The sequence below is a fragment of the Carya illinoinensis genome, chromosome 2 (assembly GCF_018687715.1).
Source record: "Carya illinoinensis cultivar Pawnee chromosome 2, C.illinoinensisPawnee_v1, whole genome shotgun sequence".
Classification (NCBI taxonomy): domain Eukaryota; kingdom Viridiplantae; phylum Streptophyta; class Magnoliopsida; order Fagales; family Juglandaceae; genus Carya; species Carya illinoinensis.
The window spans coordinates 36,153,959-36,226,047 of record NC_056753.1 but is presented as its reverse complement, the minus strand read 5'-3'; the positions used below and the strand labels follow the sequence as shown (position 1 = coordinate 36,226,047).

General features: G+C 34.6%; 3 protein-coding genes and 1 pseudogene across 6 annotated transcripts; 3 read left to right on the top strand and 1 right to left on the bottom strand.

Moving 5' to 3' along the window:
- The first annotated feature begins 43,014 nt into the window (after positions 1–43,014).
- LOC122301446 (ras-related protein Rab2BV-like) lies at positions 43,015–45,376 on the top strand. Of its 3 annotated transcripts, none has more exons than XM_043112813.1 (3): positions 43,015–43,195; positions 43,447–43,640; positions 44,692–45,376. In XM_043112813.1, exons 2-3 carry the CDS (start codon positions 43,476–43,478, stop codon positions 45,181–45,183), a joined length of 657 nt encoding a protein of 218 aa, XP_042968747.1. In that variant the 5' UTR covers positions 43,015–43,195; positions 43,447–43,475; the 3' UTR covers positions 45,184–45,376. The 3 variants fall into 3 exon arrangements, with proteins under 3 accessions (XP_042968747.1, XP_042968749.1, XP_042968748.1); XM_043112815.1 differs by having other exon boundaries at positions 43,019–43,195; positions 44,695–45,376; XM_043112814.1 differs by lacking the exon at positions 43,015–43,195 and having other exon boundaries at positions 43,213–43,640.
- Positions 45,377–45,606: 230 nt separating this feature from the next.
- LOC122301444 (protein DA1-related 2-like) lies at positions 45,607–51,028 on the bottom strand. 2 transcript variants are annotated; one of them, XM_043112811.1, is made up of 12 exons: positions 50,454–51,028; positions 50,139–50,302; positions 49,320–49,407; positions 49,106–49,220; positions 48,177–48,297; positions 47,920–48,003; positions 47,502–47,621; positions 47,200–47,412; positions 47,063–47,125; positions 46,826–46,941; positions 46,183–46,241; positions 45,607–46,104 (listed from the first exon to the last, which is right to left on the bottom strand). In XM_043112811.1, exons 1-12 carry the CDS (start codon positions 50,461–50,463, stop codon positions 45,788–45,790), a joined length of 1,470 nt encoding a protein of 489 aa, XP_042968745.1. In that variant the 5' UTR covers positions 50,464–51,028; the 3' UTR covers positions 45,607–45,787. The 2 variants fall into 2 exon arrangements, with proteins under 2 accessions (XP_042968745.1, XP_042968746.1); XM_043112812.1 differs by having other exon boundaries at positions 50,139–50,280.
- A 9,434-nt stretch (positions 51,029–60,462) lies between these two features.
- On the top strand, positions 60,463–64,283 carry LOC122301442 (serine/threonine-protein phosphatase PP1 isozyme 4). Its single transcript, XM_043112810.1, has 4 exons — positions 60,463–60,923; positions 61,844–62,403; positions 62,502–62,726; positions 63,923–64,283. Exons 1-3 carry the CDS (start codon positions 60,722–60,724, stop codon positions 62,688–62,690), a joined length of 951 nt encoding a protein of 316 aa, XP_042968744.1. The 5' UTR covers positions 60,463–60,721; the 3' UTR covers positions 62,691–62,726; positions 63,923–64,283.
- Positions 64,284–66,135: 1,852 nt separating this feature from the next.
- On the top strand, positions 66,136–71,123 carry LOC122301443 (annotated as a pseudogene).
- Positions 71,124–72,089: the final 966 nt, after the last annotated feature.

Genomic DNA, 72,089 nt, shown 5'->3' with positions numbered 1-72,089 from the left:
CCTGTGCTTCTTCTATTCCAATATACATTGCAGAAGCTTCCCCTTGGTTTGGATTTTGACTTTCAATGCGCTTCGTAATTACAAACACTGGAGAACCATCTTCTAACTTGTATATCACAGCTGTTGTATTACCTGTTTTCCTGGAAGCTATATCAAATAATAGAGTGTATTAATGACTTGTAGGTACTGACTGTCATTTATGAGTTTCATTAACTTGCTTATTGGCCCAACGCATCACCTTCCCCTTTTTAATCATTTATTTTTGTGTTTCATGGAAAGAAATGCATTTTTCGAAAAATTGTTTTACTTATTAATATATTGCCGATTACAAGAGAGTGGGTACTGTACGAGGAGAGGAATCGTCTTTTTTTTTTTTTTTTTTAAACATCTTAAAGTGAAGGTGATGGGATAGGAATAGGAGGAATGATCCTACCAGGAATGATCCAACTGAAATATCAAAGGAGAAAAAAGGTGCAAATTGTTTACTGGTATTGTCCTAAGCATGACTGGCTAAAGCTCAATATGGATGGAAGTAGTAGAGGCAATCTGGGACAAGCAGGTGCAAGAGGAATCTTAAGGGATACAGTAGGTAATATGATTTTTACTTTTGCCTCCCCACTGATTCACGGTATAAACAACTTTGCTGAATTTATGGCACTCCTCCTAGGAGTGAGGGAAATCTGTCAAAGAGGATTGGATAGGATAGAAATAGAGATGAACTCCTTAATTGTGGTAAATTGGGTTAGAAAGAAAAAATGCCCAAGTACCTAGTAGACTTCTGGGAGGAATTGATGGCAGCACTAAGAGGCAAAACATTTTCAATCCAACATGTATTCAAACAAGCCAATGCACCAGCTGATTTCTTGGCCCAGAAAGCTTCGAAAAATAGTGTAGGTTTTTTGACAAAGTTGTCATCCATCCCTGCCTCTTGAAGGGGTTGTCTAGGACAGATAAACTTGGTCTTCCATATATTAGAAATGTTCTGTAAAGAGTCATCCCTATGCTCTAATAGAATGGTTTAGCTGGAGGTCTTTTTCTCCTTTTTATGTTGTAATGTCACTAATCATATGGTTTCTCAGCCAAAAATGAGATTATTTAAAAATAAATAAATAAATAAAATCTAAAATAGGGGGAATGATCAACAAGAGAGTAGCGGGTGTGCGAGGACACGAATCTTTTCTTGAAAGAGTTTTATATTCATAATCTCTACATATTACATGTTATTTTTTTTTAAATCTTTCTTATTAAACATGTGGTATATGGATAATGGGTAGAAAAATTAAATTAATTTAAAAAAAATATATGATATATAATGTATAAAAATAATAAATAAAATTTTTCTTTCAAAATGATGATTAGAATTTTTTTCATTCGTGTTTGAAAGCGAAGGTAGTGGGACAGGAGCCTAGGAGGAATGATCGACCAGACAGTGGGCATGTGAGGAGAGGAATCATTATCTGTCTTGAAGTGAAGGTGGTGGGATAGGAGGAATCATTACTTGTACGACCCGCTTATTTATGCTCCTCTCATTATTTTAATTTATTGTTAAAACAATGCAACGTGTGTGGTTAATTATGAACTAAGGAGTGATCTCTATTTTTCTACTGACGAAGGATTAATGTTGTCCTTAAAATTTAAGATAAAAATGTACGTAGTATTTCTCCAATTGTTGAAATATGAGAAAACATTGAAAGAAAAAACAATTAGCATTCCCTACCTTCCAACAATTAGATCTAATTTAAGAATTCATAGATTTGGTAGATTCTTTTATATATATATATATATATATATATATATATACTAGTAGAGGAGCAACGTGCAATGCACGTTTGTTTAGTTGGATTAATTGGTTATTTTAGAGAAAAAAAATATTTTTCATAAAAAATCAATCCTAATAAAAATTTTAACATATAGGAAATAAAATCTTAATTCTACCATTTTTTTTTATAACAATAGTTAAGTAGAGTATAGTAATTACATGTTTGCACATATCAAAATATAAAAACATTAGTTAATTCAACATAAAGTTTAGGACAAACTTAATTCAAGTTTAATAAAAATATCAGTTCAAAATGTGTATTTTTTTATCATCATTATAGCTCTGGGCCATGTTATAGGGGAACAATCGAGACTACGTTGAAGTTTTTGTATTGTTGGTTGAACTTGTCTAGGTTTGCAGCAAGTTAAATTATCTAATATTTTTGTGAATCTTATGCTGCAATATTCTTAATATATGGTAAATGCTCCTGCATAATAAATATTTAATAAGATCACGTGATTAATAAAGATGTAAAAAATTAATATGCAAAAAATTAAAATACTATTAATCAATATTAGTTTTATTATGCAACGCAATTAGTTTATTGAGATTTTTACTTTTGAGAATAAGAGTTATTTTCTATGTCGAGTATCTTTTATGTATGTTGTAGATAAAAATAACATTTCTTATTGAAAAAGTGATAACAAAGTGGTGATGAAATAGACTTTATTTTTTTTTATTATATACTCAAACAAAATATGACATTATATGTAAATTTAAAACATGGGCAGCTTAAAATAAATTAAAAGGAAAACCAAAATAAATAAAAATGACAATCATAAACATTTAAAAATAAAAAAGAATTAAAACTATCTATTTTTTAAAAAAATCTGAAAGGAAAACCCAACAATATACAAACTCAACTAAATATATTAAAAATATATATATACAAATCCAAAAAACAGAATCAATAAAAAAAATATACAAATCCAAATAAAAAAAAAATATGAAAGATATACAAATTTAAAGCACCATCAACTCCAAATCAAAAAGTGCATATTCCATACTAAAAAGTGCAGATTTCCTGCAAAAAAAAAAAACTAAAAAATCAGATTCCAGTTATAGGTTATACATGATCATAACATGATATATATATATATATATATTTATATATATATATATAATTTCCTCTTTCAGTTTTTTCTTTTATTTGAAAACTTCCACCGCGAGAAGAATATTAGATGATTTAACTTTAATATATTGAGAATAGCAGTTAGAATTTGAACTTAAATTCCAAGCAATCCGACCAATCAAAGCTCATACATAAATTATGTAGAATTATTTCTACGTCCTCTTTTTAATTAATTTGCGTAAAGTTACTATGTAAGTATATATGTTAATTTTTCACGTACGTTATCATCATCTCTCACTTGCAACGGCCACTGGTATATTAAAAATATACTTTTAAGGACACTCAAGCAAATAGATGTTAACCCGTTCGGCCTATTCCGATTTGTCTTTATCTTTTCATGGGAACTGAGTTTTGCTTTCTCATCGTCGTGTCACTAAGCAAATAGCTAACAAGTAATTAGTCCTATAGCCCAATAGATCAAAAGTTTGAGGGAGTACTTGAAAGGCAATCTCCTCCGATTCCTCAGTCAAAGCCTTCGAATCCGAGGCTCCCTCGCCTACTGCACGTGAATTCCTTCAAGCCGAGCAATGCCACTCCAAGCCACATCACCTTCTTAGCTTGGGTTCACTACACAATAACCTCAGTGGAGGAGAACAAAATTCAAGAACCACCCAAAGTGGTCGGAAGTCCTAGTTGCTGTGAAGCCAACCTCCACACCGTGAGTCCTCCTTCCACTTAAAACCGACGCCACAACTCGGCCACAGTCCAACCCTCTATCGTCTCGTAGCGTCACTACACCAGTGCACCACCGTAACACCCCTCTACTCAGCCATCGTGTGATAGCCACTGTCCAGCTCCACGCAAGGCAACCATTTGCACGTAGAAACAAATGTCCTCTGTTTTTGCTGCTCAAAACAGAGCATGGTCAAAGGAAGCAAGACCCCACGTACCTCCATCGTCAGCTAGTTTTTCTCTGGAAATGTCCACACAACACACCCACAGATTGGTCATGCTATTCACGGGATGAGGAAGTTTTGGTTTTTGTAATTGGAGATGGAGATCGACAATTTCATTAATAAACGGATGTACATAATTAATGGATAACTTTTTCTTTCACTGAATACGGACCGACGTTCATAATTAAATTTAACTGCGTTAACCATTTCTGTTAAAAATACAAACTTCCGTTTATAACTTCTGTTAAAACAACAATTTCCGTTTCATAGCCTCTTTATATATATAAAGATATATATTCTGTTATAATAAATTGGTATCAAGTTGCTACAATAATGAACAGTAACAACTAGTGTATATATATATATATATATATTGTTGATGCAATTTTCCAATGGAAGTGGAAGCCAACGTACAGCATGGTCGAATGCCCTTCCTAATGACTTTGAAGCTGGTATGGTGCTGATCAGATTGTACTCAGTAAATTACAAGTGAATCCCCTGCAATAACAAGTTGTTTGACTTGATTTTCCTGTGCTTCTTCTATTCCAATATAATTGGAGTAGCTTCCCCTTGGCTTGGATTTTGACTTTCAATGCGCTTCATAATTACAAACATTGGAGAATCATCTTCTGACTTGTATATGGCAGCTGCTGTATTACGTATTTCCTAACAGCTATATCAAAAAATAGAGTGTAATGCACTGTTTTAAATACAGTACCGGCCGATATGGCTAGTATATACCATACTAGCCACTGGTCCGATATAGGTATTATACATATTTCGTACCTACCATATTTTAAAAAAAAATAAAAAATTATCTCTTATCAAACATGTGATATATAAATGATGAATAGAAAAATTATTTTAATTTAAAAAAAATAAAATAAAAAAATAATTTTTAAAAAAAATATGATACATAATGTGTAAGAATGATAAATAGAATTTTTCTTTCTTTAAAACGTGTTTGAAAGCGAAGGTGGTAAGATAGGAGGAATCATTATCTTTTTCTTAAAGTGAAGGTGGTGGGATTGGAGGAATGATAGACAAGAGAGTAGTGGGTGTGCGAGGATAGGAATCTTTTCTTGAAAGAGTTTTATATTCGTAATCTCTATATATTATACATCATATTTAAAAAAAAAAAAAAAAAAAAAAAAATCTCTCTTAACATATGAATGATGAATAAAATAATTAATTTAGTTTAAAAAGAATAAAATAAAATAAAATAATTTTTAAAAAATATGATATATGATGCGTAAAAATGACTGAATAGAATTTTTTTTTTTTTTTTAAAACGTGTTTGAAAGCGAAGGTAGTGGTGTAGGAGGAATAATCGACCATAAAGTGGGCGTACGAGGAGAGGAATCATTAACTTTTTCTTGAAGTGAAGGTGGTGGGATAGGAGGAATAATATTTCTCATACAAACCAAGTAACTACTGGCTAGGTGATAAGGCCAAGTTCTTCATTAATTGTACGACCCGCTTTCTTATGTTCCTCTCATTATTTTAATTAATTGTTAAAACAATGCAACGTGTGTGGTTATGAACTAAGGAGTGATGTCTATTTATCTACTGACGAAGGGTTAATGTTGTCCTTAAAATTTAAGATAAAAAAAGTAGCATTTCTCTAGCTAGTTTTGAAATATGAGAAAGCATTGAAAGGTTCCATTATACAAAGCATCTAATTAAATGAACAGAATTAAGATTGAAATATTAGACATTATACAAAGCATATTTAAATCCGTGCTCAGGCTAAAATTGAAAAACTATTTATACATGGCCATCTTGTAAACCGTACTGAGCAACATTATTAGGTGTTGAGATAGGAATGGGCCCGCATATAACCACCGTCGTGACAAACATCTTAGCGGTCAACACCCGTTCCATACAAGACAATAATCGGGGGACCGACTGAATAGCCTGAAAGCCATCATCACCACCAACAACTAAAAGTTGAAGCTTTCAATAGAGACAGACATTATCGAGGCTTGTGGCGAACAGCTATTGGCACGAAAATGTTACTTAAAAGAACTCATAAATGAGGAAAATGACGTATGCATAACGGAAGCGTCCATGCCTGCTGAAGGATCCAAGCTTCAGCGAGCCATTATAGTAATACTGTTGTAAACTGACGAAAAGAGATAGAAGGAAATGCAAAGAGAGAGAATTAGAGAGAGGCTTCGTATTTTTATTACGATAAATTTAGAAATATATCCATATATATAAAACTATAAAGGTCTTAATTAATAGTTAAGATCTGATTAATTATGAGTATTAAATATAGTCATATAATATAAATTAGTTTATAACACTTATTTTTTTGAATGACTATATTTAAAGAATATGTCTCGTTAAAACCTTGTCAAGAAAAAATTCTATAAAAAAAACTAATAGCGAAGGAAAAAAAGTACAGTATTCATATATACCGCCAAGCACTTTAGGATTGTCTCGTTAAAACCTTGTAAAGAAAAACTCATGGAAAAAAAATATTAGCAAAGAAAAAAGTGTACAATCAGCACAAGTTTTCAAGACATTACTCTCATTGAAAAGTGCATGATAATAAGTTTTCAAATCTCCGCATTTCAATATTCTGCATAATCTTCTTAAATATTGCAGTTGGTAATGCTTTAGCGAATAAATTTTACAAATAATTACTTGACTGTATCTACTTGACATCAATTTCACATTTCTCCTCATGAATTGCAATGATCTTCTTATGTCGATTTGAAAGATAACTTATATCCATATATCCAACTAATTGTGAACTTGATCCACGTTGATAAAATAATCACATATTCAGGACTCCAATTGTACTGAGATAAGGTACTTCAGGATCAAAAATTTTTTCATCGTCTTCACAAGGACGAAATTGATTTTTCTGCTCATCAAATGATCGAGCAACCATTAGAGTAATCAGGGGATAAGCTTTGTACCAACTCTTTAAATGATGCAGCTGATAATGTTTTGGTAAAAAAATTCACTATATTGACTCAAGATCATTTTAACATTAAATTCACTACTTTTCTGGAGTTGTGCTCTTCTGAAATTCTTATAAATAACATAATTAGTAGAGAAGTCATCAAAATTAAGCCGCTAACTTCCTCTTTCAACAAAAATGGTGATCATCTTTTTAGACTAGACAAGCACTACAGGATTTTACAGCTCTTCTATAACTATCAGCCGCCACAGAACTATGATGCTACATCTCTTGTCTCTTGTAAAGAGATGCTTCACGAGAGATGTTGTGAATCAATAGAGATGATTTGTCATAATTTTCTCTATAAAAGAGATATTTAACTTATCTTCATTCACATCTCATCTTTCTCACTTTTCTGTAATTAGTCTGCATTCTTACTCTGCAATCACTTTCTGCATTCTCACTCTGCAATGGCTCAACAATCTCCTCATGACCAATATATGAGGTATTCTGTGATGACCCGCTTTCGCGTGTATTTTCGCTGAAGGGTTGTTTTTATTTTAATTAATATATTAGTTTATTTATTTTAATTTGTTGCGTTTTAAAAAATGGTTTTTAAATTATTTGATGATGTGTTTTATTTCTTTTAGTCTTTTTACTGTTTTTAATCTCGTTTCGGCGGGTTTATTTTATTTTCCCGGAATGAGGATTATACCTCATCTTTTTCTACATCTCTTTTCCCTTTTTTCCTTTTTTTCTTTTTTCTTTTTTTCTTTTTCTTCTTTCTTTTTCTTTCTTTTTCTCTTTTTTCTTTCTTTTCTTTTTCTTCCTCCTTCTCCTCCTGCGTCAGCCCCGTCTCTCTCTCTCTCCTCTCCCACGCCGTTGCAGCTCAAACCCCTGACCCACCGCCGTGCGGCACACCACCCATACCGTTCGACTCCCCTCCCTCCGGCGCAACCCCCCACCAAATCTCAGCCCATCCGGCCAGCCGTTTGGCCGGAAAATCCCCTTAAAGCCTCCACGGTTTTTGCCTCGATCCGCCGCCGTCGCTCCACCTCCGGCCACCATTTCTTCACCACTTCATCACCGGTCCCTTGCCGTCCTAACCCACCCATTTTCGGCCTCCAATAGTCACCGGAACAGCTCCCACGAGCTAGCTTTCCTTTTTGGAAAATCCGGCCTCTCTCCGCCATTTCTGCAGCCACCCACGGCCAACCATCACTTCCAATAGCTTCATAATAATCCTTAGGCCATTCCCTATCAATCTCAAGCCCTGGTTTATCCCCGTTCAAAAGTGGGTATTTTACAACCCACGGCCACAGTGAATTTTCACTGTTACGTTGCTTTTCCTCCGCCGTTTGCAACACCGAGTGTTTTCTAAAAATACCATATAGCGCTGTAAGTATTTTCCAAACCCTATTTTCAGATTTAAATATATATTGCTCTTTCAATTATTTTATCTGCTGATTGGTTGATTCCAGACTGAGTCCGAGGAGTTCGGGGGTCGGATGGATGGAGGACGGAGTTGCTTGTTTATTGAATTATGTTGGTTGATTATTTTTGTGCATTGATATAGAATTTACATGGTACATGCATGTGTGTTTTTGTTTAATTGAGAAAAGCCTGTTTATTGACGTAAGTGGACTTACGGGTGCGTGTGTATCACGAACCCAAGCCGGGATGGGGTATTATCCCGGTGGAGCTCCTCTGGTCACTCGGGAGCGGAATAAACTGAGTGATGTCCCCTGGGTTGTCGCTAGGCGACGACGGGAGCGGGGGCTAGGGGTTGCTTGGCTACGAACGCGCCGGGCGCGGAACAGGGCATCGCCCTACGCACCGACTCCGTGGCCCTTCGCTGGTGAGGGCTAGAGGATGCTTGGCTACGAACACGCGATGTGTGGAACTGGGCATCGTTCGTTAGGTGTCACATGTGTAACAGCCCGCTAGAAATTCAATTAAGGAATTGCTATTAACTTTAGGAATCTCGTGAAAACTCTGTAAGTTTACACGAATCGACTAATCGCATAAATTTTAGCCTGTCAACATAGTTAGTGTTATCACTCACTATGGTGCCAGAAATGCGATTTTAATTATTTGAGATAGTTAAAAGTGTCAGAATACATTATAGTCTACACCACTAGGCTTAATTGAATATTTAGGATTTTTCAGTACTAAGTTTATTACGTTTATTTTTGGAGTGAATAGTAATCTCGGTAAACGTACTAAACGCTGTGTTTTCAAAATCACAGTGTGAAATGTCCAAATTAGGTTAGCGAAATTTTATTTGGATACTTGGCAAGATCTTAACCACACATAATAAATAGTATTAGATACTTAGCACAAAGAGAAACCATTATATGGAATTGTGAAGGAAATCAAGGTGTGAGATCATGACACCTAAGCAAAATACACATTTGGAAAATATCTTAAGAACATAGATTTAAAATACACATGGAAAGATTTTAACCACCTTACTCTTCCAAGTCTACTCCACATTTAGAAAATATTTTAAGCTAATTTCGTGGATATTATTGGGTAAAAATATCTTGAGTTGATTTTTGTAGATATTATTAGGTAAGAGAGTCCTACACTCCACTCTCACTCCGGTAAGAGAGTCCTACACTTAACTCTCACTTCGGGTAAGAGAGTCCTACACTTAACTCTCACTCCAGCCTCATCTCTTCCATATCTTATCCACAAGTATCTCCAGCCACCCCTCCCCACGAAATTATCTTCATTTATGCTTTCCATTGAAAGAATACCAAACACTCTCTCTCGGACAGCTTTTAGGAGTTCTTTTGCACACCCATTTAGAAGCTTTTGTAAGTGTTTTGTCATAAAGTCTCCTTCATATAAGTTGTTCCTCTTTGAGTCTAGTTTCCGTAGATGTATTTTTCGTATCATTCTATGATCATTTGGTCAGTCAAAAGTATTTTTAACCATGGAAAGGTCATTCTGGGCGTGAATCTGGAGAGTATGTTATAGTTTGGAGTTTTTGACCAAGCTAATGGATAGATATTGGTCCGAAATTTTTATGAAGTATTGTTAACATGTATATGTGACTATTGGTTGAGGATTTTTGCATGATTAAAGGTTTTGATGAAAGATGTTCTTAGATTTAGAAACTTAGAAACTGGAAGAGGAAAAACAGTTTCTGTTTTGAGAAAGTTTAAGTCTTTGGTGGTCTAAACCTATTCTAATGACTTTGATAATTTTATTGGAGGATCCTAAATATCTTATATACATGTTATATTATTATTTTGAAGATATTTGATGTTAGTTTCAAAGATATGAAATTTTATGCAAAGAGATATTCAAATAAGTCAAAGTGTGGATATTCTTGGCTAAATTTATGTTTTGGTTAATTTCTAACCATATGATCTTGAATTAGAAGCTTATATATGTTTTAGGACATCTTTTTAAACCATGTGATGGTTTGGTTTGAAGATCATATATTTATAAGTCATAGATCAAGAGATTTATCAAAACTAGTTGAGGGAAAAGTTTATGTTTTTGGACTAAGTGTAAAACCAAAAACTCCAAATATTATTTTGTGATTTTGATGACTTTAGTTTGATGATTTAAAGCATGGTTGATGTTAGGATGATATTATGAATATGTTAGAAGTAAGATTTGATTTTTGAAATTCTTGGAGATGTTTTGATTTAAGGTCAAAACTTGTGATTCAAGTGCTTGGATCTTTTTACAAAAAAGTTTGGTGTTGATTATTAGCTTTTTCTAAATGGATGTTTTAAGTATGATTTTGAACTTAGGATTGGAAGATGTTTGTTGCAAAATTTTGGTTTAAGCATGAGTTTTGAAGTTGGAAGGAATTGCAACAAAAATAAAGGGAAATGGCCTATGGATGTTTCGACCATAGTGTGTTCTTCATAGTTGTGTTTTGTTTTAAATTTTTCTGAGTTGATATTTAAGTTTAGGACAAGATTTACATGAGGAATGTAAATTTTGGAAACTTTTGGAGTTAGTATGCAAAATCCTTAAGTTATGGGTAAAACGGTCATTTTCCCACATGTAGAGAGTAAAATGAAAATTTTACTCTCTAAGTTAGTATTTTCCATATTTCAAATTATTAGTGATTTAGTTCTAACTTTTAGAATCACTAATTTCAGTTCCTCGTGATCGCACTTGAAGTTTTATAAGAAACGCGGAGATCGAGGTAAGTTAGCTTTTAACTTACTAGCAGTCTATTGTGTATTTGTACTAAGTAAAGGAACTACAGTGTATGTATGTGTGTTATCATATATGTCATGCCATGCCAAGTTATCACTTAATTGTCTATTATACAGAATTTATTATGTCATCAATTTTTATCTGTTACATAATATATTCTGTTATGTATTACTGTACATGATAAGTACGTCATGCTAAGTATGTCATCTATTACATGTAAGTCAAGTCATGTAATATTCACTGTTGCAAGTATGTCATGTTAAATATGTTGTCTATTATATGTTATGCCATGTTACGAAATGTTTCTATCTCAAGTTGGTCATGTATTCTAAGTTATGTTCAAGTCACGTTATGTTATGTCAGGACTTCAGTCCTTTCGTATTCCAGTCACATTTCATCTTGAGTACATTATGATATGTAGAATACATGGGGCCACAACAACTGTGGAGTATGTATTTAACTACAATTGTGATGCGTAAAATACATGGGGCCACAACAACTGTGGAGTATGTATTTTTTTATGTTAAGTCAAGTTTGTGTAGAATACATGGGGCCACAACAACTGTGGAGTATGTATTTTTAATGTTAAGTCAAGTTTGTGTAGAATACATGGGGCCACAACAACTGTGGAGTATGTATTTAACTACAATTGTGATGCGTAAAATACATGGGGCCACAACAACTGTGGAGTATGTATTTTTCATGTTAAGTCAAGTTTGTATAGAATACATGGGGCCACAACAACTGTGGAGTATGTATTTTTAATGTTAAGTCAAGTTTGTGTAGAATACATGGGGCCACAACAACTGTGGAGTATGTATTTACACGTAGAATACATGGGGCCACAACAACTGTGGAGTATGTATTTTTTATGTTAATTCAAGTTTCAGAGCAAGTTCATGCTAAAGTCAAGTTCAGTTTATGATTCAATTTAAGCTATGTCAATTATGCTATGTTGTACGCTAAGTTATGCTTTAATTACTTATGAATTTGATTATGCATTTATGCTTTTACTGTCATACATGCATCATTAGTCTGTATGGAAGTTTTTTGTTAACTTGCTGAGATTTGTAATCAAATCTCACTGTGGTAGTCCCAACTACCATTCCCCCCGAATGGTAGATCTTGTTACAGGACCTGAAGGAAGATTAGGAGCTGACCAACTAGACACAGTCGACTAAACGACGGTGCGTCGTTAATGTTAATATAGTAGTTAAATTACTACTTGTACGATGGAGTTGCATCTCCAGTACTTTTGGATCATAACTATTTTGGAATAGTGCTATGATCTTAGTTATTCAATGTATCTTTTTTTATGAAGTATGTTTTAAGTATTGGGATATTTTCAGTTTGGTGCATAGTATTGCTAAAGAAAAAAATTATCCGCTGCGAATATTGCATAATGTTAGATGCATGTTAGGATTATTGCATCTTATATGTCATGAACGGGGGCAGGTAACCTTGTGTTGCATGTCTCGACGCTTCAAATGTCCGTCCGATCCCAAACGGAATTTGGGGGCGTGACAACATGCGTGGTGGTACTCTGCGGTGTGGCACTGGAGCCAGGGTGTGCGGATGACCCCTAGGGGAGGTCATAGCGCATACGAATAAAATGGTTTTTGGTTTGAGATGTGTTTTTGGGCCAAATGGGATTTTTGGCGTGTGTGGAAAATTATGTTTTATGGGTTTTGCGCATTGGCATCACTTCATGCATGTTGTTTGAGTTCTATGTATTTTTATCTGGTGGTGTTTGGGTTTTACTTACCTGCGGTACCATTTTTGGTTCCGTAGCTTTTGGTGCAGGTTTTGAGGATGAGGAGGAGGAGGCTGAGCCCGAGGATGCGGCTCCGCCGGATTGCTGATGTTATGCTTTATAAATTAGTTTTAAACTATATTTGCGTTTCTGTAATATTTTATTTATGTATGTTTTAAACAGCTTGTATTACGTTAAGAAAAATTTCTGGTACTTAATTATATGACTTTCGTTATCTGCTGTGTGTTTCTTCGTGCACATATATTGCCTTTGCACACACTTGGCACCCGTCGTTAGGGTGGTGACCTGGGTTGTCACCATCCGGACGTCTTGATTTCCCCGTATCCGTGCATGGGGATTTAATGGCGTCACATATTTTGCACCTCGTTTACCAGTTGTTTCTGTTTCTACCATAGGTAGTATAATGCAATACAATAATGATCTGACTAATAAATCAGATAATGAAGTTATCTACAAGCTTGTGAGTCTCAGTACCCAATACTCATCAACCATTATCTCATTTTCTCAGCACTTACAATCCAAAACTCGTGGGGTTGACAAACTCAACGAGAACATTTCTATCCTTCAGTGATTTCTTCTGGAGTCCAACTTGAAGATAGGAGCAATAAAGTAAGAGAATAGGAATTTAAAATCATTGCTTAAATCTTTTTTTCGATTGCTTACTCCTTTAGATAGGAATGTCATACTGATTTTTGAAAAACAAGAGCATTTAAAGAATGAGGCGAAGAGCCTCAAATTTCTGTAATTTTGTTTCAAAATAATAAAATAATATTTCACAAATATTTATATTTGTGTTTCTATCTTCTGGTAGATATTCTATATTCTCCATTTTATTTCTCCTCTAATAATGCACACTTTTTACAAAACCGTAATATAAATCTGAAATACTAATTGTATTTAAGATATGGTATTTCATAACTAATAATTTCATTCATCTCCCCATTAAAGTCGAAAGGGTTTCAAATTTATATTTCAAATATGTGTAGTTTTCATGAGCTCTTCTGAAACCTCAATGATATTTAAATCATCTATATAAACTGCAATAAAAATTAATATAGATACTGAAAATATATAGAAAATAGCTTGTTCTACTTGCGTTTGGATTGTTTTAGATCATATAAGGATTTTTAAAACTTAATAGAATACATATTTCTGGATGTATTCAAATTAGAAATTTCAGACATTTTATATCTTTCAGAAATTTTCATATATTTGTCATGATCCATATAAATATGCAGTTAATAATGCATATCCAAACTCTCGATAACTTTTAAACTAATAAAAACCTCAATATAATTTCAACTATTTTAAAAGTATATCAATATTGTTACAGCGAGAAACCGACTCGTGATTTATATATCATATTTTTATTTCTTTTATACAAATACCTACTGATATTTAACAAGTATCACCTCTTTACGTGTTTGGATTACGAGTTCATATGCATCACATTTTACTAGTGATATCAATTCTGCAGGAATTGTTTCTTTCAAATTTGGTCAATATTTTTACATCAGTATTTTTCGACGGTTCTTGATTTACTTTTTTCATTATTTCTGGTAATGTCAATTGTCATCTTATATGAAAATACATTATCGACAACGGTTTTATTTCTATCTAGAATTTCTCTAATATTCATGAAATGTATCGAGATCTCGTTAGTTTTAGGTACCTATCCATCTTCAAAGGAAGACATTTCATGAAAAGTCTCTTCAGGAGGCACTATTTAGGAGGATTACTCTTCAGGAGTTTTATGGAAGAATTTTTTACATAAAGTTTGGATAGATCTTATTGCTTGTTTTGTGGGTACGGCCTTTTCAGGAACACCAATTTCTTTTCTTTGTACTTTTCTCTTTCGGGATGCTTTATCATTTGTATCAATAGGTCTCACATGCTTTTAGACATGTCATATGTTCATTAGACTGCTAAATTTCTTAATTATCCTACAGGGACTTCAATCCTTGCTGGGATTTTAGCAACTAGAATATGAGACATTTTTATCTTATTGTATCCATAAATTAATTATCATTTAAACTTTCAGTTACTTATGATAATCAAAATAACATCAAATTATTTCATTTTATTTGCTTATAGCAAATTTTTCTTTCCACTTATGGTGGGAAGACTTTATAGTAAAAGAATTTTCTGATACTTTTATGGACGTCCATATGAAAATTTATTCGACTTATCGTATTTGATTTCGGATGATCAAGATGATCATGAAAAATATATAAATATTTTGAATTATATCACTTTTGATGCATCATAATATTTGATTCAATAGTTGTATAATATCATCTTAAAAAAAAATTATAATTTTTTCAATACGAGTTTCTGGCCCGATATCATAAAAGTATTATAAAGATATTCATTACTACATCCAATCTCTTAGTTTCTTTAAATAAAATACATCATTCTCTTCTAAGCATGATATAAATCTAATATTATTCACTTCAAAGAATGATGTGGAACTAATAAGACGTGACTAATGATTTCTTAACAAAAACTTATTATTTTGCTTAGCAACTAGAACACCAGATATAAATTTAGAATATATTGTGAACTTTTACACTCGATATTGTTATTTCAGGAGTACATTCAATATTGCTACTTCAGGAGCACATTTGAGACATTCATTTTAAACATATATTCTTTAGTAGCTTTTCTCTACACAATTTCAATTATGCAACTTCAGGTGCATTAATCCTAATGAGTTTTTGGTACACGTATCACTCATTTAAATTATCTTACATGCAGAACCAATAGATCTTTTATTATGATATACTCAATAAAATTATTGATTTAGAGCAGTTCTTCAGGGATACTCAATTTCTATTCCAAAATGAAACTTAACATGAGATATCCAATAAAATTATTGGTTTAGGACGATCCTTCAGAGATATTTCATTTTTATTCCAAGATGAATTTTATTATCAATAATTCATAACAAGTATAAAAAAACTTGCATATAAACTATGTGAATAAATATAAAATTTTATCAAATAATAATAATGAATATAATTTTTAATTCTCATTTTAGAAATTACAAATAATATATTAAAAAATTTACTTAAAATAGATACTTAGAAAAGAAAAGGACCCATCAGAGACTGCCAATTGCGACCGCCAACTTGCATGTGTGGGCCAATAAAATAGGTTGCAAAACAGCTGTCTCAGCCTGTGTTACCTGCCCCTTTTTCAAACTTCCCAAGAGACGCTTCTCTCTTTTCTCTCTTTTCTATGCGTTCTTGTTCGCTGTATCCAAGTAAGATCCAGTTTTTTTTTTAATCTGGGATATTCACTTTTTTTTTCTTGTTCTTTAGTGATAACGAATACACCCATTAAAGCGTGTAAGCTTAAAAAACAGGTAGCCTTTTGAGACCCTGAAGCCGTAATAGGCGGCTTCTTTAGCAAAATAGGTGGCGATCTGGCCGATCTTGGACCGCTCCTCCACGTCCTCCTTCATGCACTGCTTCACCTTCTGGGTTGGGGGGGGGCGTCGATCCTTATGGCATTCTCGATCTTGTTAACGGCAGCCAAGCCGATACCATAAGAACTCGAGCACCAGCCCTTAACATTCATCAGATCGGGAGCATTCCTTTTAAGAAAATCATTTGTTGCGTAAATGTAATCCCACATACCCATCTCTCTCTCTCTCTATCTCTTTCTCTCGCTCACTCTCTGAAGGAAGATTTGGATGGTAGAAGCCAGAAACCAATGAAAAGAACCTTGACAATGAAACCAGGAAGATCTGTAAACGCAGTTTTTGGCCTCCTTCCTGACAACATCGAGGACGGAGTCGATGAGCTCAGCGCCCTCGGTGTAGTGGCCCTTGGCTCAGTTGTTGCCGGCTCCAGACTGCCCAAATACCAAATTATCGGGCCTAAAGATCTGGCCGAACATACCAGATCGGATAGAATCCATGGTCCCCGGTTCCAGATCCATGAGCACAGCACGCGGGACGTAGCATCCATCGCTTGCCTCATTGTAATAGACGTTGATGCGCTCGAGCTGGAGCTCCGAGTTGCTGCTATACTTGCTAGTGTGGTCGATGCCGTGCTCATCACAGATAACCTCCCAGAACTTGGCCCCAATCTGGTTGCCACGCTGACCACCCTGGATGTGCAGGATTTCTCTCATTGTGGTCGATTTTCTTTCTGCTTTTTCTAGGGAAAGTTTGGGAGCGATCTGCGAGATGGATTTGGGAATTGTATGGAGCTGGAAATGGACAAGGGTGATGTTTCAATTGCCATGTTTGACTCCATGGGTCTACTAGACCAACTGTGGGATGGAGATCGGAGGATCTCGAGGGAGAAAGAGAGAGAAAATTGAGAACCACGCGGCAGAAGGAAGATTTTTCTTGCATCGTACAGATAACGTGTTGTAAACTGATGAAAAGAGAGAGAAACAAATGTAAAGAGAGAGAGAGAATTAGAGAGAGGCTTCGTATTTTCATTACGATGAATCTATAAATATATCCGTATATATATAGAGTACAAAGGTCTTAATTGATAGTTAAGACATAGTCAATTATAACGATTAAATGTGATTATACAATATAAATTAGTTTATAACAAATAATGATATTTTAAATTATTTAAATACTAATAACATATTCTCACTTCCAAATTATAATTAAGTAAAGTATTTAATCCTTATACAAATCCATTAAAACAAGTCGTGAAATCTCAAATCATAAAATGACTAAATTTTCTTATGAATAATATTTACAAGAAATCTAATAAATAATAATGTCATTTAATTATGCTGAACATACTTCTTTATTTCTAGTTATAACTATAACAAGTTAATTTTATCGAAGCTGACAAAATAGCAACGAAAAATCTTTTTGATAATTGACTTAATCATATTTAAAATTCAAATCCTGGAAAAACTATTAACATAATCTAATGATAATTTAAGACTAATATCATATTACAATTTAGTAGGAAATTATATCTTATTTAAATCTATTAAATAATACTGGAAATTATTTTCATAAAATATATCTAACCAGACTTAATGTGCTAAAAAAATTAGACTCTTGTTATTTACTAGTAATTTTTGTTGTAAAATTAATATTTAATAACATAATTAAAATCTGTAAATATTTTCTGTAAAATAAAGTTTATGGACTAATAAATTTTAAATAAAACAAAGCCCATGTGAAGTTAAATAAGCCTAACTAAAACAACTAAAGCAAGAGATGCAAGCTGGTTTAATAAGCCCAATTAAAAACATGGCTAAACTTATAATTCAAGCCCATTAACACTCGAGTTGAAATTAGGTCAATACATTAAAAGCTGGTTTAACACTCGGTTCTACACAGCATTTTTGTACAAGATAAGTACAGGGCAGACGGTTTATACTTTTCTTTCTTTTCAATGGCAATCTTTGTAGTTGTGCAACGGTGTAGATTAGAGTTGCCTATGGCTGGGATTCTCTATTTGTTTGTTGTGAGGAACATAGGGTGCTCTGTTGGCCGTGCATGGAGGATCTGATTTGATATGAGGCTTCCTATGGAGGTGCTACAGAAGTGCGCGCAGCAGGATGGAGGGTGTTGGTTCTTGGATGGGTGTGGACGATCTGGGTATTGTTTTTGGTGGAGGTTGGTGAGGTTTCGAATCTTTCTTTGTCTGTGTTCCATTTGCCCTCTCCCTCCTCCTCTTCTCTATCTCTTTCTGCACTTTCTTATTTCTACATACAAAATGATGGTGTGATGGTAGTGAGAAGGTTTTTCAACTTCAGAAAATCAAGCGGTGAAAGAAGGCTACACGAGGGACAAAACCAAGTGAGAAATACAGAAAGTAGTGAACGAAAATGGAATTTGTTAAGAAAAGAAGAGTTAAAATCGTCAGAAAAAATCAGACGAAAAAACGCTTGCATTACGGCTTTTAATTTTTACTAGTAAAATTAAAACGTCCAAGTAAAAATAAAATTTTTACTAGAGACGTTTGCCTAGTGGAGGCAAAATATAAATATAAATTTTTTTTATAAAAGTAAATAATAATATAAAAAAATATATAATAATTGTATTAAAACAACTGTATTTCTAAATAATTGGAATATAACAGGTTATCTTTTACAACAATAATAAATTGTGGCATCCAAAAACATGGACCATGATCGAAAGCCTGATGTACAACCTTCACTACTAAATCAACACAAAATGATAAATATATATATATATATATATTCATTACAGTACAACATAAAGGTTTTAGTATTAAAGTTGTAATAACTTAAAAGCATAGGAAATTCTTTTATTTTAAGCAAATTTCCTTGCATACTATGCAAACAGTTATCAATTTATATTCAATTATATTTTTACTTATTACTTTTTACAACATTTTTAATTTAATCTTTAATATTTTAAATTGTTAATAGAACTATATGTAAAATTTAAATATTAAGTGAAAAAATTTAGGTGAACTATGTCCTAATAGATAAATGAACAAACATATAACAATGTATTTGTTTTATTTATTAAAAAAAGAAAAAAAAAAAACCCAATTGATCTAAGCCCGAAATTAATCATTTTCCAATAACCCAACGATCACAATGACAACGTTTTAAACAGGTGCCACTTCCCACAACGAAAATGCCGCTATTTTAAACCCCTTGAACCCACCCATCCCTAATCAAAACGGCGCCGTTTTGACACCACCAAAATCCTAACTATAAAAGCACCGTAAACAACCCCCCTCCTTCCGGATTTTTCTTCCCCACCCCCATTCTCTGTCTCTCTCGCTCTCTCTCCTCTGTCCCCCCTGCCCTTCTTCGAGATTCTTCTTCCCCACTCCCCTTCCGTTCTTTCTCTCTTTGTTTCTTCTTCCTCCCCCCCCCCTTCTTCTCCTCCTCTCACATTTTTTTATGTTTGTTTGCTTCTTTTTTTTCCTTTGCGTTCAGATCTGTATTCGATTTCTTCTCGATTTTTTTGTTTTTTTTTTCTTGTTATTTTCCGCCTGCACTGTGTCTCCTTTGATGTTGTTCTTCTCGCATCTTCTGTTTTTTTTTGTCCTCGCACAATTTTTTTTTCCAAATCTTGCGTTTGTTCTTACAGACATGCAAAATTTTATTTTTCCTTACGTTTCATATGTAGATTTTTTTTTTCTTGCGCTTGAGTTTATCTACTTTTCAGATCTATATCAGCTTTGTATTTTTCAGATCTGTAAAATAAAAGTTTTTTTTTGGAGATCTGTGTTTCTAGGGTTTATTCATTTCCGATCGAGGTTTTTTTTTTCCCTTGCGTTAGATTTCTTCCACTTTTTTTCCTAGCGTTTCATTTCTGCTATTTTTTGTTCATTGTTGTTCTGCATTTGATGTATACTATGTTTCATTTCTTCTATTTTTGTCCTTGTCTTTGATGTATGCTACGTTTGTTGTCCTTGTGTTTAATTTCTTCTATTTTTTTTCTTGTTATTCGGCATTTGATGTATATTAGCTTCGCATTTTTTTTTCTTCCGTTGAATTTCTTGTACATTTTTTTTCTTTGTTCTTCGACTCCTTATGAAGTGAATAAAGATGGGCTGAAATTGCCTTGGGTATGTTCTGATTCTTTTTTATTTTTTATTTTTCCTCTGTTTAGATTAGGGTTGTGGGGACCAGAGGTTTGTGATCTGTTTAGATTATCCGAGCTCAATTTGCTTATAGCGCTTAATATCTTTGTAGTGGATGGATCCATTTTGGTCGACTCATGGTTGACTTAAAATTTACACAACCGGTCATGGAGGGGTTTGTTTTGGGGATATATCATATATACTTCTAGGACTCCTAGTTTTTAAATGATAATTGTTGATGGGCTTGTTTAACTATTTTGTAATCTTTATGGGGGTGTTCTAATTTCATATATTTTTTATGTTTCCCCTGTTTGATCTTATTTCAGTTGCAAAACCTTTGGTTGTGGATTGAAGTGCCAAGTCACATGAACTTTTTCTTGCTTATGATCAGTTCTCCCTTGCAGAACTTGAACCTCCCAAGTTTTTTTTTTTTTTTTGCTATCTGTGTTCATATGCTTTTTTTTTCCTTTTCGATTCAAGTTTATTTATTTTTTCTTTGGTTTTATTTTTTCTACTTTTTTGTTTCTTGTTCTTCAATTTTTGATTTATATTACTTTTGTATTTTTCATTTTCACATTAGGATAGATATTTTCTGCTTTTATGTATAGGGTTTCTCTTAATCATAAATAGGAAAATTATAATAGTCATTCATATTTGATAATTTAAACTTCCTTATTTATACCTATAAAAAAAAATGTAAACTTCCTTATTTATAATAAGAGTATAAGAGTAATGAGAAATACAGTTTATATATAGTATTCTCACCTTAGGATGTACTTTTAATTCTCTTTTTGCTCCTAGCCTTAGATATATCACTATTATTTTTTATTTTTTATTTTTTATTTTTTGTAGTGTTTTACTTATGTGAGCATGTGGGAAAGAATTAGGGTCTGTTTTGGTTTTTTTTTTTTAAATGTGGGGTTTTATTTATTTATTTGGGTCTGTTATATGATGTTATTTTCCTAAAAAAAACCAATCCTAAAGATAAGATACCCACATTAAAAATATACTGATTTTGGGAGGGTTTCGACAGGGTGTTAGGAGGGTTTGGTTGGTTGGTTATTTTTGTTTGCATCTTTGGGGATTTCTTTGTAGGTTTTTCCGATTGTTTTGTTTCGGTGGGGATGTTGTTGTGGGTTGAAAATGGGTTTATTTTCTAGATCTGCTCTAATCAGAGATAGCATTGCTTCGCCTGATTTGTTGGTTGTGTATAGTATATTGTTTGTTTCTATATGCATATAAAGATTGTTGCGTTGAGTGATATTTTCTTGAATTTTTTTCTGTGGCTCCGTTATATGTGTGACGATATAAACATCAATTCTACATGTATCGTCAAAAATGCTATTTCCTTGGATTTGTTTTGATTTTTTAAACAACTTATGTCTGGGTTTAAAGATCAGCAATGGATCTTTTTACCTCTTAGTTTGTGTATATGTGTTTTTCTTATTTTTTTTCCTACTTTTGAATGCTGGAGATTGATAAAAGTTATCAAAGTAATTTAATGGATTCATTGAAGTGAGGATGAGAAGATATTAATTAATTTGTATTGTTATCATCCTTTCTTTGTATGTATATATTAATTTTCTAAATGTTTGTGTAAGATCATATCTATTAGTCCAAATTTTTTATGTCAATTAATTAAGTGGTTTGTTGTTTTTTTATGAGGGTTCTGCAGATGCAAATGTGTAAAAGTAGATGTTTTTGTTAGATTATTTACTTGTAAATTGTCAATTGAAGAGGCTATTTGAAATTCAAAGGAACTATGTGGGGTTTGGATCTGAAAGTTGCTCTTGCATCCATAAAAAATTTTTCACGGATTTTTATTCCTTTTGTTGCAGTTCTTGTAAAATGAATTCCTTTCTTATTGTTTAGAGGTTGGTTGTATTTAAGTTTTTTTTTTTAATAAGTAATAAGAGATTTTATTCTCAAGAATAAAAATTTACAGAATAATCTAATATCAGTTGGTTTAATAATTTTGTTTTGGTATTTTCCTAATTTCAAGTGCTAATTTGGTGCATATATGGATAGAAATTTACAGAGTAACTTGTTGATAATAAAAAATTGTATCTACATTTGTCTTAAGAATATCTTATTCCTGACTTAAGTTTGGAATCTGTCAATTAATTTCATATCTATTTTTCACTTGTAGGTTCATGCATTCTCTGTTTGTGACGACCCTGATTACTTTTACGACTTTGTTCAAATCCTACTTGATGGACTTGATGCATATGTTGAAATATGTGCTATATAACAGATCTGGGTAAGGCCTACTTATGTTCAATGCATATGTTAAACAGATTTAGGTAAGTTTTTTTTTTTTTTTCCCTATAATCTATGTACTCATCTATTATGTTAATTTGTTGGTATATAACTCATCTACATTGTATTACCCTTAATATTTCTTGTATCTCATATGTATTGGTTTGTTGGTTTTTTGTTTGAAATATGTGGCATTCAATATCGAGAACAGTTTTTTCTGATTTGCATGTCATTGTTTAAAGAAAAAAAAAAACAAATAGAACAGAACATATAAGTAGAAATAAGAACAAATACAACCTTTTAGTTTGCTTAGATTTTGTCATCTTCTTAGAATATAAGAACATAACCAAGCACAACATTGAACATAACCAAGGAACCAAATCAAAAAATAGCACAAATCTGAACTACAGCAAATGAAAGATAACAAAGTAAACCATGCTATATACTTACAAAAATAAAAACCAGAAATGTGTGGAACCCTGAAAGTCTTGAATACAGCCTACGTTTTGACACACAAACTTTAAGAATACACAGGAAAGTATAAAAGTTTTTCTTAGGCTGATTATGTGTAGGCAGATTTTCCTTACCATGAAGAAAGAAATAAAACTAAGGAAATATGTATCTTTTGAAACAAAAACCGAATCAGCTATACGAGACCAAGTTAGAAGTGAACACAAATGAGCCATAAAGACCCTTTTAAGGTGCCTGTTGTCCTCAGTCATCCAGACGTCTTATCACCCTGCAAAACTACTGCTGCAATCAAATGTCTCTGCGGATTCATGATGACTTATAATCTATTACTGTATACATTTAGTCATATTTGTATGATGTCTGCCCAATTACTTGACATCATTGCTTTCATTATAGAAGATAAAATTTAGTAGAAGATGGCAATACACATGCAGTGCTTTTATTATTAATATTATTATAATTAATTGAGATAAAGAAGTTTTATATAAAGCCTCTTTATTTAAATCATGACATAAATTTAATTTTACTTGTACAGGTAAGTATTGAAAAGAATGTCATGAGTCATGACTATTATGAAAGTAGCCTTTTATTTCTTTTTCATCTTTTAATTTTTCTTCAATAATGAGTACAGTTATCAGAATGTAAAAGGGGTCTATGTATTTACTGTACATAGATTGTATTTTATGAATTTTCTAATTATTAAGGATAAATTTTTAATGTATTTTATAGATTGTATTTACTGTACATGTAGATTGTATTTTATGATTTTTTAGTGGGTTACCGTATGCATGTCTATGACACCAACTTTATATGACACCAGCTTGAGAATATAAATTTTTCTAATTTGTAAAATTTAAAATTTAAAATTTATCTTCTAAATTGAATTATGATATATGAGGATTCAATTACATATATAAATAGAATTTGTCATTTTGTATAGTGGATACGATTTTCAATTTAATTGATGTTTCTTATAAAAAAGTGAGTATTTTTAAAAAGGAAATAAGGTATCTAAGATAACTACCCACGATTCGAAATGAGATGATTGAAAAACAATCTATTGAACTCAAAAAAAAAAATTAAAAAAAAAAAAAAGAAGAAGAAGAAGAAGAAGAAGAAGATGATGATGAATGATCGCTATGCACTAATCCCAAACAAACACGCACCGTAAGATTAGGATTTTTGTGATATCTATGCCTCTAAATTGAAGGGCAAGTTAAATCATTTGGTTGAACAAATCCCAATATAACAAAGTATATCACTATATATAGATTGTTCTGAGACAGGACAGCTGCGAACGTGTGGCCCCTACCAATATCACAAATATTTATGTTCTGTCTAAATTAGCCTTCACACTTGAGTTGAGGTGGACACCATTCTCATCTCCTAAGTGCATTGCGCTGGTGGCAACTATTTTATTAAACTTTATTTTTAAATAACTTAATCTACAGTTCCATTTAAAAAAAAATTTAAATCTTGAGACTTTCCCTCGAGTTCAGTTTTACACATTTCATACACTCTACTTTCATTTTATATATAGTTTTAAAATAGATTATAAAACAATTATATATATATATATATATTTGAATTACTAAATTGTGAGTTTTCTTACCCTCAGGCAGCTCTGTTGGGCTGCGGCATCGTTGTTACTTCGACAAGTTGCCTACGCGGTATTGGTTCTTTGGGAAGAAGAGATTAGCATCACTACATTAATTAATTAATAATAATAATACAGAATAATGTCATGTACAAGTTTGAAATAGATAAATTTTTTGTAAAAAAATGAGTCGATAATAAAAAATAAATTTTTTTACATTTTTTTTAAATGAGATTTAATTTTTTACAAAAATTTATACATATTTGTTTGTTTAGATACCGTAGAAATTCAAAATTGGTGTGGTCAAACCGTCAATTTGAGGTTTGTTTTGCGGTGGCTGCGAATGCATAACCTGGTAAAATATTTTAAGCTTAAAATTTACATACAAATGTTTAGTTTATATAGGAATTTAATAAAATTAAATTTATAAATTCACATAAATTAAAATTGGATGAGTAGCTTTTGTTCCCCTGTTAAATTCGACCAAGTTCTTTTGTTTGAGTAACGAGAAAATGAAAGAAAGAACATATTAAAAATAGTAATTAGATTAATATTTCTTCAAAAAAAAGTTTAATAACTATTAAACTTAATAAGTCAGTAAAATAATGAATATATGAGATACTTAATAAGTTTTTTTTTTTTTTAATTAGGTTTTCATTTCTTTATTTCTATTTTATTGCCGTCGGATATGCGTAATGCATACACGTTAGCAGTTTCTATTTCTCTACCACGGGAAAATGTCAATAATTAAACGGTTAAAAGGGGGGAAAAAGGACGAAAAACAATTAAAACCCCGATTCGGGACTCGGGAGTGCCAAACAAATTCATTCTTCAGTTAGAAAAATAAAAAAATGAAGGGTGGTTGCCATGGTAGAAAGAGAAATAGGATTTATACAAACCCCATCTGATCGTTTGTTTTCTTCGACGCATTCACAGAAAACCTTAGAGACTCACACGAGAGACATCATTCATTGCAATTTTTTTTTTTTTGGGTGTAAAATATTGAGGGGCTTTATGTGAATGACCAGAAAGATCGATAATTGAAGCCTTTGAATTTGAAGCGCATACGGAACTCGCTTTTTGGGTGGTGGGTTTTTTCTCAAGTTTTCCAACTACCCTTCTTTCTTTCTCTGGAAACTTTCGGTGTGTCACGGTTCTCTGTACACGTGGTTCGAAGGTACCCCATTTGGCCTTTCACCCGGAGATGATCTGATTTCGACGTAATTCGATTGGTTTTGCGGGTAAAACACTTAATTATGATCAGAATCTTGCATATCCCTGTTTCAAATTATTGTTCTTTCAGTGGCAGTACCATCCATTTCAATACCAATTTCTCTCCAAAAATGGCTCGCGAGGAACCAATCCCAATCCCAACATTTTACATATATATATCAATCCAGAGTTCATTCAAGCCCAGACAGCATAGATAGGATCATGTTGGGGTATTTCAAAAACTGGAATCTAATCTTAATTGGTTAACGTGTCTCAAATATAACAAGTTGTACTTTGTTTTTTTTTTTTCACTTAGTCTGGGAAGTGATTTTTTGCTTTTGAAAATGCTGCAGCCTGACCTCCTTTCATTCAAAATATAAAAGACGAAAAAGATGAAAGACTTCGTGAATTCATTTAATAAATGACAGATCATTTCAATTAGGATTGTCCACTTGGGATACCCATATCCTGTTGCTTAATTGATATGGATTTGACACGAAATATTTAAATAATTAATAAATCCAAGATTAGATTTAATTAAACAAGTTTTTGGTTAATAAAATATAACTCAGAGTATAGGGTTTGGACTCTGTGTTTGGGGTTCGAATAATTGAGTGGACCCTACTCGATTAGGAAACGTGCTGGGAGATTGAAATAATTCAATAATTGCCCCCATTACTCATTTTTTTTATTTTCCATTCTTTAACCTGTCCCAAACGGCACAAATAAATAATCTTAAAATATCTTCACTAATGTACGACAAATTCACAGCAACAGTAACCTTATTCTGCCTAGAAAACAAAGTGCAACATTATCCTTTGATGTTTTTTTCGCGTTCAAATGCAGGGATTACATTCACATATTTAAAACCAAATGAAATCATTAGCATATTAACTATTTTAAGGCACGTGATGGACACTTTGTATTAAAAATTCACAGGTGAGGAGAGAGAAATCTAATGCTCCGATGAAGACCTTGTACAAAGATCTTTGTTTGGAACTTTTGAAACATAGAATATGATTTAGTGAGAAAATGTTGTAGTGAGAGTAGGGCCCAGTGGGGTGGGTGGGTGAGTTAATATAAAAAGATATATATTAAGAAGATGATTTATTAATTTGTATGTTGTGCGGACTTTTCTGATGATACTGGTCTTTAATTTCAATGTTAGTAGTTGGGATGGGATGAGGGGTTTTTTTATAATGATGTTACATCAAATTTCATAATGGCAATATATATATATATATATATATATATTGGCTTGATATCTTATAGGTTAGAAATATATTCCTGTTAATGCCACATGCATTCGATCCACAGTAGTCGTCTTTGCTTTCCCATCTAAAATAATAATTTCAGTACTAAATAATATTCTTGTCTCACTCTTGTCCGTATCTCGACATTCCTTTATTATCTTTCTTTCTAATTACCTTTATCTTACCATTGCAATAATGGTACGGTAGACATCTATACATGCCATTATTTATAAAAATATCAATCATTTTCAACGACTTAATTAAATACCACTTGATCTCATAGTTCCTAGCTAGCTAGCTTCTCATCTTACATTTATTATAAGAAAATTATTTATTTACGATCAATTATGCTAACAAAATTATTATTTTTAGTTAAAATAAGTATGTTTTCGTTGCAAATAATCATTCTCATTTAAAAAAAATTAGTTATAAATACTTATTTTATATATATACATATATATGAGATTTATTATGATCAGCCACTATTCACTTTCACACCAACCACTTATAGTGTTTTTATAAGATGTAGGGATACTTTTCATAGGATGTATAAGTACTTTTTATAGAATGTATGGTGTGGAGTGGTAAATAGTAACTGATGAGAAAACATTTTCTATATATATATTAGGCATTCTTACTAGTGTTTATTATACTGGAGTGGCTCGGGGAAAAATAATTTATAATTTTTTTTTTTAAAGTAAATAAAGAATTCACGTAACTGAAATATATGTACTTATATATAGTTCCACATTTAATCGAAATATTTACTCTAATTTAGTTATTATTAATAATTTATAAACAAAACGATATTGGCTTTTATATATATACATATATATATATATATATATATATATATATATAAATTAAAGAGAAAAAATGATATTTAAAATCATATAAGTGCCCTACGCTCTTTTTAAAAAAATTAAATAAATATATAATCTACATTTAAAATTAATATCTTAATAATAAATTTAACTATTTTTTAAAAAGAATACACTACACTTACATAACCTATCATGAGCTTAATTGGCATGAATTTGACACGAAATATTTGAATAATTAATAAATTCAAGATTACATTTAATTAAACACGTTTCCGGTCAATAAAATATATGTGACGCTCCCAAATTCCGTTTGGGATCGGACGGACATTTGAAGCGTCGAGACATGCAACACAAGGTTACCTGCTCCCGTTCATGACATATAAGATGCAATATTCCTAACATGCATCTAACATTATGCAATATTCGCAACGGATAATTTTTTTTTTTTGCAATACTATGCACCAAATTGAAAATATTCTAAATACTTAAAACATACTTCATATATAAAGATCCATTGAATAACTAAGATCACAACACTAGTCCAAAATAGTTATGATCCAAAAGTACTGGAGATGCAACTCCATCGTACAAGTAGTAATTTAACTACTATATTAACATTAACGACACACCGTCGTTCAATCGACTGTATCTAGTTGGTCAGCTCATTATCCTCTTTTAGGTCCTGTAACAAGATCTACCATTTGGGGGGAATGGTAGTTGGGACTACCACAGTGAGATTTGATTACAAATCTCAGCAAGTTAACAAAAAACTTCCACACAGGCTAATGATACATGGATGACAGTAAAAGTATAAATGCATAATCAAATTCATATGTAATTAAAGCATAACTTAGCGTACAACATAACATAATTGACATAACTTAAATTGAAACATGAACTGAACTTGACTTGACATAAACTTGATCTGAAAATTGACTTAGCATGAACTTGCTCTGAAACTTGAATTAACATGAAAAATACATACTCCACAGTTGTTGTGGCCCCATGTATTCTACGTATAAATACATACTCCACAGTTGTTGTGGCCCCATGTATTCTACGCAAACTTGACTTAACATGAAAAATACATACTCCACAGTTGTTGTGGCCCCATGTATTCTACACATCACAATGCAGTTAAATACATACTCCACAGTTGTTGTGGCCCCATGTATTCTACACAAACTGAATGTACTCAAGATGAAACGTGACTGGAATACGAAATGACTGAAGCCCTGACGTAACATAACGTGATTTGAACATAACTTGAAATACATGACCAACTTGAGATAGAAACATTTCGTAACATGGCATAACATATAATAGACAACATATTTAACATGACATACTTGTAATGTACAGTAATACATGCAGAATATATTATGTAACAGATAAAAATTGATGACAGAATAAATTTTGTATAATAGACAATTACGTGATAACTTGGCATGACATGACATATATGATAACATACATACATACACTGTAGTTCCTTTACTTAGCACACATACACAGTAGACTGCTAGTAAGTTAAAAGCTAACTTACCTCGATCTCCGCGTTTCTTATAAAACCTTAAGCGCGATCACGAGGAACTGTAATTAGTGATTCTAAAAGTTAGCATTAAATCACTAATAAATTAAAATATGAAAAATACTAACTTAAAGAGTAAAATTTCCATTTTACTCTCTGCATGTAGGAAAATGATCGTTTTACCCATAACTTAAGGATTTTGCATACTAACTCCAGATGTCACCAAAATTTACATACCTCATGTAAATTTTATACTTAATTCAAATATCAATTTAGAAAAATTTAAAACTAATCACAACTATTAAAACTCCATAGGGCCAAAATTCTCATATGCTATTTCCATTGATTTTTGTTTTCTAACTTGTTTTGATCAACTTTTTGATCTATGACTTATAAATATGTGATCTTCAAACCAAACCATCACATGGTTTAAAAAGATGTCCTAAAACATATATAAGCTTCCAATTCAAGATCACATGGTTAGAAATTAACCAAAACATAAATTTAGCCAAGAACATCCACACTTTGGCTTATCTGAATATCTCTTTGCATAAAATTTCATATATTTGAAACTAACATCAAATATCCTCAAAATAATAATATAACATGTATATAAGATGCTTAGGATCTTCCAATAAAATTATCAAAGTTATTAGAATAGGTTTAGACCACCAAAGAGTTAAACTTTCTCACAATAGAAACTGTTTTTCTTCTTCCAGTTTCTAAGTTTCTAAATCTAAGAAAATATTTCATCAAAACCTTTAATCATGCAAAAATCCTCAACCAATAGTCATATATACATGTTAACAATACTCCATAAAAATTTCGGACCAATATCTATCCATTAGCTTGGTCAAAAACTCCAAACTATAACATATTCTCTAGTTTATCTCCCAGAATGACCTTTCTATAGTTTATATAATATTTGACTGACCAAATGATCTTCAAATGAGACAAATAAGATATCCATGTAAACTAGACTCAAAAAGGAATAACTTATATGAATGATACTTTATGATAAAATATTTACAAAAATTTCGAAATGGGTGTACAAAAGAACTCATAAAAGCTGTCCGAGAGAAAGTATTTGATATTCTTTTAAAGGAACGTGTAAATGAAGTAAAGTTCGTGGGTGATGGCTGGAGATACTTATGGACGAGATAAAGAAGATGATAAGGCTGGAGTTGAGAGTTGAGTGTAGTTTTCTCCTACCTAAAATATCTATAAAAGATTATTTCATAATATTCTATCCAATAATATCTACAAAATCAGCTTAAGATATTTTCTAAATGTGGAATAGACTTGGAAGAATAAGGTGGCTAAAATCTTTCCATGTGTCCAAATAAAACTGTCTAACTATCTCCAATAATCAAAAACACACTCCTGATACCACAGTGAGTAATAACATTAACTATACGATTAATAGATTCATAAAAACTTATAGGGTCTTCACGAGATTCTTAAAGTCAATAGAAATTTCACTGTTAAATTTCTATCGGGCTGTTATAATATAACTCAAAGTATAGGGTTTGGACTTTGTGTTTGGAGTTCGAATAATTGAATGGACCCCACTCGATTAGGAAACGTGCTGGTTGGAGATTGAAATAAACTGATCATGATCAACTCAATTCATTATTAATTATTATTCATGTTATGCAAGAAAAATATATACTTTTATATTAATTAGCTCTAAAAATCATTAATATTTTTATATATAAAATCGTATTCAATCTTTTCTATTTTTATACATAGATTGAGCAAAAAGCTGTATCAGAAAAGATTGAACATGATTTTATATATAAAAATATTAATAATTTTTAGAGCTAATTAATATAAAAGTATATATTTTTCTTGCATAACATGAATAATAATTAATAATGAATTGAGTTGATCATGATCAGTTTATTTTAATCTCCAACCAGCACGTTTCCTAATCGAGTGGGGTCCACTCAATTATTCGAACCCCAAACACAAAGTCCAAACCCTATACTCTGAATTATATTTTATTGACTGGAAATGTGTTTAATTAAATATAATCTTGAATTTATTAATTATTCAAATATTCCGTGTCAAATCTATACCAATTAAGCTCATGATAGGTTATGTAAGTGTAGTGTATTCTTTTTAAAAAATAGTTAAATTTATTATTAAGATATTAATTTTAAATGTAGATTATATATTTATTTAAATTTTTAAAAAAGAACGTAGGGCACTTATATGATTTTAAATATCATTTTTTCTCTTCATCTTATTCCGCTGTTCTTGGTATCAGAGCCATCTTTTCGGCTCCTGGTAATTGATAGTTCGTAATTACTTCTTACCATTTCACCTATTTTGTTGTTCTACAAACCAAAGACCGAGCTCCTACTCTATCTAGTTATTTCCAGACCTGTCAAGAGACCTACTGTCCTGTAAGACCCGTTGCTAGGTGAGCGTAGGGCATCTGGATGCCAGGGTGAGATTAGTTTTGAGAGTACCTGAGACTTCTGAGGTGTGAGGCACTGTTTTGTTTAAGAACAAAATAAGTAAAATGCATAGATCTAATTCAACTATTAGTTCCAGTTCCAGGATTGAACCTCCTGATATCATGAATGAGGAAGATTTCTCAGTTGAAGAAACTGATTCTTCTGTTAACTGGAATCAATGGACGATTCCACGTATTCAACCCAGTTCTATTTACCAAACAAGTTGGTTTAAGTCTAATCTTAGTTTTAATTCAGAATTCAAAGTTAAAACTGTTGAACAAACTTGTGAAGTCTCCAATGTTCAAGAAAAATATCATCTTTTCACTAAGAAATCCATACAGGAATTCTTGTCAAAAGGTTATAAGTTTCTTCATATTGGATCTGTCCAGATCGCTGTTAAACCTTTAACAAGATTAGGAATTAATGTTTCTATTCTTTTATGCTTAAGAGATGCTAGACATAATCAGTTTGAAACTAGCATTCTTGGTATGATTCAATCTTCTTTGTTCAATGGTCCTGTTTACTTTGATTGCTTTCCTGACTTACCACTTGCTTTGAATGATCTAAATATTCTAAAAGCTTTAACTTTAAACATTGCTACCTCTGGTTATGATATGGTCAAAGGAAGCAAACCCCTTGCTGTTATTTACCGAATTTATTACAGGGTTTTAAAATCAACTTTAAATCCCAAAACTGTTCTAAAATCTACAGGAGGAAAAACTTTGTTAATCCAAAGTTCTACCCCTGATGCTAACGTAAAGGTTCCAACAATGATTCATTGGAAAGATATTTCTCTTCCTAATGAATGGATCCTAAACCAAGAAGTTCCACCTGCTCCCATCTTAACTGCCAAACCTGATATTGATTATATTCAACAATATTTAGATGGTACTGTCAAAATTAGCTTTGAACATACTCCGGCGACAAGTTTCAGAAGAAACTCTTTTGCTGGATCTAGATCTTCTTTTAATCCTGCAGCAGAAGACTGTGAAAGAAGAGATCAAAATCTCAATATCTTTCTTACGGATTCTGCAAAAGCTGCTCAACCTGTTTTAAATAATTCTGATTTAAAAATGAAAGGGCTCTCTACGTCCTCTCAAATTACCTCTGCCTTTTATTCAGCCAAAGATGTTGAAACATCTAAAGGCAAGTCCATAAAGGAAGAAGCTAATAAGGATGATGAAGATGCTTCAACATTGTCTCCTACAGCTTCAGATATGGCTGCTTCCATTGCTCCTTTACCTAGTCAGCTTAATGTCATTAACAGAAATTATTTTGAAATAGATCTAATTTCTTTGTTCAAAGATTACAATTCAAAAGAAAACCGTGATAAGAGAAAAACTTATCATGCGACTTTTTCTGATCTTGAAAAATCACGTGTTAAACGCAAATGGAAAGAAGAGATGAATACCAAACAAAAACATATTCTCTTCTTTGATTTCCTTGAAAATTACTATGTTTCTAAAAATAGTTTGAATGTTTTACAAACTGATTTCGTCAAGGAAGAAGGAAGGACTACTGTTAAGTCCAGTCACCCTCCTTCAGAGGCAATTATTATTTCCCATTTAGGTGTTGATTTAACTGCTTCACCTTTTAAAGCACCTAATGCTGAGTCCAATGATCGTGAAACTAACACAGTTTTGTCTGAAACTAAGAAAATTATCCAACAGAATAATTTTTCTAATACTTATCTCCAAACCATAGGACAACAACTGGATAGAATCGAAGAAAAGATAGAAAATCCAATTTCTATCCAATCTTCAAAACCTGTTTCTCAGTCTATTGAAAATTCTTTACTTATTTTACCAGAAAAAAGGCCAATTTTTGATCCCAAAACCAAACAAGCCCGAACCCTTGATCAAATTAATCAAATGCTTCAAAAAATTAAGACTGAAAAATCCTCCTCTAGTAAACCAGAAAAATCCTCAAATGCTTTGACCAACAAAGAGGAAGAAGATGGTTTTATTCAAACTACAGATGAAGCCTCATCCGAAAGTAATTCTTCAACTGTACGAAACATTGATTTACTCGAAAAGAATTTCCAACTTGCTGGTCTTGAATCTAAACCCAATCCAATGAGCTTTACAAGAAATTGGTATTCAAAACCTACCCCCCCTGATTTACAATTCGAAGAAAAGATCTTCCAATCCCAATCCTCTTATTCAGCTAATAAAACTTACGAATGGAATATTGATGGAATGTCTGAACAGGAAATACTAAATACCATGAGTAAAATGTCTTTAGTTGCAAATGCTTACATTAATAATAATATTAGAGAACCTGATATTGTTGTTATCTTAACCACTGGTTTTACTGGAATGATCCGTAACTGGTGGGATAAACACCTTTTTCCGGAGACCAGAGAAGCAATCCAACATGCCGTCAAAAAAGATGACAATGGACTTCCTGTTTTTGATCCTGCTATTAACTCTACTCCTTTTGATGGTGTTAATACTTTAATCTATACTATTATTAAGCATTTTATTGGTACTCCTTCGAATATTACAAATCGTGTTTCTGATTATTTAAATAATCTGCGATGCCGTCAGATGTCTGACTACAGATGGTATCAAGATGTTTTTACTTCCAGAGTAATGCTTCGAAACGACAGTCAGAAGCCTTACTGGAAGGAAAAATTCATCGATGGTTTACCCCATCTTTTTGCTCTCAAAGTCAAGGATGAACTTACTGATATTTCAGGATTTCTTAATTACGATAATCTCACTTATGGTGATATTTTTAGTGTAATTAAGAAACTTGGTATTAGTATGTGTAATGGTCAACGTATGCTTCGTCAACAATTGAAAAATAGTAAGAAAGCCAAATACGAAATGGGAACATTTTGTGAACAATATGGCCTTCCTCCTATTGCTCCTTCTAGACGAAAGCCCAAACAGTTTAAACAGTTTTCCAAACCTCGTGGTGGTTACAAGAGAAAACCCCGTGATGATTTTTACAAAAAATCTCCTAACAAGAAATCCTTTCCTAAAAAGAAGAATTTCCAAAATGCTTCAAAAGGAAAATGTTTTAATTGTGGGAAGAAGGGACATTTTGCTGATAAATGTACCCAGAAACCTAACAAGTTCAAAAATAAGCTTAATGCGTTGAATATTAGTGTCATTGATCAAGAAGAGTTATTCCAACTCATGGAAATGAAAGCTTCTTCCTCTGACATGAGTGAATTCAGTTCTAGTGATTCAGAATATCACTCAGAAACTGGATCTTCTGATTCTCCCATTATCAAGCTTGGTTGTAACTGCACTGACTCTTGTTGCAAACCTACAGGAAAAACAATTAATGTTTTATCCAAAGGTGAAGAACAAGAAAATCTTTTATTAACTATGATTTCACAAATTCAGGATCCAGAGCTTAAACAAGAATACCTTCTTAAGCTCAAAAAGACACTGACTCATCCTGAGTCAGAGCCTCCTAAACAAAGGATCAATTTTCAAGAAACTTTAGAAAGGTTTCAAAAGAAAAAACCTAAAGAAGTTTCCACCCAAGATTTACAAAATGAAGTAAATCTAGTCAAAAAAGAGATTATTGAACTCAAGACTGAGGTCAATAAACTCAAAGATTCAAACTCTGCTTTACAGCAAGAGCTTTTATGTATTCAAATTGATAAACAGTTTGATCATAACATCCCTTCTGACGATGAGCAACCTTCTAGTTCTGAGAAAAATGAAGAGAAATCTTCAGAAAATCAGATTGCTTTAATTCGCCATTCCATTCCACCTAAATGGTTTTCACGAGTTAACATTGTCATTGCTCATGATTTCAAATTCTCTGTTATTGCTATGATTGATTCCGGATCGGATATGAATTGTATCCAAGAAGGATTAGTTCCCAGTAGATATTATGAAAAATCTACTGAAAAGCTATCAGCGGCAAATGGCTCTAGAATGAAGATCAATTATGAGCTAAGCAATGCTCATGTTTGCCAAGATAATGTTTGCTTTAAAATCCCTTCTGTTCTTGTCCGAAATATGTCTGATAAAGTCATATTAGGAATTCCTTTTATCTCTATTTTATATCCTTTTATTTCTGACAAAGATGGAATCACTACTGATCCTTTTGGATAGAAAGTGAAATTTACCTTTACTTCAAAAGTCGAAATCGACACTGATAAGAGCTTAAAATCCTTGCTTTTAGCAAAAAACCAACATTTGAATTTCCTTCAACAGGAAATCAAATATAAAAAGATCTCTGAACATTTGTCTAATCCTCTGCTTCAATCAAAAATTGCTGATTTTAATCAGAGATTAATCTCTGATGTTTTTTCTAATCTTCCCAATGCTTTTTGGCATAGGAAAAAACATGTTGTTTCCCTTCCTTATGTTAAGGATTTCTCTAAGAAAAACATTCTCACTAAAGTTCGCCCTATTCAGATGAATAGTGAAACTTTAGAATTCTGTAAACAAGAAATCAAAGATTTGCTTGCTAAAAACATTATTAGACCTAGTAAATCTCCTTGGTCATGTGCTGCTTTCTATGTCCAGAAAAATGCAGAAATAGAGAGAGGTACTCCTCGTTTGGTCATTAATTACAAGCCTCTGAACAAAGTCTTAGAGTGGATCAGGTATCCCATCCCCAATAAAAATGACTTAATTCAGAGATTGAGTGATGCAGTAGTTTTCTCCAAATTTGACCTTAAGTCAGGATTTTGGCAAATTCAGATCTGTGAGTCAGATAGATACAAAACCGCCTTCACTACTCCCCTTGGTCACTACGAGTGGAACGTGATGCCCTTTGGTCTAAAAAATGCCCCTAGTGAATTCCAAAATATCATGAATGACATTTTCAATGCCTTCACCCATTTTACCATTATTTACATTGATGATGTTCTCATATTCTCCAAATCCATTGATGAACACTGGAAACATTTGCAATCGTTTCCTGATATCATCAGATTAAATGGTCTTGTTGTTTCTGCAAAGAAAATTAATTTGTTTCAAACCAAGATTCGTTTCCTTGGTTATGATATTTCAGAAAGCAAAATTAGACCCATCAATCGGCCTATAGAATTTGCTGACAAATTTCCTGATATCATCATTGATAAAAATCAGTTACAAAGATTCCTTGGTTCTCTCAATTATGTCGCTGAATTCTATCAAAACATGAGAAAACAATGTAAACCATTGTTTGATCGTTTGCATACTAATCCTCCTGTTTGGACAGATGTTCATACCAATCTCATTAAACAAATCAAGGCATATGTCAAGACTCTTCCATGCCTTGGTATTCCTACTCCTGATTCATTCAAAATAGTAGAAACAGATGCCTCAGACATTGGTTATGGTGGCATTCTGAAACAAAAAGTTTCACCAGATTCTTCTGAACAGATTGTTCGTTTTCATTCTGGAGTCTGGAACCCTGCACAGCATAATTATAGCACTATTAAAAAAGAAATACTTACTATAGTATTATGCATATCAAAATTTCAAAGTGATTTATTAAACAAAAAATTTCTGCTACGCATTGACTGCATGAGTGCTAAATATGTATTAGAACAGGATGTTCAAAACATTGCATCTAAACATATTTTCGCCAGATGGCAAGCTATTTTAAGTGTTTTTGACTTTGATATTGAGTATATTAAAGGTTCTGATAATTCTATTCCTGATTTCCTTACTACCTTGGGTAGTATATATCAACCTGCTTCTTTTGCTTCAACTGTTTCAACTCCATATGATCCATATGCCAAACCTATTGCTTCAGCAACAGCAAGGCCTACTCAATTATTTCTCCCTGCTTCAAAAACCCAATACATCAAAAAAATGTATTCTTGGAACCTATTCTACATTGAATCCAATCGATCCATAGACACAGATCCCTATAAGATAGCTACCCGCTATTTTCCCCCCAATTTCCATTGGATCCCGGAGAATCCAGCCAAAAATCTCCAGTTTTATTCCAGTATTCTGATCCACACTGATTCCTTAACCATTAAACCCATTTATGATAAAACAAATGATTCCAAACTGATTTATCATAGTGCTTACATTCTCAGATTCATTACTGAAGAAGATTGGGGTACACACCCCTCTACTTCCAAGAAACTCCGTGATTTAGAAATTACTTACAATTATTATGACTACATTGATGCCTGGTTCAGGTTCATGCTTTTCCAGACACCAGATATGTCACATTCGTGGTTTTTCAACTTTGATAAGAATTTCAGAGGAAAAATTCCACTGTGGTTCAATAAATGGTGGCACCAATTTGGACTCATTCCCGACATTTTCCCAGAGGAACTCCAACGGGCCTACAAATCCTTTATTCAAGCAATCTCTTCAAAGTTGGATGCATATGAGTCTAAATTTCCATACTGCATTCATTTCAGTAAAAGATTCAAACCTCCATGGATCCTAAAATGGTCCTACGAGAAAAATGGTGATATTCTACACAGGTTTGCCTTTGTTAAATGGTGGGACAGATTTCCTCACATGGCAAACATGATCAATACTATTTCTAAAGAGTTTGGTCAGACCACCCTTAATCTGAAAAACTCTGAAGATTTTCCTGCTATTGACCGATCAGCGCCTGAATATCCATTAATCCAGGCACCTACCAGTTCGACCACTTCAAAGAAGAAAGCAACTATTTCCTCTTCTCAGAAGTCTGTTCAATCCTCCAAGTCCAAGAAAAAGAATATTTCTACAGGACTAACAAAGAAGGATTTAATTCACCTACTCCAACAATCGCTGAAGGAAGACAGCTCTGACCCAGAATCAGAAGCCTCCTCTGAAGCCTCCTACAGTAACACATTTGGACATGATTCAGAAGACACTCCAAGACTATCTGATGACTGATCCATTATTATCCAGCTGACAGCCAGCTACCTTGATTCACGGGATTGAATACACTGTTCAATCACAGGCGACATATTTACTGTACCTCTACTCATGATTGTGTACAGTACCATTTACTATTCTACTTTCACTGTATCTCTACTTTAATGATTGTATACAGTGCTTCCTTGCTCTATAAAAGGAATGCCTGGCTTCAGCATTAGGCACAACTTCTTTTAGAGCTTCTCCCTCGACTCTAGGTACTACGCCCAGAGCCTCTCCTCTCCCTCACCTTCCTTCTCTTCTTCTTCATCCCTAACCTCTCCAGATATTCTTCTGTAATCTTGTTTAAACTTGTTTATTTTAATAAACTTGTTTATATTCAGTACTTGCTTATATTTTCATTATTTATTTTCTGCAATCATATTTATATATATATGTATATATATAAAAGCAATATCGTTTTGTTTATAAATTATTAATAATAACTAAATTAGAGTAAATATTTCGATGAAATGTGGGACTATATATAAGTACATATATTTCATTTACGTGAATTATTTATTTACTTTTTTTTTTAAAAAATAAATTATAAATTATTTTTTCCCAAGCCACTCCAGTATAATAAACACTGGTAAGAATGCCTAATATATATATAGAAAATGTTTTCTCATCAGTTACTATTCACCACTCCATACCATACATCTTATAAAAAGTATTTATATATCCTATAAAAAGTATCCCTACATCTTATAAAAATACTATAAGTGGTTGGTGTGAAAGTGAATAGTGGCTGATCATAATAAATCTCATATATATGTATATATATACAAGAAAAATAAGTATTTATAAATATTTTTTTTTTAAATGAGAATGATTATTTGCAACGAAAACATACTTATTTTAACTAAAAATAATAATTTTTTTAGCATAATTGATCATAAATAAATAGTTTTCTTATAATAAATGTAAGATGAGAAGCTAGCTAGCTAGGAACTATGAGATCAAGTGGTATTTAATTAAGTCGTTGAAAATGATTGACGCTTTTATAAATAATGGCATATATTGTTGTCTACTGTACCATTATTGCAATGGTGAGATAAAGGTAATTAGAAATAAAGATATTAAAGGAACGTCGAGATAAGGACAATAGTGAGACAAGAATATTATTTAGTATTGAAATTATTATTTAAAATGGGAAAGCAAAGACGACTACTGTGGATCGAATGCATGTGGCATTAACAGGAATATATCTCTAACCTATAAGATATCAAGCCAATATATATATATATATATATACACTGCCATTATGAAATTTGATGTAACATCATTATAAAAAAACCCTTCGTCTCATCCCAACTACTAACATTGAAATTAAAGACCAGTATCCTCAGAAAAGTCTGCACAACATACAAATTAATAAATCATCTTCTTAATATATATCTTTTTATATTAACCCACCCACCCACCCACTAACTCACCCACGCCACTGGGCCCTACTCTCATTACAACATTTTTTTCACTAAATTATCTTCTATGTTTCAAAAGTTCCAAACAAAGATCTTTGTACAAGGTCTTCATCGGAGCATTAAATTTCTCTCTCCTCGCCTATGAATTTTTAATACAAATTAATAAAATCGAAAACTTGAGTGAATCCTATTGTGATTAAATTTTTAGAAAACAAAATAATAATTAAGTCGGAAGCAAAATAATAATTAAGTTGTAATTAGTCTTTAATTAAGAGAATACTCGCTTTGCCAAGCTATGGCTATTGGTAGCTTGACCGCGATGAGCTCTGACGTGAACGTAAGGAAGCTTCTCAGCTTCTCGAGAGATTTCCATCTTGATCTTCTTCGTACACTGTTTGCCCTGAATTTTTCCCCCAAAAACTTAAAGTTGGTCCAAGTTCAGATACGGAAGTGATGGAAATTACCGAAAACGAATTCCCAAAAAAAAAAAAGACAAAAACATAACCTTGGATTTTACCTTCTTCTCCCGCTCCTTCCTCTTCTTCGACATCTGGTTCTTGATATCCACCGTCGGATCAGAAACCAAGAGATGGGATGGGGTTCGAGTCGTGCTGGCTCGCTCTTCACCTTCTCCAAGTTCGTGCCTGAATTCGACGGCACTGAGACGATATGAGGTTGTATCAAACAATTAGAGGCCTCAAATGAATTAGCAAATAAAAATAAGGATAAAAATCTATAGAAAATTTTGTTTCCCCAGAAAAAATTAAATAAAAAACCTCTTCTTTCTTCTCTTCAGACTTGGAGTCTCTTTCTCCTGAAGCTTCTTCTCTTCCTCAGCCTTTGGTTTGGGGATTGGAGAGATAAGATTGACCTGCTTATGGCTTTTCCTCTTAAATCTCTCCAAAAGCCTATTTCTATCCCTCCCATTAGTAGCCGACCAAGCAAATCTCAAAAATTCTAAAATTCGAGTCGTGCTGGCTCGCTCTTCACCTTCTCCAAGTTCGTGCTTGAATCTAATGGCACTGAGCTCGTCTCCAGAGAGTGCTCACCGGAGGCAAAGCCCGAAACCCAAGTTTCTGCTCCTAAAAATCAAACTCGCCCATCGTATCAAAATTACACAATCTTTATCATTCTTCAAGTAAGAAAAAACACAAAAATGAAAGAAAATAGAAGAAGACTAAGAAGAAAGCGGCCGTGGAGGAGGTAAAAGTTGATGGAGATTCTGTGAAGAGGAATAAATGAAGAGAGAGAGAGAGAGAGAGAGAGAGAGAGAGAGAGAGAGAGAGAGTGGTTCAGCAAGATGGGGAGTGGAGACAAAGAGATAAGAGAGAAGAGAGAGATGAAGAGAAAAAGAATCGAGAAAAGTAGAAAAGTAAAAAGATAAAGAAAAGGACAAAAAAGGATAAAAAAGACTAAACACACGGAAAGAGTGAAGACATGAAATATACAGAAACGGAATGAGAATTTACTGCTCATTCCTGTAGCAGCAGGATAGACACTTATTATTATAGAGAGAAAAGCCAAACCGGTTGGGGGCCAGTGTGGGAACCACATGTCTGGATATTTCACATTGTAAAATTACAAAACCATTAAAAAAATCGAAACTTTCAATTGATGATAATTTAAAGTGATTAAAAAATGGAGAGAGATTATAATTGATCCGTTAGACATGTCGAGTCTGTCAATGTCCAAATCAGGAGGCATTATGTTTAGGAAAAATATAGTTGCAAGCACAATTGTGTACTAATCTGTACATTAATGTGATGTGATTGGTTAAAAAGTAAATTTGATTGAAAACAGTATTAATTTAAATTTTAAGTATGAATAAATCAGTATTGGTACACAGATTAGTGTGCAACTGTGCTTGTATGTAGCAAAACTCTTATGTTTAACCGTTTTAGATCGAAGGGGCTGATAAACAATGCCCAGTCCAACAAGCCAACTTAATGGGCCTCCCAGCCCAATAAACCGAAGCAATGGGCCAGATTTCGATTGAACGATTCTATACAAGACTCGAATTTATAACTGGGCTCCTGCATTTTTTAATTATTTTTTTTTTTTTGAAAAAAAGAGCCGTATCTATTAAGTTTACCAAGAGAATTATAAAGAGAAAATTTAAATAAATATATTAAAAGCTTCAAACAACTAAAATAAAGATTAAATGCATCTTTTTATAGTCAAAACTTCAAAACAACATCATCTTTCTAATCTTGATTATTGAGATGGAGAAAAAATGAAGGATATAACACAACCTTGATTATCATATCTTAATAAAATTAATTTTAGACAATATTCCCATGGCTTCAAGGACAATATTAAAAAAAATTAAAAAATTAAAAAAAAAAAGGGGGGGGGGGGCCTCCCCTGCCTCTATCCATCCTAGGCTTTCTTGCATAACCTTTGATCAATCTGGAATCTAATCCGATGCGGGTGTAAATTAAATTAATCAAATGAAATAGGGAAGGAAAAAACCAAAACAGAGCCAAATTTGTCAACAACCAAACAGATGACAAGTAGTTTTTATGCTATTAGTTCATTACCAAACAATAACACTATCACGAGTTTCAGTTTCAATCATTTTCAAAATTATAATTTCATTTATATTCTATTGTGAAAAAGAAATATTACAGCCTACAGTTGATGGGCCTTGTTTTATAGACAGACATTACGATTAATAAAAAAATATAAAACAAAAAATAATTCAAAGTGAGATGCCTCACAATTGAAAACAAAATTACATTTACAACCTTTTTTCTTTTAATTTATTTATATTTAAACTTTGGTTGAAATAAGAAGAATATGTAATTTTAAAGTTTTTCCATCTTCTTTTATTTGGTAAATAACTTACCAATTTTCGCTCGTTCTTTCCCACGTGAAAGGCCGGTTTAGGCGCCTTTGCTTCCGTTATTCTGTTTCTTATCATTTGGCTTTGGAAAATTCTTACCTTCCGACTCCCTCCTTTTCCTTCTCCCTTAACTTTTCCAAAGCAAAATCATTGTGATAACAAAGCAGTAGTTCACCATCTTAATTTTTTTGGGGTTAGTTGTTTACTCTCATTTGTATTTTCTTAGAACACGTTTGCTTCTCGAGTAAAACACTAAGAAAAGAGAAAAAGAAAATGCAGGCTGAAAAGAAGCCAGCCACATTTGCAATTTTCATTTCCATAATTCCAGCAATTTCGTTTAGAGACACAACCGGATCGATCTTGATTATCGATTTTGGCATTTGATGTTAATGCATGCGTGGTTTTGGAACTAATCGTGTTATAATCTGTCTGTCTGGTTGGCAGGTTTTGGGTAGCTGTACGGAGTATAACAAATGGCGTACAAGGTGGACCATGAATATGATTATCTCTTCAAGATCGTACTGATCGGGGACTCGGGCGTTGGGAAATCGAACATTCTATCCAGGTTTACGCGGAACGAGTTCTGCCTTGAGTCCAAGTCCACCATTGGTGTTGAATTTGCGACCAGGACATTACAGGTCGCTTTTAATTATTTCATACCTTCAAAAGATGTAATCTTTAATTTATTGGCTTATTATTTACCATTCCTTGGGGTGGGCTTTGATCATGCTACGTATATTACTGTTTTTTTTGTTGATTTGATCATTTCCTCCTGTTGAGCATTCAGAAAATTTTACCTTTATTTGGGGATGGATTAATATTATAATATTAATATATTGTTTGAATATTATATATTTTGATTCATAAAACTAAAAAAGTATTACGAATATTTCAAGATATAAAAACATTCTCAAATTTGGGGATATATGACGCACGTATATGGTAATGGAAGATCACAGATTACAGATGACTGAGTGTGGAGGTAGAGAAAGGAGAAAAGAAAATGAAATTAAGGAAAAATATTGAAGGAAACTCAAGGATAAAAGCCACTTTTAGGAAACACAAAGTAAAAGAGAATTCAAAGATAAGAGAGTTTAAAGGGGATTGAAGTGAGAATGTAGAAACTGATATAATTTGTGAATTTTGTTTGGAAGAAAATAATATTTTTGGCTTCTATAAAACTTGTAGGGTCAAAATTTTATGTTTTTAATAAGAATTTAATTATTTTAGAAGATCTGAGGCTACAAAATGAATTTGAACAGAAATCTAATATACAGATTTAAAAAATATAGTTAATAGTTGTTTTAAGAGAGGTAAAGGGGTCATTTAGATTTTGGGGTGACTATTTATAATTTCTGGTGCCCAAGCAAGTGCAATCAGAAACTGAAATTAATAGGTGATTTTTCATGTTTACAAATACGTAAATTCTTATCAGTGAACTATGCGTAGCTGCATCCTTCTCCCTTTACAGGAGTCCCATGGAGTAATGGAGGTTAGACTACAAGAAAATAGAGTAATCTGCTTTGTAGTATTTGAAGTTTTCAATCCATCTTTTTGCTGCAAATAATGCTACATACAAGTCCTGTGCGTGCAAGCCCGGAGCTTATACAATTCATTATACTTTGATGCATATATGTATGTGTCATGCATTAGCAGCACTTCCAATTGATAATAATGATCATGTTGTAGCAGGTAGAGGGGAAAACAGTCAAGGCACAAATATGGGACACGGCCGGTCAAGAGAGGTACCGAGCCATCACCAGTGCTTACTACAGAGGTGCTGTAGGCGCGCTTTTGGTCTACGACATTACCAAGAGACAAACCTTCGACAATGTCCATCGGTGGCTTCGTGAGCTCAGGGACCATGCTGACTCCAACATTGTCATCATGATGACTGGGAATAAGGCTGATCTCAATCATCTCAGAGCTGTCTCAGCAGAAGATGCTCAGATCTTGGCTGAGAAGGAATGCCTCTCTTTCCTTGAGACTTCAGCTTTGGAGGCCTTCAATGTCGAGAAGGCATTCCAGACCATTTTGTTGGATATTTACCATATAATAAGCAAGAAAGCTCTGGCAGCGCAGGAGGCAGCTTCCTCCTCTGGAATTCCTCATGGCACTATCATTAATGTCTCGAATCCATCGGGTAATAGAATCAAAGGAGTTTGTTGCACTAGTAATTAACTTGGTATTTCTCCATAGATAGGGGAAAAATGAGAAGCAGGTATGCATGCATTAATTGACAATTTTGTTCTTTCTTTCGTGACTGACATGGGGGATACTTAATTTCTACCTTCTGTCGTGTATATTTTCTCTAATAGGTCATTTGAAAACCAGGTTTATCGTTTATAAGAACCATGGACGTTGAAATTGAAAATGATTCTCACCATTTTTGTTATTTGATTTGACACTTATTTGTACGGATACCCAAAAATTTGGCGTCATTTACTGGGAAATGGAAGGTATAAGAACTATAATTACTTGGTGGGAATTACCCTGCTAGCCATATCCCAGTAAATATTCCAGAAAGTTTCTAGAGCAATGTAGCTCAACTTCGAAGGCATGAATGATGCAGATGGTAGCAAAGCAATAAAACACTGACCGATGTAAAAAGTTTTGCACCTCTAGTAAAAAGTTTATATTATTAGACTGTAAGAGGCATTTTTGACATACGTCCCCCCTATGAAAATTGAAGGGGCATGTCGTCCGAGCTTCTGTTAGGGGCTGAACTCTTTCAAGGAGCATATTGGTATCTTTAAGATAAAGCCACTGAAAACATCTCTTCCGATTAAAATGGGAAGTTCCCAGTATAATGAATGTGGTCCAGGGTGGAGCGTAAACCATACTTTTTGACAGCTGCATTGGCAGCCCTAAATCCTCCTCCATATGCTGGGGAAGCGTCATTTGCGATTTGGTGCATGAAAAACTCACCCAGTTTATTTTCGACATCAGACTTTACACCTTTTTTTGACGATGATGATGAGGACGAAGCTGCTGATGTAGATGGCATGCTTCCGAATCTTGTCGTCACTTCTGACTCGAGCCACATGTATGAAAGCACCTGACAGATACCTTCCTCTACCTCTGGGTTAAGATTCCGGAAGCCTGCATAATTCAAAGCTAATGAAGATGACATGATGTGTATCCAGAAAATGATCCAAAGAGATTCAGAAGGGCATCTACCTCTAAGGCGTAACCAGCCATGCATCAACTCATGGGCAAGAATAGCACCTGTGAGTAATCTGTATCCGGCAAAGATATCACACATTAAGATATGAACATTATCTTATATTCCAGAAGTGGATCTAGTTATTGTTAACATTTAACTTGATATACATAAATTGTCCAATTTCTCACAGTTCTAGCATAGATGGTTCCTAACATATCAGAGTTGTCCGAGGCCCCTGTGTTGTGCAATCGAACAGTTGTGGTTGTTTCGATACTGTTTAGACCCTTTACATGTGAAAGGGATTATTGGTGTTTAGTCTATTTGGACAGTCATTAATTAAAAAGATACATGTCCATATCAACAAAGAAAAGATTCTAATTACACTCCGGTGCCTGCACTACGAGAATAGCAATACAATGAATGGCCAGAATAGGGAGAGAGTATCACTAAAAGCAACCTGTATGGAAGGGGGTGAAGTGTGACCTACGAAATCTCTAAACAGGGCAACTAAAAGGAACTTCATTGTTTTCTTATTTTTCTAACAAATATTCATCATTCTATGGATACTGAAAGAAAATTAAAAGGACACTGTACGGAGTGTTTGGAAAATTCACAAACCCATTTCCCAAAAAATGGGGAAATGGTTTTGACTCTCACCTTGGAAGACCATAGAGGACAAGAATCGCCGTAACTTCACATTTTCGAGTCAGCTTTTGGGGTTGGGTTCTCATTCCTACCAGTCGATAGCCACCAAGTCTCGGCCTTCTATGTATCTGAGTAACATTAATAAAAATCACATGGAAAACACCCAAGAGGCGATAAATATCATTAATCGTTAAATTCTTTCCAAATCAAAAAAGCAAAACCAAATTCTACTAATTTCTGATTACATACACTGGTGACTGTCTGCTCTTCAGAAAGACATAAACCCCTTGTCTCTGGCATGTGATGAACGCCCTGGATGGAACCACTTCAGAATCAGAAAAATTCTACGAAATGGTAAATAAAATGCAAAAGGCAACATTTATTACATTCTTCTCCCCCACAATGGCTTCATTAAGTGCTTGTCTTTCAACCAGAAGCATTGGGATTTGCTGATCGAGTTTCATGTTTATTCCTTCATAATAATCTCGTATGGCGTGGTAAAGGGGTTGACAATCACCGGTATCCATGACAGCAGATTCCATGCACTCTAAGCATAAACGCCTACCATCTCCTAGAGAATAGTATCTCGCGTTCCAAGACTTCGTGACGGAGGAAAAGAGAGCGTAAAAAGATAAGCAGATCAATTTGAATTGATAGAAGGAAATATATTCACTGCCTGAATGATTACCTCTAAACGTTCACAACTACAGCAACGAGCTGTGTTATCGTACTCATGTGATGGACAATATTTTTGAGACCAAAATGGATGGCACCTATACTCGATCAAACCGGCAGCATTTGTTGGGATCTGGATTTTTTTTGTATATTAAAAGTAAGAATGTAGATAACACTCATGATGGCAATCAAAGATTCAATGTAAATCATCTCAGCTATAAAAGAGATTAACTAGCACTCTTGATCCTTTAAGATTATAAAAACTTTTTGTGTGGTAACCCAGGCTTGGAGGATAGGCCTGAAAATGTACTTTAATTGAATAGACATTCTAGTTAGTAGGACACATTTTTTATTAATTGAAAACCAGCAGTATGGCCTCGGAAAAATCAAGAAGCAGTATAGATCAAATGAGGCATAGTAACTTCTCTTACAAATTGGTGGCAAACTTCACATTTCGGATGCTTCAGCTCTTTATAACAAGATTTGTGATAAGGGTTCCTCCCTGACAAAGAAAACTTGGATAGACAGAAAAATCGTAAGAGCAGGTGAAGGAGAAGTTTCATCATCATTACTTGAATGGTTATTCCACCTGTTACTTCGAAAAATCTCAGAAATGGACTCGTAGAGTGGGGAGCAAATTATAGGAAAAAGGGCATTGTAATACCCTGACAAGCCAAGCACTGATTACCTCATGCTCAGTAATTGGGTAACCACAGGCATGACAGCAGAAGCACTCCGGATGGAAAAATGTTCCCATGCAACCCAAATAAATGCCATAGCCTATGTTACGTTTGCATCCTCCGCATATTCTGCAAGTTATCCATAAAAAGGAATCTGATCTATCAAATTCAAGATTGAAAAGGTCATGACTCTCAGACAAGCTATCAACTTTTTTTTTTAATCATTATTAAAGTGGTTATGCTGATCTTTGACAGCCCTGTAGAAACTAAAGTCTAAAAAAATAAATACGAATTTGAGCACAATCCGTATGCCTAGAAAATCCTCAATTAGAAAAAATAAAAAAGAACAAAGAAAGAAAAGACAAAGCAAAACTTTTGGCAAACTGTAATGACTTCATCACCCAAGCAACAAAAGTAAGTTATCTTCTAGGAGAATCAGTTGAAAACAACAAAAAGAACAACCCAATGACATTCATATTTGTGCCAGAATGTGTGTCAAACTGCAAGCAGTGTGGTTTTGCCGTACAGATTATGTTTATGTGTGCTAATTCTCATTACTTATTTTCGTGCAAAGAAAGAATTTATTCAATTCCAAACTGAAGTATATGTTTATCATATTTCACTCTTTTGAAGCTAACGTTACCATGTAAATGAAAAGGTCTTTATCAGGATCAATTGGTTGGGCACTGCCAAGTTATTAGAGACTCGGACCGACCAACCAGTTACGTTTTATTTTTTTATAGACTGGGAAGAACCAGAGGACTTTTCCTGCGAGAAGACCGTTGATTTCTAAAATCAGGTGGTATAAAAAGTGTCTCATCTTTCATCTTTGGAAACAGCCACCGGTTACCAACTTGATCTTACCAGAAAAACCTGGCATTTGACATGCTGATAAGTGATGGCGCAAATAATTACAACTATGACTAAGAAATCGTACCTAACTTCCCTCGCATAATATGGGACAGGAGGATGAGCAGGATATGGAGGTGAATGCAAGCCATCCTGAAGTGCCCTTGCAAGCTGTTCGTCATTGTCTGCCGGTCGTCTATATCCTGGGGATAAAAGAAAAAAAAATGTACAAGTTAGATCGTGACCTTTTTTGAGTATACGAGTGGGTGTAGCTCTGAAACATTGTTAACCAGAGAACCTACCATAGGGTCTCCTAAATTCTTCAGCCAGGGAAAGTTCAATTGCACGGTCTAGTTCTTCTTTTTCCTTCTGTGCCCTATAGCGATCATCCTGAGTATACTACTAAATTAGTAAAGTCTTTATTATATTAACCAAGCAGTTCACATGTAAACATTTCAACACTATCATGTAATGTGAATGAAATCGAGTTCCTGTTATAGGTTGATTGAGTATCAAGCACAATTTCTATAATTCAAATTATATTGGTCATCATGCATAATTTCTCGTGTGGACTAGAAATCTAGAATCCCAAAAACGAAAGTTCTGCGCGTTGAGCTAGATAATGCTATTATGCTGCAAACGTTTAATCCACCGACCATAAGCGTATTTTCAAAATCTACACCGGAACATCAACAAAGACTCAACTACGAGACCTCGATTCTGTAAACCAATTACGGGCATTTCGAAGGGGAAAAGAAGGAAAATTGCATCAGTACAGGCAATACTTATTATAGAAGAATGGAGAAATTTGTGTAAAGCTTTTTCAGCAATTGGGTAAAGCGTGTTAAAAATATAATATAAATAATTAAATTTATTTTTTTTATCAGATTAAACTGTTAGAATAATTGGTGATTTATACAGGATAAGATCCTTGATTTATATCTTATCCAATTATGTATTAGATCTACTATATTGAGGGAAGTCTACCTACACCCAAGGGGTGTATTAAGAAGATATACAAATAATGCAATTGTAACTAATAACAATTAAGAAGTAACTTCACAAAATTTTGCTGCAATCGGAACTAAAAACCATTATCGGCGTGGTAGAGAAGTGTTTACCCATGATGTAGCGGGTGCAGGCCAAATCATGTTTTCCTCACCAAGGAGCTGGGGATGATGGGCACTACCTCCAACCTCTCCCCGGCTGGACCCACTCTTGAAAAGCTTACTCAGCCAATTCATAAAGCGAGACTTTCTCTCCCTGTTCGAAGAAGCAAACTCCCCTGTTTACCACAAATTATTTCAAACCATCCCCCCACATCCAACTAAAAGCAAATGTCCAGTAATATAAAGAACCAAAAAGCCAGTTACTGCCTACGAAAAAAAAATAATGGAAGTGATTATAATCCAATTAAGGAATTCAACGAGACATACGAGCAGACATATATACATATAATCGAACGCGTTCGTTCGAAATGATCCGTTGGCGGTTTTGTAGCAACTAGCAAGTGCGAGAAGCTATATATATAATTGGGTAGTGGCAAGTGCTGTAACTACAAGGCTGAGATAGTTGGTTGACAGTAGAGGGAGCCATGAGGATCGAGAGCAATGTATAGATTTCGCCGGAAGATGGACGGGGCCAAAAGGAACCGTAAAAATAAATATATGAAAAGGACAAATAGAAAAAGAGACGGTTGGGGGGAGGAAGTGACGGCTTGGAGAGGAAGGAGGGAGGGACAAGGCAATAGACATTGTCCGTTAATAATGGGTGGCCAGTTGAAAAGGAGAGAGGAGTGGAAGCTTAGAGAATCTCTGAGAGGGAAAGATGCCTCGCTTGGGAAAAAATGAAGGAGAAAGTCGAGAGAGATCGCTGAAAGTTGAATTCGGTAAGGAATCTGCTGAGGCGGAGAATAAAAAAGTAACGGTGGAGGGCTCGTGAGAATCCAGCTTACAGGGCTTTCACTTTCAGAGACAGACCGGCAATAAAGTGGGATCGATGCGGTATGGAATAGAACAGTGCACGCATTAGAATCTGGAATTTCCTGTCTCTGCGATTTGAATTTTGGAGGAATGTTGCCGGGAATAAAAAGAGTTTCAAATAAGTGCCCTAGATGTTAAGCTCTAATTACACATTTACCACCGGCTTTCAATTTATTTAGGAAAAAAATTGATACGATTAAAATTATTTCTCGAACTCTTTTTATAATTTTAATTTAAATATAATGTAATTATATAAAATTTGGAAGTAAATAAAAATTCTGAGGATTTTAATGAAATAATACTATCATATTAATTTAAGAGAAAATGAATAATTAGTTTGATATTCTCACAAGTTCAAATTATTTATTATAGTTTAGGATAAAAAAGTTCTGGATGAGACGCGGAATGTCTAATAGAGAAAAGAGGAATAGACTAAAAGGAAAATGTTAATATGTTCTATGAGTTTGTCTCTTTGTTTTGATTACGCATATATTTATTTATTTTTTTAAATTTTTTTTAATAATTAAGAAAGTGACTTATAATGTATTGATATATTTTTTTTATTTTAAAAAAATATAAATAAAATAAAATGAGCGGTGCTACTCTACCGCCCAGAGTGCCCCGCTCATTTTGACCGCACGGTTACTTATTTTTTTCTTTTTAGATTTTTTTAATATATTTAAATATTTTTAAAAAATATAAAAAAAATATCAATATATTTAAAATCACTTTCTTAATTATTAAATAAAAAAAATTATAACCAGCAATCACTTTAAGGGAACATGGGAAGAGGGCACAGGCATTTTTCAAATAAAATATAAAATTTGTATTTATGACAGTTAAAACTGTGCCACACGCTAACATTACTATAGACCAAAAATGTAGACAGACTATAAATTGCGATTAGTTGTGGTCCATAACTATAAGGCATAAAGCATTCCACCTGGTCCCCCTGTTTCAAATAATGCCTTTTGTTTTCTTTTATTTTGTTTTCTATGATTCCTTTTCCCCTTAAGGACGATAAAATAATTCTTCTTTTCATCCTCTTCGCTGGCAGTTGCTGATTGAAATAAAATAACATACTGTCGATATCTTCTTTTCTAGATTTCCACTTCCCAATGACATTCTTTGGTAAAAAAAAATACCCATCTTCATGCACAGTTCACAGACAGGAATCCACTTTTAGGACTCCATCAAATGTACTTTGAAGAAATTTTCCATCTGCCCACCACCCACCAAATGCCATGTTTTTTTTATCATCAAACAACAAAGAAAACAGAAAACTCCTAAAATTGCAAAAACAAATGAGGGGGGAAAATAACGTTGTCTACTTTTTTGAGGTTTACTGGAAGTCCACCTCTGTTTCAATTTGTTCTCTCTAATAATGTTTCAATTTTGGTTTTCAAGAACTGCGAAGTAAGGATTTTTAACACCCCCTTCCAGAAAAATATATATCTATGTAGATACATGTAAAGGGGGGAAGTTTTCAAATAGCACAATCGAAAACAGATAAATCTTGGTGCCAAACGATGCAAAGCATGTGATTTTGGTATCAATTTACAAGCCTACATGGTGTATAGCCATAGGTTGTTTCGTAACATTGTTCAGCTAGCATATTTGTTCAAACTTTTAGTACTTTCAAAGTTTCTAACTTAGATTCTTCCTCGCGTATGTCTGAAACTCCAACTCCACCTTGCAACATTGTCATGCCACTGTTGTGCTTGCCTGCTCAACTTTATACAAAATATGATTGACCCAAGTGAGTTTTCCCCCATGAAAACTTGCAGTTTTGAGGTGGATTCTAGAAATTGATAGAACTACTACTGCACCAAAACAAAAACAGAGATGCTGATTATTATCATGTAATAATCAAGAAAATAAAAAACAATAAAGGGCTTTGCAACAATGTAATAATCACGTAAACCTGCCTCTGCCTTTTTGATTGTCATGTTTTTTGACAATATTCATTTGCAAAAGTATGTAAATTATACCATTTTTTCTTGGCTTATGATACTCAAAAAGGATCTTACATATTAAATTCGTCTGCAAAAGAACGCAATAGGCAACTCTGAAATGTGAAAAATTACGCCCAACTGATCTGGTACAATATTACAGCTTTACTGCAGCCTTAATATTTTAATGCATCAGCCTTGGTTTTGAAAGTGCCTCACCAGTCACCACAAGGTTAAGATATCGAAGTACAGCCAAGCGTTTGAATTGTGATTTAAATACGATGGAATACTGGTATGAATGCTGAAAGGAAAGTGACTGTTTGGATTTTTTGGTAAAAGCTTGATATTCTTTTCAGTGACTGCATAAAACAAGGAAAAGAAACTCTAGGGCACTCAGCCAGATGGTGATCAGACCATCCTCGAGAAAACCCATACGATGTGGGCGCGCACCCTTTTATGACTATATCTACCATTTAAGTTGTCATTTGGATAATCATGCCCCAAAGGAAAAAAGAAAAAATTAAATGAGAATCTTTCTTACATATGTATGGAGAAAGATATCGATGTTTTGGTTTCCATCATAAGATGATTTGAGGTTTGTTTGAAGTTGGACTAAAGGATTCCTAAAACTCATACCGCACTTGATTAGGCACAAAGAACCACACTTGAGCAGATATGGTAGGCAGTACGCGGGGTTGCTTTTCAATTATGCAAATGCAGTGTGTCGTCCCTTCACTATTTCATAAAGTGGGCCTCTATGATCTTTGTATCCAGGTTTACAATGGCCAATATTTCTTCGTTACTTTTGTGTACTTCTTTTGACTCTTTTCACCTTTAGAGGTGAGGATTTTCAAATATCCCACGCACTTCGTTACCTATGGAACACGTTTTTTCTACTGTCAATCACATAGATTTAAGATGGTCAGCATCAATGCTAAAAATCCTCACGTTAAATTCCCATAATGATTTATAGCAAATGCAATGACCACTGAATGGCATGAAATAAAGTGAAGCACCGATAGGAAACTCTGCATTTAGGCATATACACATTATACAGACGATGCAGGGGCAAGGGCAGGGGCTCTTGTAAACCATACCTATTGACACCTACCGACCTTGTGACTCTCTGCTGGCAAAGAAAGTGTCAGTGACAACTCGATTTATTCTCGGCTTTAGGTTTCCAATTCGTTTTTTGTTGTTACCTTTTACGAGTGGTAGACAGGGATGAAGTGGTTGGGCTTGATGCAATACCTCCGACTCGAGCCACTTGCAATAGACTAGCAAATTTGCAATGCGCCTCTTTCTATTTGTGCTATTCATACCGTGGTGGAGCTTCTTTTTTTTTTCTTTTTCATAAAGCAGAAGCAAATTACAGCATCAAGCGAAGTAGCTAAATTATTACAGGATCCATCACCTCTCTCTCTCTCCAACTACTAAAAATCTAAGATCCTATTTTCTCCACCCAGAGGGGGTGGAGCTTTGGCTCATCCCTCCCTGTTGTGCCTCCGGCCTATTTAAAAAAATACACAAGACGATAGAGAGACAATATTTAAGTGGTTCGGCAACTTGCCTACGTCCACTGAAGCAGAAAATCAATATTTTTAATATGTTTGTACAATTTTACAAACACTCATGAACAACTCTCTATCTCTCTCAAACGACCTCTGTTTTGGGTTTCTCCAGAACTCAAATTTCACCTAGCCCTCTGCCTTGATCTCTCACCGCAATGAGGATGACTTTAACCTTCAACAAATGACCTCCTTTTATAGGAGAAGTCATGGGGGACAAAATAGCCACACTTCTTGATCAAGTGAGCCTCTAATGGCGAGTGGGTAGGTGAGTGGTTGGTGGATAGGGTGGGTGGCTGTAAATCCACAACCAATTCACACTTGGGCAATTCACACTTGGGGGGTTTTCCAACAATCACCCCCTCCACCCAAGTGTGCCATACTCGAATGCTACAAACGGTTGCATCCTTCAAATGATTGCACTCCTTCATTGGAATGCTTGTCAGCCATGAGAGATCCGCTATCAAATGCATCTGCTGGTACGTCTTCAAATAGATGTCCTGATGCCTCTCCAAATACATTTTCAAATGCATTAGCATCGTCTACACCCACGGAGCTTGCAAGGGATTTTCTTCAGAGCAGATTTACAAGTGCTTTACTGCACAATCTCAACTCTCTAGGATTCTTCTTTTTTCTCCTCGAGTCCATGAGTCCACACTCACGTACACCTTGAACAAACTGAGCTTCATTCGTGCCACAGCCGAGTCAACAATCTACCTGGTGAAATTTGAGTTCTGGGGAAACCCAGAACAGAGGTCTTTTGAGAGAGATAGAGAGTTGTTCATGAGTGTTTGTAAAATTATACAAACATATTGAAAATATTGATTTTCCGCTTCAGTGGACGTAGGCAAGTTGCCGAACCACTTAAATATTGTCTCTCTATCATCTTATGTATTTTTTTGGACAGGCCGGAGGCGCAATAATTGGTATCAGAGCTTTGGTTTCGTGCTGTCCAGAAAAATAAAATTGATCGAAATCAACTTTTGACCACACAGAGATGTTCCTCACATCAAGACGAATCCGTTGCCGCAAACGGCATCAAAAACGAATGCCGAAGGAGCCCGTACGCGCCCTTAGAAGTTGGAGAGTGCACAGACGCGCCTAAATCGCGTCAGAGGAAGAAGACGAGTGGTAGACACGCCCCCACGCGCCCCCACGCGCCCCCACGCGCTACTGTAGCAGAAGGCTGATCTAAACTGTCCAAAAGTTACAGATCGATTTTGGGCTAGATCTAAGCCATTCGGAGTTCGATTTCAAAGATCAAATAGTGGTTTCTAACTATTTGGATCATTCCAGACTCATTCGTACGGTTAGAATATTGAGATTCACCATCGATAATTTTAATCTGAACCGTCCATCAGTTGTAGATCATGTTGGGCTAGATTTAAGCCATTCGGAGTCCGATTTCAACGATCAAATAGTGATTTCCAACTATTTGGATCATTTTGGACTCATCCGTATGGTTGGAATGTGGAGATTCACCATCGGTACTGTCGATCTGAACTGTCGATGAGTTGCAGATCATTTTAGGCTAGATCTACGCCAGTTGGACTCTAATTGCGATGATCAAATGGTGATGTCAAACTATTTGGATCATTCCGGACTCATCCGTACGATGGAAATATTGAGATTTGCCATCAGTACTGTCAATCTGAACTGTCGATATGTTGCAGATCATTTTGGGCTAGATCTATGCCAGTTGAAGTCTAATTGTGATGATCAAATGGTGATGTCAAACTATTTGGATCATTCTGGACTCATCCGTACGGTGGTAATGTTGAGATTCACCATCGGTACTGTCGATGTGTTGTAGATCATTTTGGGCTAGATCTACGCCAGTTGGAGTCTAATTGCGATGATCAAATGGTGATGTCAAACTATTTGGATCATTCCAGACTCATCTGTACGGTGGGAATGTTGAGATTCGCCATCGGTACTATCGATCTATTGCAAATCATTTTGGGCTAGATCTACGCTAGTTGGAGTTCCATCGCGATGATCAAATAGTGGTGACAAACTATTTGGGTCATTTCGGACTCATCCTTACGATGGGAATGTTGAGATTCGCCATTGGTACATTCGATATGAACCGTTCACGTGTTGCAAATCATTTTGGGCAAGATCCACGCCAGTTGGAGTTCCATTACGATGATCAAATAGTACTGACAAACTATTTGGATCATTCCGGACTCATCGGTACGGTTGGAGTCATGATGGACTCATGTGCTTAGGGCTTGATCGCAGCCAGTTGGAGTCATGACGGACTCATTTACTGTGGGCTTGATCATAGCCAGTTGAAGTCATGGCGGACTCATTTGCTGTGGACTTGATCGTAGCCAGTTGGAGTCGAGATAGACTCAGTTCGTTTGGGCTTGGTTTAAGTCAATTGGGATCGTGAAATTTGATGGAGCAAATTTCAGATCATTGGACGATGCTGATTAACTTGTTATATCAGCAGGTTTTTTACAGTCATACAACTCATGGAGCATATTGTTATTAAGAGGAGAACCACATCGGATCTCATTGTGGCTTTCTTTGAAAAGCCAGTTGCAAATAACAAAGTGTTGATGAAGAAATTGTTCAACTTCAGAAAAGGCAGAAGGTACTATTGTTGCCTAATAGTATTTGGCGTTGCGGTCAAAAAGTTGGGAGGTCATGAGAATGGCTATAAGTAATTCTGAAAAGAAGTCAAAGTTGAAGTTTCTTAATGTAAGAGATCTTATCCTAGATGAGGAGGTGCGCAGAAGAGATTCTGGCAAGATCTCGAGTTGTTGGTCCTGAATATTGATAGTAAGGATAGAGGCAAGTCAAGATCTGGACAACAGATGACTCGCTAGAAATTGTGGCAAGACAGGCCACAAGCGACTGCTAAAATTAGGAGAAAACTGAAAATGATGTTGTGAATATGATGACTGAAGAAATACATGTCGTCGTATTTCTTGCAGTGCATAATACTGTTAAAGACAGCTTGAAGACAACAATCATTCAGGTGTGTTTTCTCAAAAGATCGTGGAAGGTCACGAATGATTAATTGGTCTTGGCTCATGGTAATAGTCGTGTGAATGAGATGAGGAAGTAAAAGGAACTCAGTTTTACTTTTCCTCATCTAAACCTGAAGAAATCTCCCTAGACCACGACATGAAGCAAAAGTGTGAGAAATGGGAACAAAATGTCAGATGTTCCAGGGATATCTACACCTAAAGTTGATGATTGCATGACTGCCAAGACGATTAGACTTCCATGGTGGTTACTACCTTAAATTGTATCCTGCTGAATGAAGGTAGCGAACTACGGTACGAAGAAAAATATTGCAAGAATGGAGATTATGCAAGTCAGAGATTGCACACAAGATGGGCACATGCGAGTGAAGACAGTAGCAGGATGATTAGTCACCCAGATCAGAGAATGAGACATCAGCAACAGGTTCTCTGAAATGTGTCAAGGTCCGTGCAAGACCATTGATTCCCAGTGCAGTGGGAGATGTGTTGCCCTATATATAGATGTATTGATTAAGGGCACTGTACGTGATAAACTAAAGTTATGCATCACTTTAGTTAGTCTTCTGACTTGAAGACGTGAGCTGTAAAATTGTATAGATGATAAGGGATCATGCTGGAGATAGAGGCTAGCATGTTGAGAACCAGTCTCCAAGTTGGAGGTTGGTGTGATTGTAGGATTATGGAGCATGGTTTTGAAAGTTGTAAAGGCACCAAGTAGATTGTTCACTCGGCTGTGGCACGAGTGAAGCTCAGTTTGCTCAAGGTGTACGTGAGTGCGAACTCATGGACTCGAGGAGAAAAAAGAAGAATCCTAGAGAGTTGAAATTGTGCAGTAAAGCATTTGTAAATCTCCTCTGAAGAAAATCCCTTAGAATTGTTGCGCCTCCAGCCTGTCCAAAAAAACACACAAGACGATAGAGAGATAATATTTAAGTGGTTCGGCAGCTTGCCTACGTCCACTGAAGCGGAAAATCAATATTTTCAATATGTTTGTACAATTTTACAAACACTCATGAACAACTCTCTATCTCTCTCAAATGACCTCTGTTCTGGGTTTTCCTAGAACTCAAATTTCACCTAACCCTTTGCCTTGATCTCTCACTGCAGTGAGGATGACCTTGACCTTCAACAAATGACCTCCTTTTATAGGAGAAGTCATGGGGGACAAAATAGCCACACTTATTGACCAAGTGAGCCTCTAATGGTGAGTGGGTGGGTGAGTGGTTGGTGGATAGGGTGGGTGGCTGTAAATCCACAACCAATTCACACTTGGGGGGTTTTCCAACACTCCCTCCTCCCCTATCTACTACTTTTCGGTTTTTATTGTGTTTTCCAACCCTTTCTTCTGGTTTTTGTTGTGTTTTTTGCCCATAGCAAGGAAGAGCATCAATCTACTGCTTTTTCACCCCTCATGACCACCACGCGCCTTACTACAAGACTACCCTACGATTGATCCTTCAGACAACCAAAACAAAATGTTGAACGGAGTGGCGCATGCTTCCCACAGGCAACTCAACATCTATGTGCTACCGCACTGAGGAGTACCTATTGCCGCCACAAGTGGCATTTTCAGGGCTAGCAACCTTAGATCCAACTAACCTCTACTTTCATAGAGTGGCTCGTGGCTTTCACGCGCCTCCACATTCTTAGCGTTCGTATTCTGCAATTCGACGAATTTCCTATTTTCTATTTTCTTATCTTTTCGCTTCTTCTAATCGAGGATGGAAGGAAAGAGATAATGGAAGCCTCTTGTAGCCAATTTAGTCCAATGAAATGCAACATGACTCACTTCACTGCGACTCATAGTCGCAGTATTACAATCTGTTAATCAAATTGTATCAAAATTGCTTCCAGTGGCTTCCTCTTGTGGGAAATGGGTGAGAGTCAAGTCATTGGCCTCATATCCTTCTTCTTTTTTTATTTTTTATTATGTTGTATTTGATGGTTTGGGATGAATATTAAGATCTTTCATCCTGTTGACCATTATATCATATAATTGTTAAATATATTTTTAATATGTTTACTTTAAAAATAAAAATTAAAAGAAAAAAGCTAAATTATTATATACAGTAAAGTGGGTCTTTCCCACTATGAAATTCTAAAAGGCAAGGATGAATAGAAATAAGGGGATGCTTCCATATAGGCAATTGGAAGCGCTCATTGAGCAATAAAATGGGCACATTGATTATCATCTCAATGTATTCTCCTAGTGTTCCAACTCTTGAAAGATTGCAATAGGATTCTTGGGTTCTTGGCAGTTGGTTCTATGATCCAATTTGAGATTTTTCCTTATGCTTCTATAGATTTCACCACTATAAGGTAAGGATAAACTTAACTTTGATGGTACGTAATTTTAAACTTCTGGTCATGTTGGACTTGGGGTGATTATCCATAATGATAAATGAGAGATTTTATTTGCTATGTGTAGTAAGGATATTGGTGTGTTTGATGTTGATAAAATATAAGCTATGACTGCATATCGAGGTTTGCATATGAGTTTTCTGCATTGATAGTAGAAGGAGATCCCTTGATTGTTATTGATTCAATTCGAGCAAGTGGTCCTACTTTATCAAGTCAAAATTCTTTGATGGAGCTGATTCAAACTCTTCTTCATAGGTTCGTGACTTACGAAGTGACTTATATTAGATGGCAAGGGAATGAAGCAGCTCATTTATTGTTTCGTTTATTGTTTCATTTATTGTTTCAGCATACACGACTTATTGATGATAGTATACAATCGCACCAATGCCAAAATTTTCTCCGGGCTCGAGTCTTGTTAAATGCTGAGATGTAATGTATTATATGTTGTATTAATACATTTTCATTGTGAATGAAACATTTGATATTATAAAAATAAAATTAATGATAATAGAGTACAGACGCTTCCGCCACATAGACATAGCAGTTCCAGCCGTCTCCACCGTCACTGTTTTGACGCTTTCTACTCCCTATCCCTCTCAAAAGAGAAAAGTAAATCTAGTTAGTATTATTTTCTCTCCTTTTCCCACTCTTCTTTCCCGAGAGAATCCTGTTTGCCCTTTTTTTATACGTGGCGAGAAAGTTGACCAACTCACCGATTAGACCAGAACCATGGAAAAATAAATGAACCCATGGACCAATAATACACACGCTATAACCCTACCTTTCCCTCATCCCTAGGTGTTAAAGTGGAAGCCGTTCAAAGGGTCGAGGATCTGTATTCAATGGCTTCGCAAGGGCAAGGATTAATCGACCCGGCCTTACTGGACGACATAATCAGACGGCTGACGGAGGTCCGATTGGCGAGGCCCGGCAAGCAGGTCCAGCTCTCAGAGACGGAGATCAAGCAACTCTGTGTAGCTTCCAAAGACATCTTTATGCGACAGCCCAATCTTCTCGAACTTCAAGCCCCCATCAAGATTTGCGGTGCGCATTGTTTGTATTTTGTTTACCTTTTAGGAATTTTCCCAGTTTCCTTTTCCTTGGCCGGAATCCAGTGATATGGTTTTCATGCGGCTATTCTTTTTTACACTGGTGTGCTTTCTTCACGCGGTTGGAAGATAGTTGCTTGTGGGGAAGATTGTTTGAACATAGGACATTGAGAGCATTTGAACTTATATACGATGCTGTGCTTGAGACTAGTTATTCAATTTTAGGAGTGAAGAAAATTGAGCGCAAGATATGGCAGAGTGGTAGCTGTGACCTTCTACATTTTAGAAAAAGAAAGATGTGTTTCTAGGCTTTGAATGGATTTTGACCTGTTGGTGCTGCCAATATGTTCTGAATTGTCATGAATTTACCCTTTGTGTTGTCGGTACTGCTGTTTATTTTCGAAATTCAGAGAAAATAAACAGCAGTACCGCTATTATTTGTACTGCTGTTATTCGTTGCAACATGAGTGGACATCTTAGTCTATGCACTTTTTGATGGCTAATAAATATGGGCTAGATGTAAATGTGAGAAAATAAAGAGGAAATACCCAATATTCTGTGCGAGTCCATGTTCTATCAACACCTTAGCCAATGGATTAACGAGTTTCTGATGGAGCCATGGTAAACGGTGACTTAGGTGCTCAAGGAGTAGCAATCAGTGAGGATTATCCTTGTATGTCTTGGTTTACAACATTAGGAGGCTCAGGGCAAGAAGAGTCCTTTATCAGAATATAGCTCATTTTAGTTTTGAGCGAGTTGAGCAGGTTTTGAACTAAGATTTACGTTACAAACAAACAAACAATTTCCAGGAGTACTAAAGGCTAATTTGTCCAGTCCAGCCCAATCACTATTATACGTTTAGCATTCTTTAATTTGACTTGTCTGACCTTGATAGTTTTTCCTTTCTATTTTCAGGTGATATCCATGGACAATACAGTGATTTATTAAGGCTTTTCGAATATGGGGGATTTCCTCCTCATGCCAATTACTTATTTTTGGGGGACTATGTGGATCGTGGAAAGCAGAGCTTAGAAACAATATGCCTTTTGCTTGCCTATAAGATTAAATATCCAGAGAACTTCTTTCTTCTAAGAGGAAATCATGAATGTGCTTCTATTAACCGGATATATGGATTTTATGATGAATGCAAGCGGCGATTCAATGTTAGACTATGGAAGGCCTTTACAGACTCTTTTAACTGCCTTCCGGTGGCCGCTCTTATAGATGACAAAATATTGTGCATGCATGGTGGTCTTTCCCCTGATCTGATAAACTTGGATCAAATTAGAAATTTAACTCGTCCTACTGCTATACCGGAGTCTGGCTTGCTTTGCGATTTGCTTTGGTCAGATCCTGGTAGAGATGTTAAAGGATGGGGAATGAATGACAGAGGAGTATCACACACCTTTGGCCCTGATAAGGTGGCGGAATTCTTAGAGAAGCATGATTTGGACCTTATCTGTCGTGCCCATCAGGTCTTTGTCTTTGCTTTTAATTTTTGCTTATAACTTCACTCTATTGTTACTCTCCAGTTCCATTATTTCTGGACTCTTGCATCAATACTGTTGTATAGGTGGTGGAGGATGGATATGAATTCTTTGCCAACAGGCAGCTTGTTACGATATTTTCTGCCCCCAATTATTGTGGTGAATTTGATAATGCTGGCGCAATGATGAGTGTAGATGAAGACTTGCTGTGCTCTTTCCAGATTCTTAAGCCAGCAGAGAAAAAAGCCAAGTTCTTGATGTCAAACAAAATGTGATGGTAGCTGTATAATTTCTTTCCCGTCTCACCCAAGGTCAGCTGATTTTGTGCTCCCTTCAGTTGTTTTGGTAATAATATGTGTCTTGGTGGTGGTTCTGTGCACGCCCACAGGCATAACTCTACGAGTAAATGGGTGTATGGAAGTATGTGTGACTGTTTCTCTGTCATTTTTTTATTCTTTCCCTTGCAGGGTTGGGGAAATTGGGAATGGGGCTATTGTTCAAGATTTATGTAATTATTCATTTTAGATAAGAGTGCTTTGTTTCACTTTATTGTCTTTCGTATTATTTTCACATTATTCAAAGCCTTGAAACAAACATTGAACATCCATTTGAGTTGGGAGCTCATTGAGATTCTATGGTAGGAGTTCTCTTCCAAGTCTGATTTTATCTGAAGATATTTTTGAGAGAACATTATTATCACCAAATGTTTATTACTTGTCTCTGTTCACTTTCAAAGTTTTTCCTTATCTCAATTTAAGTCTAGATTAATCATGGATACTAAAATTTAGTTTTGTTGGAAAGTGAAATTTCTAGGCTGGACAAGATGAATTGAGGTGACATTTTTTGCTCAGAATACCATATAATGTACTTTGTTTATTCTCGTACCGGTTACGGTGGCTGTGGCAACAATAGTGATGGCTTTGTTAAGATTAATGGCATGTTGTACGGGAGTTCAACGTTTGTCTTATTTTGTATATGATAATCTCCCCATGAAATTTAAATGCCTGAAAATTCTAACTTTTAACATTTTAAAGAATTTTATTTTGTTTGATTTTTCGTAGTAGAAACTCTTGTTAATCCAGATAAAGAAATGATTGTCAAAAACCACGAAGTTACAAGTTTGAATAAATGTCACTTCATAGCCACTCATCTAAACACAATGTCAGCGTGTATGACAAATACTGTTCTTAAACTTGTAAACTTTAGTCTTACACGATTGAATACCTTGCAAAAGCTGAATTCCCATGAAGTATAATGTTGATATTCAACATTTGTGCTATCTTGACATCAACCATCTCGTTGTCGCAAAGATTTCTTATATGGTTACTAATTATAGTCTGCGATTTGTTGATGCCTATTCCAAATACATGGTTTGTTACTCATTCCTTGCCCCTTCTCTTTACCTTTACCAAATAAAGGTTCAGCATTCAATCATCACAGAACCTCATGTATTTCAATTATTGGCATGACCCTTCTCCTTTGTTTATGTGTTTATTTTATCATGCAGATGTCTTTTCCCTCTTGATGACTTGAGGAGTTGGTGAAACGAAGATTGAAAGTTTCATAAATTCCCTCTCAACTCTAGGAGATTTAAGTGCTATGCTTTCTGCGATAAGGAATCTTTTGAGTGGGAGGAGGAAATCAGGTCTTAGGACAAGTAGAGTGGAGGGCACAACGCAGAAAATTATTATTTGCTCATGTAACTTTATCTGTAGCACTTCATCTGTGGCACACTGTGTACATATATTTGGTTGGGTTATTATTCATGTGTGTGCTTTCCATTGCGGGCAACATAATGGCCTCTGTTAGACCTGAAATCTTCCGTAACTATGGTTATAACTTTTATTGATTGAAATGCTTGTACGTGAGCTGTTTGTCTCCATGAATTTAGGTTGATTTTGATTTTAAGAAGTGGTATATTTTATCAAATTGTGTTTCATAATTGATTAAGTGATCATGATGGGCTGATTGCTTCGCATGAGGTTTTGAAATTTTTATGTTTTTATTTTTATTTTTTATATTTAATTTCTGTTGATATCCAGGATCAAGAAGGCGGTGTGCAAAGGTATTTTTCTCTTTCTTGCCTATCAACCCTCAAAACTTAGGAAAAATATAGTTGCAAACATAATTGTACACTAATATATGTATCAATGTGATATGATTGGTTAAAAAGTAGATTTTATTAAAAATAATGTTAATTTAAATTTTAAGTATAAATAAATCAGTATTGATATACAGATTAGTATGCAACTGTGTTTGTATATAGTAAAATTTTAAAATCTATTTCTTTTGAAATTTCGAAAACCTGTAATAACAGTTTGGGCTTGGGCTTTTTTTAACCTGCATCAGAGGCAGCCTATCATCACAATTCCCGAAACCCAGATTTGATAGGACGACGTCATACGACCATTTTTTTTTATTTTTATTTTAAAGTAGTGATACATTTATGATCCTTTTTATATAATTATATTTTAAAATAAAGATATTTATATAAAATAATATTATTTTTATAAGTTATTTTTATAAAAATGATCATCATTTATAATATAATTGTATGTAATTGTATAAAAGGTTGTAAAAAGTGTTGCATGAGTATCATTTTCCTTTTCAACGATGCAACATTTTTTTTTTTCTCGACAAGATTAATATATTAATAAACTAAGCAGTACACGAGCAGATTATTAATTATACAATATTCAATGATGCAACATCTACCATTTCATAACTCTAAAAAACTGTTTTCTCATCTCAAGTCAAATATACCGTCAGCCTTAAAAACGAAAGGTAAAGTTAAAAATAGGAGTAAGCTTTGTCAATTTCTTTTTTGTTTTATTAGTTGAGAAAACATGACGCCATTTAATAACCCTTTTAGTTCTAAAATTTTAGTTTGGATAATATTTTTTAATCAGATTTTAAAATTTAAAGTGAAAATATATAAATATATAAAGTCAAAAAATTAACTCAGTAGTTATAATGCATACATGTTAATTGTTATAGGCCTATATTTTGACACTTTTTTTTTGTTTTTTAAATTCTATCTCCTCACAAAAGAGAAGAAAGGTTATGGTATAAGTTCTTAGAATTTGAACTTTTTTTTTTTTTTTTTTTAAGTTAAAAAAGTTTCAAAGATGTCTCACAGAGGTAATACCCATACATCAAAATGATCATTTCATCCCAATCTTGTTAATTTATTAACAAAATACGTTGTTCATACACTTGTTTCATATGTCATGACCAATCGCAAACTGAAAATGTATCAAAAAAGTATAAAATAAAATGCAATATAAAAATATACAATAAGATAGAATAAAATTACAAATTTTTAAGTATGTGTTTCGATTTTTTTTTATTAATCTTATTTTATATTCCTCGTATGAATGATATTTGTACTGAACTAGGATGTTGACTCTGTAAACATGACTCATCCAACGTTAATCATGAAATGGTAATAGAGAAAGGATACTTTGTTCCGTAAGTTTACTTTCTCAATTTGACAGTTTATATATTTTATTTTTTATTTTTTTATTTTAATAATTAAGAAAGTCACTATGAATATACTTATATTTATTTTAATTTTTTTAAATATTTAAAAATATTTTGAAAAAATAAAAAATATATAAAAAGTATTCACCAGCCACTCGGGACATGCAAGTGAGGAAACTTGAGTGGGTTGCACTACCCATTTTCTGGTTTTTTATATGTAACCGGAAAGTAGACCAGCTTACCCGAATTAGACCAGAAGTTATAAAAAAAAAAAAAAAGAACGTGGCCATATAGGAGTAATACACACGCCATAACCTTCCCTCTCCCTCATCTCTAGGTTTTAAGTGGAAGCCGATCCAGGGGAGACGATCTGTACTCAATGGCGTCACAAGGTCCTGTATTAATCGACCCTGCCGTCCTGGACGACATAATCAGACGGCTGACGGAGGTTCGTTCGGCGCACCCCGGCAAGCAGGTCCAGCTCTCAGAGACGGAGATCAAGCAACTCTGTGTTGCTTCCAAAGATATCTTTATTCGACAGCCCAATCTTCTCGAACTCCAAGCCCCCATCAAGATTTGCGGTGCGCATTACCTGTATTTTGTTTGTATTTTTTTTTTTAAATTTATTCAGTTTCTTTTTTATTCGGCAGAAATCCGTGGAAGCTTCTAGATCAGATGGTTTTAATGTGATTATTCTTTTTTTTTTCTTTTTTATTTACCGCTGGTGTGCTTTCTTCACATGGTTGGAAGATAGTTGCTCTTGGGGAAGATTGTTTGAACATTGGATAGTGAGAGCGTTTGAAGTTATATATGATGCAGTCTTTTAGAATAGTTATTCAATTTTAGGAGTAAATAAAATTGAGCGCAAACTATGGCAGCGTAGTACCTGTGGCCTGCTACGTTTTAGAGAAAGCAAGACGTGTTTCTAGGCTTTGAATGGATTTTGACCTGTTGGTGCTGCCAATATTTCTGAAGTTGCATGAATTGACCTTTTGTGTTGTTGGTACTGCCTTTTAGGCTCCGTTTGAATGCTAAGAGTATCTCAGATGATTTGAGTTTATATGTGAATAGTAGTGAGTTAAGATGTTAGAGTGGATTTGGTGGCTCTCATTGAGATATGTTTGGATGTTTGAAGTAGGTTGAGATATGTTTAACTTTTTTATAGAAAGTTGAAAAAGTAGTGGGTCTCATCAATGATTGGTTTGTTGATGTAGATTCCATAATAAAAGTCCCATCAATAAACAGTGCTGAGTTAAGATGAAAAAGTGATGTTGTTTCAAATGAAATAAGTTTTGGGTTTGGATGGAGAGTATATGCATCCGTACGAAAATATTTCAACTGATCTGAGTTCACCTGAGCACCCAAATAGGCCCTTAGTTTCAAAATTCAAAAGAAGTACTGCTGTTATTCCTTGCAACATGAATGGACATCCTACTCTCTGCACTTTTTCATGGCCGATAAATGTGGGCTTGAAGTAAATGTGAAAATAATATGTTCTGTCAACACATTAGCCAATGGATAAATGTGATTCTGATGGAACCATGGTAAACAGTGACCTAGGTGTTTATGGAACCAAGGTAAACAATGACCTGATGGAAACACGTTAGCCACCGATACCCAAGAAGGTGGGGGCTATGGATTTAAAGGAGTTCCGGCCAATTAGTCTAGTGAATGGGTTGTATAAGATAATTTCGAAAGTATTTGCAAACAGACTGAGTGAGGTTATGGGGCAGCTTATTACAAAACCCCAAAATGCCTTCGTAAAAGGCAGACAGATATTGGATGCGGTGTTAATTGCCAATGAATGCCTTGATAGTAGGTTGAAGGATGGAAAGTCAGGGATCATGTGTAAACTAGACATCGAAAAGGCTTATGATCATGTTAACTGGGATTTCCTTCTACATTTGCTAAGGAGATGTGGTTTTGGGGAATGGTGGAGGGCGTGGATACACTGGTGTACATTTCCGGTAAAGTATTTTGTGTTGATAAATGGAGTTCAGTTGGTTTCTTCTAGAGTTCTCGTGGATTACGACAAGGGGATCCATTGTCACCTTTACTGTTCGTGATAGTTATGGAGGCCCTAAGTAGGATGCTCTCGGTTTTGGTTGAAAACGGACTCTTAAAAGGGATCCCGATTGGTAACCCAGACAGGGACACTATTATCATTTCTCATCTCTTGTTCGCTGATGATACACTTATACTATGTGAAGCCAAGCAAAATCATATGCAAGTGTTAAAGACTTTACTCTTCTACTTCAAGGCCGTCTCTGGGTTTAAGGTGAATTTGGAAAAATCAGAGTTGGTGCCAATTGAGGAAGTTTCTAATATTCGCCACCTAGCAAGAACGATGGGGTGTAAGATATCTTCTTTCCCTATGACTTATTTGGGACTTTTTTTAGGGAGTTTCTCGAGGGTGTCCGCGGTTTGGGATTCAGTAATCAAAAAAGTAGAGTAGAAATTGGCGGGGTGGAAGAGGTTATACTTGTCAAAAGGTGGAAGGACTACATTGATAAAGAGTACACTCTCTAACTTACCTACCTACTTTTTATCTCTTTTCTCAATACCAGCAAGTGTGGCGGTTTGTATTGAGAAGCTCCAATGAGATTTCTTATGGGAGGGCTTTGGGGAGGAGTTCAAATTCCACTTGGTTAAGTGGGAGCAGGTGTGTCGTCCTATATCAGGGGGAGGCTTGGGGGTTCGAAACATGAGGATGTTCAACCGTGCGCTATTAGGCAAATGGCTGTGGAGATTTGCCAAGGAACATGACTCTCTATGGAAATTGGTGGTTGAGAAGAAGTATGGTGGTCTATGGGGGGAGTGGTGCACTAGAGAAGTAATGAGAGCTTATGGAGTGGGGTTATGGAAACATATAAGAAGAGGATGGGGGGTCTTTAACCGACATGTAAAGCTTTGTGTGGGCATGGGATCAAGAATCAAATTCTGGAGAGATGTATGGTGTGCTAATTGGGCTTTGAAAGACTTGTACCCTCCTCTGTTCCAGTTGGCTAGAGATAAGGAGGCTTCAGTGGCAGAAGTCATGGAGTTAGAGGGGGGGCCAGATTCTTTGGAACATTAATTTTAGTGGGGCTGTGCAAGATTGGGAATTAAGCATGTTTGTAGACTTCTATAGCCTCATATACTCCATAAGACCCAATAGCCAGCAAGAGGATGTGTTGTGGTGGTCTCTAACAGACAAAGGTAATTTTTCAGTTCGCTCTTTCTATAAGGCCCTTACCCAGGAGCCCACTTCTTTGTGTCCCCTGGAGAAAAATTTGGAGAAATAAGGCTCCCCCTAAAGTATCATTCTTTGTTTGGACTGCATCCCTGGGAAAAATACTTACTGCAGAGAATCTGAGGAAAAGGAGGATCATTATTGCAGACTAGTGTTGCATGTGCAGAAGAGGGGGAGAGTCAGTAGGCCATCTCCTTCTACACTGTGATACGGTAAGGGTCCTTTGGAATGAGGGATTCTCGCAACTGGATATGGCTTGGGTGATGCCTAAAACTGTGGAGGCGGCGCTGGCTAGCTGGTCAAATATAAGGGGTAGAAAACCAATTAAAGCTATCTGGAAGATGATCCCTCTTTGCATTATGTGGTGTGTATGGTAGGAGCGAAATAAGAGGACATTTGAGGACCAAGAAAGATCAGTAGAGGAGCTTAAACTTTTATTTTTTAGAGCACTTTGTAACTGGGCTATTGCTGTGGATTTTAATGGCATGGCCATGCATGATTTTCTTGTCTCTAATGTGCCTATCTCGTTAGGGCATTAGAGTTGTAATATTGGCTTTGCCATTGATCAATACAATTTGTTTATTTATCAAAAAAAAATAAAAATGGAGTGATGATTTGTGAGAATATTCTCTTTATGTCTTAGTTAACCACATTAAGAGGCTCAGGGCAAGATGATTCCTTTATCAGAATTCAACTCATTTTAGTTTTGAATGAATTGAGCAGGTTTCAAGCTATGATTACGTTACTAACAGACAATTTCCTGGTGTACCAAGGGCTATGTTGCGCTGTCCGACTCATGCTCAGGGCAATCACAACATTTAGCATTATTGGATTCGAATTTTCTGACCTAGACATTTTTCCTTTCTATTTTCAGGTGATATCCATGGACAATACAGTGATTTATTAAGGCTTTTCGAATATGGAGGATTTCCTCCTCTTGCCAATTATTTATTTTTGGGGGACTATGTGGATCGTGGAAAGCAGAGCTTAGAAACAATATGCCTTTTGCTTGCCTATAAGATTAAATATCCAGAGAACTTCTTTCTTCTAAGAGGAAATCATGAATGTGCTTCTATTAACCGGATATATGGATTTTATGACGAATGTAAGCGGCGATTTAATGTTAGACTATGGAAGGCCTTTACAGACTCTTTTAACTGCCTTCCGGTGGCAGCTCTTATTGATGACAAAATATTGTGCATGCACGGTGGTCTTTCCCCTGATCTGATAAACTTGGATCAAATTAGAAATTTAACTCGTCCTACTGCTATACCGGAGTCTGGCTTGCTTTGCGATTTGCTTTGGTCAGATCCTGGTATACATGTTAAAGGATGGGGAATGAATGACAGAGGAGTATCACACACCTTTGGCCCTGATAAAGTGGCGGAATTCTTAGAGAAGCATGATTTGGACCTTATCTGTCGTGCCCATCAGGTCTTTGTCTTTGCTTTTAATTTTTGCTTATAACTTCACTCTATTGTTACTCTCCAGTTCCATTATTTCTGGACTCTTGAATCAATACTGTTGTATAGGTGGTGGAGGATGGATATGAATTCTTTGCCAACAGGCAGCTTGTTACGATATTTTCTGCCCCCAATTACTGTGGTGAATTTGATAATGCTGGCGCAATGATGAGTGTAGATGAAGACTTGCTGTGCTCTTTCCAGATCCTTAAGCCAGCAGGGAAAAGGCCAAGTTCATGATGTCAAACAAAATGTGATGGTAGCTGTATAACTGCTCTCTCGTCTGAACCAAGGTCAGCTGATTTTGTGCTCCCTTTACTTGTGTTGGTACTAATATTGTGTCTTGGTGGTGGTTCCTTTCGCCCACAGGCATACGAGAACGTGATGTGTGGGTGTATCTGTCAAAAATTTTCTATCATTTTTTGTTCTTTCCCTTGCTGGGTTGGGGACATTAGGAAGGGGGCTGTTGTTCAAGAACTTTGTAACCTTTCCTTTAGATGAAATGCTTAATTTAAATTTATTGTCTTGCATATCGATTTCACCTTGTTCGTAAGCCTTGACACAAACATTGAACATGCATTTGAGTTGGGACCTCACTGAGATACTACGGTAGGATAACTTTTTAAAGTTTTATTTTGCAAAAAAAAAAAAAAAAAAAATTTGATAAGTTTTTTGCAAAAAAAAATTTAGCAAACTTTTTTGTCATCAAATGTGTAATGCTTGTTTCTGTTCAATTTCAAAGCCTTCCTAATCTCAATTTAAGTCTAAATTATCCAGGGTGCTCAAATTTATTTCTTTGTTAGAAAGTGAAATTTCTTGGCTGGACAAGATGAGTTGGGTGACTTATTTTTTTGCCCATAATACAATATTAGCGTGTATGACATAACATTGTTGAACTTTTAAACCTAAGCGTACTTGAATGAATACCTTTTAAAAGGTGACATTTTTTTGAAGCATAATGTTGATGGTCAAACGTGTGTACTATTGTGACGTTAATAATCTTATCGATGCAACAGTCTTAAGGATTTCTTATAAGTTTTATGTATTTTAGTCTATGATTTTATTATAAATACATGCCTTGTTTCCCATTCCGTAGCTTCTCTTTACCTTTACTGCGTAAAGATTCAGAATTACATCATCACAAAACTTTTTATATATCTCAATTACTGGCAGACGTGTTTCCCTCTTCTCATTGGGAATTGGTGAAACAAAGATTGCAAGTTTATAACTTCCCTCTCTACTCTTGAAGATGCAAGTACTAAGCTTTATGCCATAATGAATCTTGAGTGGGGAGGAGGAAACTCGGGTATTAGGACAAGTAGTGTGGAGGGCACAGCACAAAAATTATTATTTGCTGATGTAAACTTTCTTTGTAGCATTTCATCTTGTGACACTCTGTAAATATATTTCGTTGGGTGATTAATGATTATAGTCGTGCTTTCCATTGTGGGCAACAGAATGGACTCATTAAGACCTCAAATCTTCCGTAACAGTGG

Bases quoted from the DNA above. Each gene is read 5' to 3' on its own strand.
- LOC122301446 (XM_043112813.1), top strand. From the start codon at position 43,476: ATGGCGTACAAGGTGGACCATGAATATGATTATCTCTTCAAGATCGTA. The intron at 43,641-44,691 runs GTCGCTTTTAAT...ATCATGTTGTAG, and splicing joins TTGCGACCAGGACATTACAG to CAGGTAGAGGGGAAAACAGT.
- LOC122301444 (XM_043112811.1), bottom strand. The intron at 48,004-48,176 runs GTAATCAGTGCT...TGTCTATCCAAG, and splicing joins ACCCAATTACTGAGCATGAG to TTTTCTTTGTCAGGGAGGAA. The intron at 47,126-47,199 runs GTAATAAATGTT...GGTTCCATCCAG, and splicing joins CCATTGTGGGGGAGAAGAAT to GGCGTTCATCACATGCCAGA.
- LOC122301442 (XM_043112810.1), top strand. From the start codon at position 60,722: ATGGCTTCGCAAGGGCAAGGATTAATCGACCCGGCCTTACTGGACGAC. The intron at 60,924-61,843 runs GTGCGCATTGTT...TTCTATTTTCAG, and splicing joins AGCCCCCATCAAGATTTGCG to GTGATATCCATGGACAATAC. The intron at 62,404-62,501 runs GTCTTTGTCTTT...ACTGTTGTATAG, and splicing joins TTATCTGTCGTGCCCATCAG to GTGGTGGAGGATGGATATGA.